The sequence below is a fragment of the Hippopotamus amphibius genome, chromosome 16 (assembly GCF_030028045.1).
Source record: "Hippopotamus amphibius kiboko isolate mHipAmp2 chromosome 16, mHipAmp2.hap2, whole genome shotgun sequence".
Taxonomy (NCBI): domain Eukaryota; kingdom Metazoa; phylum Chordata; class Mammalia; order Artiodactyla; family Hippopotamidae; genus Hippopotamus; species Hippopotamus amphibius.
Genome location: NC_080201.1, coordinates 64,197,875 through 64,269,963, shown reverse-complemented (window position 1 = coordinate 64,269,963; position 72,089 = coordinate 64,197,875). Strand labels below are relative to the sequence as shown.

Genomic DNA, 72,089 nt, shown 5'->3' with positions numbered 1-72,089 from the left:
CTGAACCCTCCCTTCCCGCCTCCCCCCCCACCGCCCCCGCCCCCCCCCCCCCCAGGGCCCCATCTCTGTGAGTCTGGAGACATGCACCAAGGCACATTCCCAGTAGGAGCTGCAGCAGTGGGCCCAGTGCGCCAGGACCATGGCGGGAGGGGCTGGTGCCTTACCGGGCCGGCTGCTGGCCGAGTACCAGCAGAGCCACAGTGAAGTCCTGGTGGTAAACAGGAACCCCGAGAGTGGGTGGGGGCAGGGCTGGGGCTGGGGCTGCCCTGCTGACAGCCAGGCTTCCCCGGGCAGCTGGCCGAGACCGCCGAAGGCCTATCTATCCGCTGCGACCAGCCCCTGGTGCATCGGGCCCCGGAGAAGCAAACGCAGCACAGCTGGACCTTCACTGTGTACTCTGAGATGAGGGGTCCACGCAGCCGTGGGTCCGTCAGCTGGCATCTGGGGTCTGGAGCTCTGCCCTGTGCAGCCTCTCCCATGTCTGTGATCGGAAGTGAGCCCCTTCTTCTGCCCCATGTGGTTATTCTGTGGGGTGTCTGGTGCAGGGAGGGAGGGGCCAGGCTGGTTGGTCACCCCGAGGGACCCAAGCCGCACCATCACCTCACTCAGTGTCCACAGGGGCTGTCTTGGCAAGACTGACCCCCATTTTGCAGAGGGAGCCCAGGGGCTCAAAGAGGTTCAAAGAGGCTGCTGGGATCACAACCAGGAAACAGGAGGGAAGGGAAGGGTCTGCGCACCAGCCTGAACCCTGGTGGGTGGGACAGGGTCCAGGGGCCTCCTCACTGTCCAGTCTTCTCCCCCAGGCACCCCTGCTACAATGGCCCTGCTCAAGCAGGAGCCAGGAGCAGACTTCTCCTTCGCAGCCCCCGGCCTCTTTGCAGGCCGGGTCTTCACGCTGGGGAGGCGCTTCTGCACCACTGGCTCCCCAGCCAAGGGCCGGGTGGGGGTGCAAGTGCAGCGTGCTTGCTTTGGCACCTTTGGGCAGTGGGTGGTCTTTGATTCTGGTCGCTGGCCAGCGCTGCTGGGGAAGCTGGAGCTGCAGCTGGGCCAGGCGCACTGCCGGGGGCTCCGGGGGACGCCAGCGCCTCGCCACCGGCCCGGCCACCCCAAGGAGCTGGAGCGCTGGCACGCTGGCAGCCGCCATGTGGTGCCCGGTGTGAAGAGGGCAGCCGAGCGGGCAGCCCTGATGGCCAAGTGCAAGGTGCCCAGCCTGGGCCTGGAGTTCCGTCACCGTGGCCCCAACCTGGGCCCCGTCTCCCCTGCCAACTACCGGCAGAGGCTGCACCAGCTTCTCTGTAAGGAGGAGGCTTCTCAGCAGAAGCTGTGGCTACATGAGTGGGGCTGACGGGCGGGGGTCCGCAGGCGGCCAGCCGCTGAGCCGCGGCCCTGGTCAGCTGACCCGTGTCCTCTCCACTAGGCTGAACCTTCACGCCCTGGTGTCCCTGAAGACAACCCTGGAGATGCCAGCCCTGGGCATGCTCTTGCCACCACTGGGAGCCCTGTACGCTGAGGACCGCATCACCTCCTCCCTGGTGCCAGAAGCGGACCAGGACTTTCCTCTGGGCCGAGCGGTCGGCACAGCCCTGGTGGCTGCCATGCCTGCACCTGACCTCAGGGTGCTCGAGGTGCAGGTGGAGACCCGGGCCAGCTCGAGGTGCAGGTGGAGACCCGGGCCAGCTTGGAACAGGCACTGTGGCTGCTGCTGGCTGCGCACGGCTGCGCGGCCCTGGGGCTGCAGCCCAAGACCAGGCGGATGTTAGAAGTCCAGCTCCAGACGGACCCACTGACCTTCCCCTGCTGGCACCAGGCCGTGGACGTGCTGCCTGAGGAGTGGCTGGTGCTGCCCGACCTGTTGGCCTGTGCCCTGCCCTGCCCTCTGCCCGTTCATCCCTCCCTGAAAGACAACAGCAGGCAGAAGCCGCCAGTGGTGGTCATCGCGGGAACCAGCCCTGGGGGCGCGCAGCCTGTTGCTCCTCTGCTGGTCTGAGGCCCCTTTGGCACAGGCAGGACCTACTGTTGGCCATGGCCTCCCTGGAGGTCATCCGCCAGCCCCACACCAAGGTGCTCATCTGTACTCACACCAACAGGTGAGTCAGAGCTGCCCAGGCCTGCCCACCACCGGCTCTCCAGGCTGGGTGCCCGCGGCTGTGACGGCTGCACCCCAAGATAAGAGGGGGGACCTGGGACCTGGGGTCTGGCTGGATGCTGGGTTCACTGGAGGCCTGGGCAGCTAGTTTCAGCACATCAGTGCACGGGCTAGGTGAGCCTGGGTGGGCAGGGCAGCCCCTAGGGCCAGTCCCGGTCACTCTGACCCTCAGAACTCTCCCTGACAGTTGGTCAGTGCTGGGCTGAGAAAGGCAGGGAACATCTATGCTTGGGGCCCCTTGTCTCCATTTGGACTGCGGGAGCCTCCACGGAGACCTGGGCCCAGGCAGGGTGATGGGTAGGGGTGTGGCTTGGCCCCCCCAGGATGTCCTGGGGTGAGACGGGTGTTTTTTAAAGAAACACATTCTTCATTCAACCGTGAAGTTCCATTTGGCCAAGTCAATCTTAATTCCTCAGGTACCAGGACTCCCCATCTCTTCCCAGGGGTGATTCCCTGCAGACCTGGGGCCCAAGTGGGGCAGGGCTCTGGCATGTCCCCAGGGCCTGCTGGCCCCAGGTGTCTGAGGGGCTGTGGGACCAGCCCTGGCTGGTGTTCCCACCCCTCCTGAGAGCTAGCACCAGACCCTGCTGCTTCCCCGCTGCTCAGGGTTGACCCCCATCTCCGGCCACGCTGGCTGCCTTGGGGGGTGCGTGGCCCCTGCTGTGCTCCTTCCCCTCCCAGATGCTCTGCTGTTGCCCAGCTCTCATCAGGCTCTGACCTTCCCATTTCTCTGCTGACATTTGAACCCCGTGGGGGCCGTGCAGGGCTCTGACTGCCTCCTTTGAATTCCTGGTGTCCAGGCGGGGCTGGATGCACAGTAGGTGCTTTAGCAGACAGCTGCTGAGACTCTCATGCCCTTCCTTCTCCCCCTCGGCGTGGCAGACAGCCACATCATGGACCACTTCCACGGGTATGTCTGCAGTGGCCAGCCTGAGGCCGCTCCACTCTGGGTGATGGATACGGACTGCCTGCCCAGCCGGATGAATGCGGCCACGCTGCGCTACTGCTGCCTGACCGAGGACCGCCGGGCCTTCTGCCCGCTGTTGCGGGCCGAACTGGAGTGGCACCGCATTGTGGTGGCCACCACGTCCCAGGCCCGTGAGCTCAGGGTGCCCGCTGGCTGCTTCTCCCACAGCCTCATCGACGAGGCCTCCCAGATGCTGGCGTGGGAGGTGCTCACCCCGCTGCACTACACCACGCCCGACATCTGCCTGGTGCTGCTGGGGGACCCCATGCAGGTGGCGCCCAGGCTGTTCAGCCCGCCCCGGGGCCCAGCGGCGGGACCCACGCGACTGCAGCGCCTGGTCCAGCTCTACCGGGAGCAGAAGCACGCGGTCGCCCACAGGAGCCGAGTCACTTTACACAGGAACTACCGCTGCACCGAGGCCATCATCAGCTTTGTCTCCCGCCACTTCTGTGTGGTCGGGGGCGACCCAATCCACGCTGGCGGCAAGATCCCTGCCCACCCTCGGCACTACCCGCTCGCCTTCTGCCATGTGGCGGGCATCTCCAAGCAGGACATGTCTACCACAACCTGGCTGAACACAGCCGAGGGCGTGGAGAAGGTGCAGGAGATCTACAACACCTGGCCCCACTGCTGGGGGCCCTGGGAGCACAGGGACATCTGTGCCGTGTCCCACGGTGCCCAGGTAAGCCCCAGCCCACCAGGATAGCCTTCCACCCCCACTCCCCGCAGGGAAGCTTGGCAGAGGGCACAGCCTCCCTCCCCCTGTGGCTGGTGCACCTGTGTGCCCCTGTCCCCCCACTCCTCAGTCTCAGGTTTCTTTTCTGTCGAGGGGCTGAGATATTCGCCTTCCAGGGCATGGAGGCCAGGGTCCTGTCCTTGTCGGGGGATGCTTGTGCCTGGTCGGGGCCCCTCACTGCGCACTGACAGCTCACCTGGGCCTGCTGACTCAGCCGTGCGTCCCCAGGTGGGCGTGCTGAGGTGGGAGCTGAGGAAGAGGGGCCTGGGCCAGGTGTCTGTGTTCAGCTTTGAGATCCTGCCAGGTGGGTGATCTATGCTGGGGGAAGGGGGGGCACCCTCCCCCCTCCCTCCCCCTCCTTCTCCTTCTCCATCCTCTCCCCCCCTTCCCCTGCTCCTCCCCCTCCGAGCCCAGCCTGACCAGGTGACCTGGCCCTTGCAGGGCGGGCCTTCCAGGTCGCGGTGCTGAGCACAGTACACAACCACCCTAGCCTGCCAAACCTGGGGGCGCCGGCTCCAGAGTTCTTTATGGACGCCCACCTGCTCAACACCACCACGACCCACGCCCAGTCCCAGGTGGTGACTGTGGGTGACGCTGTGGCCCTCTGTGCCTTCGGGGCCGCAGCCAGCCCTGGAAGAGCTTCATTGGGGAGTGCGTGGAGCAACGCAGTATCTGCCCCGAGGGCCTGTCTCTGGAGCAGATCGAGCAGAGCCTGGACCAGAGACAGAACTGGGCCCAGCAAACAGAGAGATCTGTGGGGGCAGCGGGGGCCGGGGACCCTGTCCCAGAGGAGGGGGCAGCGGGGGACGCAGCCGCGAAGCAGACGGAGGTGGCGGAGACCGAGGACCCTAAAGACTTCTGGCCGTCCGACGGGGAGCTCCACGCTGACCACTCCATCCTGCAGGAGCTCCTGGATGGGAGCTGGAGCGTGACCGTGGCCCTCCGGGAGGACGGGCTGCTGGACGCCTACGCCAGGCCCTTGTCCCCCGAGCCGGCGCAGCAGTACGGGAACCTGCTGCGGGCCAAGCTGCAGAAGACGCTCCGCAGGCACGCCGCTCGGTACTCCAAGGTGTGCTGCCGCCGCTCCACCATTCTGCAGGAGAGCTTCGAGCGGGGGACCGCCACCCCGCTGGACGACAAGCACCACGACTGCATCCAGGTCAAGGGCCGCCTGCACTGTGGGATGGCCGGCGACGAGGAGCTGGTGGAGGTCCTCAACAAGGGCTTCAAAGCGCCGCTGGACCGCGTGGTGAGCGTGCTGCTGGCCTTCCTGTGCCGCGTGGACGAGCACGACCCCCGCGTCGTGACCCCCATCGACGGCTCTGTGACCAAGATCTTCGTGGCTGGGCTGACGGACCCGCTGCGGGTGCCCGTCCACCGCCTCCTGCAGCGCCGCGTGCAGCGCGTGGGGTACGAGCGGCTGTCCGAGGAGGCGCGGCGCCCACCATTCAGGGCGCGCATCGTCCTGTAGCGGGAGCGCTTCTGCTACCCGCTGGGCGTCGTCCTGAAGGCGCTGCCCGAGGCCACCACCTGGGAGCAGGGTCTCCGTATTCTGCAGCTGGGGTGTGGACCGAAGGGAGTCTCGCCCGACCCGGCCTCGGTCTCCCAGGCGCTGCAGAAGTACCACGCGGAGCTCAGCCGGGCGCCCAGCTGCCGCGAGGACTGCCGCAGCTTCCTGACCTTCACCGTGGATCCCCAGGGCGCCTGGGACCTGGACGATGCCCTCAGTGTCCGGGATCTGGGCCCCACATACGAGGTGGCCGTGCACATCGCTGACGTGGCCAGCTGTTTGCCCAGGGACGGGGCGCTGGACGTGGAGGCCCGTAGGCGAGGCCGCACGCTCCACGCCCCTGACCCGGAGCCAGTGCACCTGCTGCCGGCCAGCCCCTCCGAGGACGTGCTTGGCCTGCTGCCGGGCCGGGACCACTTGAAGAGGAGCGACCAGCTCAAGAGCCTGCGCTTTGCGCCCTCCGTGATCTGCACCGACTGCCGGCTGTCCTACGAAGAGGCCGAGCAGGTGATCAGGGGGCACCCGGGGCCGGCCCTGAGCTGCCGGCCTGCCTGGACTCTGTGGACGCCTGCGTGGCGGCCGCGTGTCACTTCACCCGGGGGCTGCGTCGGCATCCCTGCAGGACGGCTGCCACTATGAGCAGCCAGACGAGGACAGCGCGCTCGGCTTCCGCACGGCCCACGTCCTGGTCAGTGGGTACATGGTCCAGTTCAACAGCCTGGTGGCCGCGTTCCTGGTGGGCTATGAGCCCACGGAGGGGGTCGCGCTGCTGCGGTGGCAGCGCGCAGCCAGTGACCAAAAGTTCACGGCCACGTGGAGGAAGCACAGGAAGCTGGTACCTCTGTCGCTGCAGTTCCGCCACCTCAGACCGGACTCCTACTGCGAAGTCCCCGCAGGCACACAGCTCCACCTCCTGGCCTCCCTCTGGAGGTGCGTCCAGCCGGCAGCCCGCAGCCAGGGCTTCTCCACTTTGGCGGATCTCATCACCACGGACGACATGCACCCCTCGCTGGCTCCCGCCAGCCTGGACTGGCGCAAGTCCCTGGGCCGCGCTAGCTTCGGCCCCGCCAGCGAGCGCGGGGAGCAGGTGGACACCCACTGCGCGCTGCGGGCGGAGCGGTACACGCGGGCGACCTCGCGCATCTGCGGGTACCCGGATGTGGGGCTGCAGCGAGCAGCAGGCTCTGGGTCGGGGAGGCCCCACCTGCTCCGCCAAGGACATTGCCGGGCTCTGCCAGGATTTCAACCGCCAGCGCGCGTGTTCCCGGTGCTGCGAACGCCGGCTCCGCAGCCTGCACCTGGCCGCGCAGCTCAAGACGCAGACGCAAGGCTAGTTAGGCCTCGTGGTGGCCGTGGAGGCGCACACGCGCTGCTTCAAGCTGTTCTTCCTGGCCAACCCCGAGACCCCCAGGACCCCTGTCCTGTGCACTGCAGCTGGCCGAGGACGCCCACAGCCTGGGGAGCCCGGCAGGGCTGCGGCTCGTGTGGCGGCGCCGCATTTCCTCAGCGCAGGCAGCTGGGCCGTGCCTCCCACCCCGCTCCCCGCCGGGCACCCTGCTTGACCCCACACCCGGCCTGCGGACGCTGCTCTGTGGCAGCAGCTGCTGGAGCTGGTGGACGAGCAGCGCCTGTCCGAGGCAGCCGCCCTGGTTCGGGAGCAGGGCGCTGGTGACCCCTGGCCACCGGAACTGGGGCAGGTGCTGCGGAGCCAATGTGGCCACTTCACGGAGGTGGCCCGGGAGCTGGGCTGTGGGGACATGCTGCGAGTGCAGCTGAGTGCCACTGCACAGGGTGGGTTCCTGGCGCCGGCCCTGTGGCTCTGGACGGTGGTGCCCGGCCTCAGCCTTTGCCTGGAGCATGGGGAGCGACCGGGGGACTGCTTCTTGGGCCATGTGCCCCAGGCAGGGTGGGACCGGTACCACCACGTGGACGAGTACACTGGCGTGTTGGAGCCGTTCTGCACCCTGGAGTCGCCCACCGCCACGGTGGCGCTGGCAGAGAGCAACTCTGTGACTTTGAAGGACGTGGCCACAACCTAGGATGTGCAGCGGTCATCGCAGGGGCACCTTCTGCCTGGAGGCTGCCTTCCTGCATGAGCATGGCATCAGCCTCAGCCATTGCTATCTGTGCATCCGGCTCGAGGGGCTGCCGGCCACGCCACACCCCCTGGGCAGCCTTCCCGCGGGCCCAGCGCTGTCAGCCCTGTCCTGAACATTGACCCTGACACGTACACTTGGGTGGCCCATGGGCTGATGGGGGACCAGGACCCCAAGGGGGGCTGGGCCAATCTGCAGGCGGCCCCTATGCGGGTGCACTTCTCCATTCACCACGTGGCCATGGACGTGGTTCCGGAAGAGGTGCTGAGGCCCGGGACCGGTTCACCATCGAGGTGCTGCCCAAGCAGCTTCCGGACCTGTGAGTGTCTTCCAGGGAGAGGCTGACAGATGGGGTGGGAACTCCCTGGGATCCCTCTCCTGTGGGTGGTGGCTCCTGGGGGGCAGTGCTTGGGAAGGTCCATTTTCACCCTCACCTGCCCCCAGCCGCAAGCAAGAGGCCGTGCGGCGGCTCAAAAGTGCATCCCCACTGGTCACCAGCATCTCCCTGGGCCGGCCTCCCCCCCTGCCCTGCCACCAGCCCCTCCACAGAGGTAGGTAGGTCCTCCGGCTTCCCCAGCACCCACGGCCTGCCTCCGCCCTGCCCTGCTCTGCCCCCACCATGCCCTCAGGGAGGCCTCGCTCCTTCCTCAGGGACCCCCGGCAGGTTTCTGGAGCTACAGGCCTACGACATACCTGGAGGCAGTCACGAGCTGAACTCCAGCCAGAACGCTGCTGTCAGGGAAGCTCTGAAGAAGCAGGTCACTGTCATCCATGGCCCACCAGGTGGGGCCCCGAAACTTGGTGGGCGAGGGGAAGCTTCGGGCCGCCTGGGCAGGTAGGTGTGGGCTCTGCCCACCCCATACGCTGCCCACAGGCACTGGGAAGATGGCGGTGGGCCTCCACGTAGCCTACTGGCTTTGCAAGTCAAACGAGGAGGAGGTGGAGGCCTGGGGCCCCTGTGGTGGGGTTAAGCAGCTAGGAGGCCCCTCCAACAAGTCTGTGGATGTCCTGGCAGGTACTCTGGGTCAGCTACGTTGCCGGTGGGGGTGGGGAGGGGGTGGTTCTGACTGGTGGTGCGGAGCCAGGCGAGCCATTACTCACACCCTGGCCGTCCCCAGGACTGCTGCTGAGCAGGCGGGTGGAGCTGAAGTCCCTCCGTGTGTACAGCAAGCAGCCCGAGGCCACTGAGTTCCCGCTGCCGGGCGTGGGCAGCAGGATCCCCCCCAAGAAGACCCCTCAGGAGGAGAGACCCAACCAGACCCTCAGGTGCGGCCTCTCCCGCTGTCTGTCTGTGTTTGGGTGGAGGTGAGGGGCCGGGGCTGTCCAGACTTGGGCAGGGGGCAACGCAGGGCTTCATGGAGGTCTCCCCCGCAGGAGCATCCCTGCACCACCAGATCCCGCAGGCTTCCAACCCCTACGCAGCAGACACCTGGGCCTTTGATGCCCAGCTGCAGAAAGGGGAGACTTTCTCCAAGGGAGACGTCAGTCGGTAACTGGCAGAATCCACGGAGCTGTTTCCTGGCGTGGGGGGTGGGGCTGTCCCTGGGTGACCGGACGGTGTCCCTGCCCTGCAGGTACAGGAAGGTCCTGGGGAAGGTTCGGAAGGTTGAGGTGGACGGGCACAGAGCCCTCCTGTGCAGGTGCTCGTGTGCAGCCTCCGCCGGCCTCAGGGACCTGGACGGCCAGCAGATCCTCATGGACGAGGTGGGCGTGGCCACACAGCCCGAGACCCCCATCCCCCTGGTGAGCTCCTCACAGGCTGAGAAGGTGAGGGAGGTGGGCGGTGAGCTGGGCGCCCAGGCAGAGGTCACCGGGTGTGGCCTCCCACCCGGGATGCAGGGACTAGGTGGAGGGCAGCTTCATGGTGGCGCAGTGACACAGGACACCTGCCTCTCCCTCCAGGTGGTTCTCCTTGGGGATCACAGGCAGCTGCGGCCTGTGGCCAAGAATGAACAGCTGCAAAGCCTGGGGCTGGACTGGTCTCTGTTGAGAGGTATCACAGGGACGCCCACATGCTGGACACGCAGTACCGCGTGGTGAGTACCTGGAGCTCTTGGCCCCAGGGTGGGCGGCGGCCGGCTTGGCCCTGACCCTGGCTCCCGTTTTCACCTTACAGCACGAGAACATCTGTGCTTTCTCCTCCATGGAGTTCTATGAGAAGAAAATAAAGACGTGGCAGGGGCCTGAGGTTGCAACCCAGCATCCTGGGGTACTATGAGGAGGAGAGCTGCTCTGTCATCTTTGGTGACATGCAGTACTGTGAGGACAGCCTGGTGGTGTCCACGGATGAAGGGAGAGAGAATTCCAAGGTCAACAAAGAGCAGGCGGCATTGGTGGTGAGTATCAGCCAGACCCTCCCTGGTAGCGCCCTTGCTCAGGGAGGGCTCCCTGGGGGAGGAGGCAGAGGAGAGAGGGAGCCCAAGGTGGGGCGGGCACCAGGGCTGGCTTCACCAGCACCCCCTGGCCCCTCAGGTCCACATCACCAAAGAGCTGACCCTGAGCGGGACCGTGGACCCCAGGACCTCGCCATCCTCATGCCCTACCAGCCCAGGTGGTGGAGATAGCAAGAGACTCGAGGCAGCTGGCATCGCCGGAGCGACCGTGCGCTCCGGCACCAAGAGCCGGGGTGAGGCTGGCGGGGCCGCAGGGGGGCTGTGGACGGCGGGTCAGGTGGGTGGGCGGCAGGGGCCTCACCACACAACCCCCACCCCCCGCCTCCAGGGAGCAAGCGGCGCTACGTGCTGGTGAGCACCGTCCGCACCTGCGAGGAGAGTGACCTGGACTGCAGGCCTGCGAAGCGCTGGCTGAAGAAGTTCCTGGGCTCCGTTGTGGACCCCAAGCCAGCGAACGCGGCCCTCACCCGGGCCCAGGAGGGGCTCGGCGACTCGGGTGAGGGCGGCGAAGCGGCGGAGGGCTAGGCCACGCCTCCCGGGGCGGGGCCTCTCCTCCCAGGGGCGGGGCCTCTCCTCCCGGGGGCGGGGCCCTCCTCCCAGGGCGGTGGCCGCGCCTCCCGGGGGCGGGCGGGCGGTGGGGGTCTCCGCTGACTCCTCCCCTCCCCTTGCAGGAGGCCGGCAGCTCCCGGCCGCTGCCCGCTCCCGAACGGCCTCCTGGACGTCTGTGTGACTCATGCCTGCCTGCCAGGTGCGGGTCCAGAGGAAGGCGGTCGTGTCTTCCTGAAGACCCCACAGGCCCACTGCTCTCAAGGTGCCAGGACGGCGAGGGAGAGCCCTGTCCTGCCCTCTTCTGCCACTGCCTTGGCGGGACCCTCTCCGCGGGATGCCTCGCGCCTCCAGTGGTCACGGCCGGCCACCCCCCAGCCCCCTGCGCCCTCCTGACTGAGCGGGCGGCGCCGAGCAGGCCAGGCCTCCCCTGGTGTGCAGACTTGGGAGGAAGGAGGTAAGGTCCGCACACCCCACCCTCCCTGCCGCGTTGCTCTCCTGGCAGGTTTGGTGACGGGGAGAGAGCATCTCAGGGGGTGGGGGGTGGTCCTGGACCAGCACATCAACTGGTGTTACTGGCAAGGTTTGGGGCCCGGAAGGGAACCCTGTGGAGACTGATGTTTGGGTGCCGTCTGGGGGGCTCCCTTCGTTTTTTTTTTTTTTTTTTTTTCTTTTTTAAGATTTTTTAAAAAATTAATTTATTTTGGGTCTTTTTTGCTTTGCGCGGGCTTTCTTTTTAGTTGCGGTGAGTGGGGGCTACTCTTCACTGTGGTGCGCGGGCTCCTCATTGCTGTGGCTTCTCTTGTTGCGGAGCACGGGCTCTAGGCGCGTGGGCTTCAGTAGTTGCAGAACATGGGCTCAACCGTTGTGGCTCACGGGCTCTAAAGCACAGGCTCCATAGTTGTGGCGCACGGGCTTAGTTGCTCCGCGGCATGTGGGATCTTCCTGGAGCAGGGCTCGAACCCGTGGCCCCTGCATTAGCAGGCGGATTCTCAACCACTGCACCACCTAGGAAGCCCTCCCTTCATTTTTTATTTTTGAACAAACCAAACGCCAGTGCCTTTTTATTGGAACGGTTTCCTCAGCGCAAACTCAAGGCAAGGAGGCCTCCCCGGAAGAGAGGGCCTTTGCTCTGCCACCACTGCACCCCGGGGGGCTGTCATGTGCTCCACCCTGGGCTCTGCAGCCCCCTTGCACCCTCAGGCCTGCTCCCAGCTCAGGGCCTTTGGGACAACCTGCCTGGGTGTGTGCTTCTTTGCAGGGTTGAGGACGTTGACCTGCCCCTCAGGGTGCATGTGTGTCCTGCCTTCTCTGGAAACCTCTGGTCCCAACCCCAGCCCTTCCAGAGAGGCAGCTCTGACCCTGGAACGCTGCTCTCAGTGTAACGCCACTGCCCCCCTGTGGCTGGGGGTGGGGGAGGGGTGTTGCTGCAGACCCCTGTGAGTGGGTGGGGAGGGATGCGTCCGTGTGTCTGCCCAGTTCTGATGTTTTCTACAAGCACACAATCCAATTTTTGTCTTGGACTCTGTGTTCTAGGACTGAATTTTAATTTTATGATAAAGACCATGTTGAATGCCTTTGTCCCTTGTGGGTGTATTGAGATCTGACCCAGGGGTGGGGGGCTGGGGAGACAGGGCGGCCCCTCTTCCTTTGGGTTGTGAAGTGGCTGCTGAGGCTGTCAGGAGCCAAGGGCCCGTTGTAGCCACCCGATGCTGGACGGGCAGTGTGGTGAGAGGCAGGGCCTCACCCATTTTACAGCTGAGGGCACAGCCGGGAGGCTGGGAGGGTTCTCTTGGCCAAGAACAAAGAAGCTGGGTGGGCAGCAGCCTTGGCGAGGATGAGTCAGAGAGGGTGGCTCTGGCCATACAAGGCTTGGCACAGATTCCACAGTGACCCCGTCCTGCTTTCCCTCACTGCCAGGGACTCCGGGGCTCAGGGTATGCAGTGAACTCATGACTCAGATCCACCCCTCAGCACATCCCCACCCTCTACCTGCCCAGCAAGGGCAGCAACGGGGCAGCTCAGGACAAGGCAGGGTGGGCACCTGTCCTGCCCAAGGCTGCTGACCTCGCAGCCCTGAGCTCCTCTCCTGGGGGAGAGCCCTTCTCTCCTGTTTTCTGCCCTGAGACAGAACACAAGGAAGCACTCACCTGCCTGGACGCGGCTCCAGAGCTCTGTGCAGGGACGTGTCCATCAGGATGGGCCACCGTTATAGGGACGGGGTCCCTGGACCCGATCTCCCCACAGAGGTGCCATCATCACGTCACCTGCAGCACAGCTGACACTGTCTGCATGGAGAGTCTGGGGCGTCTCCTGTGAGGAGCACGTCTTACCCCCAGGGCTCGTCCCCCTCATCCACGTCTGGGGACTCGTGACAACTCCTGGCAATTACGGAGAAGACCTACATGAGCAGCTGAGCAGAGAGCAGGGGAAGTTTTCCACGTTCCCTGTGGGAGAATCCAAGTTTAGAGGGAAAGTCATAACTGGGGGGAAGGGACACTCAAAGCACACCCAGGCTCCCGTCACTATGGTGCCCGTTGGGCATGTTCCTTCATGGCCTCATGTTTCCAAACTCTCCCAAAGTTTGTCCACGCTGATCACCAGCATATGATCTGGAAGCTGGTCTTTCCTTGATTTAAGTTCCACAACCCTTGCTATTTATGGCCTCATCTCTTTAATCTGGAAAATACCCCCTTTGAAACCAGTGTCTCCTTCCTCAGAATCCTCAGGTCTCCCTCATGTCCACGTGACTCTGCAAGGAGGTTGTCATTTGTTCTAAGTCACCCCTGGAGCCCCTCCTGGAGCCTCTCATTGGACCACCAGCCTCTTCCTGTGTTCTGGGCAGTTAATGCTGGAAAGAAACATTCCTGGACACACAGAGAGGGATTAGGAAGAAGCATGGATTAAGGAATATAGAGAGATACTGGACATCTTTAAATTTGACATTGAATTAGTCAATCAATATTTAGAAATTTCCATTGATATTTGAATATTTGAAACCAGCTCCCTCATCTGGCAGATGGGCCTGATGCAATTCTTAGACTGTAGAGAAGAAAAGGCATGTGAATCTTCCCACTGGGCTTCTTCTGCAGTGAAGTGATGCGCTGGGGCCAGCAGACATGTCCACATTTCAGGTACATGGATTTTTCAAGATAAGCCAGGCAGACGGGACAGCCACTGCCTCTTTAAATTGTGCAGCCATGGCCCCTGACCGGGAAAGATGTGCATGCTAGTGATTTTAGGCGTTGAGTAATTATTCATCATGTGGGTTTGTCTCCACCCATTTAAACACAGAGAGACTGTGGACCTACTGTGTGCCATCCCTAGCACTAGGTAACGAAGGTCCAAACAGAAATACTCACGTCCCTGCTTCTGATATGTGAAATGCTGGTTCGATGAAGGACACGATTCATAACCAGACGTCTAGCTGAGCTGGTGAAAGGGTCCAGAACTGGGCCCTCCAGTGTGGGAGCGCCAGTCCCTTGTGGCTATTGAGCTCCTGAAATGCGCTCATCTGAATCGAGAGGTGCTGTGAGTATAACATACCCACTGGATGTCAAAGATGTATTAAAACAGAGAATGTAAACTGTCTCGTCAAGAACTATTCAGAGTTGATTACAGCTTGATATAAATATTTAGGATATTAATCTAGAGTTTTTTTCCTTCATTTTCTTTGCTGTGACTGCAGGAAGATTTATAATTACATCTAGGAGTCACATTCTATTTCTATTGGACACTGCACGTCTAGACTTAGAAATTCTTCATCTGCCCCAGGCAGACACACCTGTAGTAAAAACTGTGTGGAACCTAAGAGGTTCAACAAGTCATTGGGGGGCGGGGGGTGGGGTGGTGGTGCTTCCTAGGTGGCGCAGTGGTTAAGAATCCAATGCAGGGGACACGGGTTTGATCCCTGCTCTGGGAAGATCCCACGTGCCGCGGAGCAACTAAGCCCGTGCGCCACAACTATTGAGCCTGTGCTTTAGAGCCCGTGAGCCACAACTATTGAGCCCATGTGCTGCAACTACTGAAGTCCATGCACCTAGAGCCCGTGCTGCGCAACAAGAGAAGCCACGGCGATGAGGAGTCTGCGCACCACAACGAAGAGTAGCCCTCACTCACTGCAACTAGAGAAAGCCCGTGTGCAGCAATGAAGACCCAACACAGCCAATAAATAAATTAATTAATTAAAAAAAACAAGTCAATAGGGGAAAATTCATCTTATGAGCCTGTCAAGCTGTAATGAATACAGAAAATGAAGACAGTCCTTCCTCCAGCTTGTGTCCTGTAACTCTCAAGGTAGATGCTCAGTGCAGGGTCCCTAAGTGCACACACACTGCCTGGCATTGAGTTGGCCTCAGACAACACTTGCTAAATTAACAAATTACCTCATTATGCGACCTTGCTCTCTCAAAAAGTGAATTCACTTAGAAAACAAAGGGATCGTTTTCTTTCACCGTGAGGTTGCAGACTAGAATGCCCTCCGAAGCACACTCATCGCACCCCATTCACACCCAAGGCATCTACCACTGACTACGCAGCCCGTCAGAGGAGCTCCCAGGAAGAGAGGCAGGTGAGCAAGAGCTGGTCACCCCTCCAGTGAGGTTGGGAGGTCACCCTCCAGGCTTCAGCGCATTAGACGTGAAGCTGAGCTGTGAGGGTTAGGGTCTGTATCAGGTATTATTTCCCTTAGTTCAGGTCAGGGAGGGAGGCACAGGCTGTAGCCCGCAGGCTCAGAGACTCCAACTGGACTTAAATCCACACACACTGGTCTTCGTTCATTGCAGCACTATTTACAATAGCCAGGGCATGCAAGCAACCTAAATGTCCATCAGTGGGTGAATGGATAAAGAAGATGTGGTACATATATACAATGGAATATTACTCAGCCATAAAAGGAACAGAACAGTGCCATTTGCAGCAACGTGGATGGACCTAGAGATGATCATACCAGGCAAGTCAGACAAAGATAAATACCATATGATATAACTTATATGTGGAATCAAAAAAAATCATACAAATGAACTTATTCACAAAACAGGAACAGACTCACAGACTTCAGAAACAAACTTATGGTTACCAAAGGGGAAAGGTTTGGGGGAGGGATAAATTAGCAGTTTGGGATTAACATATAACACACTACTATATATAAAATATATTAATCAATGAGGACCTACTGTATAGCACAGGGAAATATACCCTGTAATGGGCTACATGGGAAAAGAATCTTAAAAAGAGTGGATATACGTATATGTATAACTGATTCACTTCGCTGTATGGCAGAAATGAACACAACATTGTAAATCGACTATGCTCTAATAAAGATTAATTCAAGAAATCTACACACACAACCACAAGTACTTTTACCACCCTTTACCTGGGGGACTTGAGCTCTGGGAAATATTCCTTCCACATTCACCGAGATAGAATCACTTTGGGGGCTCTTGAACACTGCAGATTTCTGGGATTTTTCTGACTTGGACGTTGGAAACTTTTATTGACGTTGTCACTGGATCCCATATTTTCACATTTACCCACATTCGGGGTTCTTAGCCACTGTGCCTGTTCTTTGTTTCTTCAAAGCAACTAATAGTGATGAACCCTCCCTGAATGTCTCTTCCCTGAGGAATTGAGGCATTCCAATTTCTCCAAAATCTCCTGGAGATAAAAAATAGCTGTTGTCCTCCAAAAATGAACATAGGAGTCAATGATGGGTCCTTGTGGCTAGTGAGATTTGTTTTGTGTTCACACGTTTTAAAATGTTAGAATAGGAAGATATGCATCCTCTTAAAATATTGGGTTGGCCAAAAAGTTCATTTGGGTTTTTCCACAAGATGTTATGGCAAAGCCCAAACGAACTTTTTGGCCAACCCAGTTGATAACCAACAAGGACCTACTGTGTAGCACACGGAATTCTGCTTAATATTCTGTAATAACCTAAATGGGAATAGAATTTTAAAAAATAATAGATATACGTATATGTATAACTGAATCACTTTGCTATACACCTGAAACTAACACATTGCAAGTCAACTATAGTCCCATATAGAATAAAAATTAAAAAAAGAAAAATGTGCATCCTCTTAGAGACCATAAATCAGAATTTTGATAATCTAAAACTAATTTTTAATGCATTACTTGATGAGTATCAAATATTGGAACTGACCTCTTTTAGACGTTGGTGAACTTTCATAACCTAGATCTCTTCCCTAAACTTGCAAGTGACTTGCAATAGTGTAGTTTGATTTTCTTCCAACAATTATCTTACCTGTTACTGAATTCATGAAAGAAATAAACATGTTGAAAGAGTTCACCTGGCTGGTTGAGTAAATATTAGGCACGCAAGAGCTCATGTAGCTCAGTGATACACCTGTAGGCTTTAATGACCATGGATAAACAGATGGGTAATTTTTTTTTACTTGGAGGAACACAGTATGGTCACTTGAACAAGAACATAGCAGCTGTGTTATATCTACACTGGTTTACTACATCAAAGGGCAGTGTGTTTGTTATATAGGAGGGTGTCTTTGTTGTAGAGAAGATCGCACTGGAGAATTTAGGGATAGTGTGACGCTTGTCAGGCAATTGTTCTCAGGTGGTTCAGAAAAACATCTAGTGATGATGAGATAAAATATAGAGAAATTGGTTGATAGATCACATGTAGTAAAGTGTTAATGGTTGGGGTAACTGTATAAATGATAAAAGCATTAGTATTTGAAATTAATTCAAATCAATAATTTAAAAGAAAAAAACTTCCATTCAATGCAGTCCCTATCAAAATTCCAATAGCATTTTTCACAGAAGTAGAACAAATAAACCTAAAATTTGTAAGGAACCAGAAAAGACCCTAAATAGCCAAAGCAATCTTGGGAAATAAGAGCAACCTGGAGGCATTGCCCTCCCTGATTTCAAACTCTCTTAGAAAGCTATAGTAATTAAAACAGTGTAATATTGACATCAAGACAGAAACATAGGTCACTGGACTAGACAGTCCAGAAGTAAACTTACACATATGTCAATAAATTTTCGATATATGAGCCAAGAATATACAACGGGAAAAGGACAGTCTTGTCAATAAATTGTGCTGGGTAAACTGGATGGCCACATGCGAAAGACGAGAGAGACTCCAGCCAAACACGAAAACTAATTCAAAATGGATTGAAGACATGAATGTAGGACTTGAAACTGAAACTCCTAGAAGAAAACATAGGAGATGATCTCCTTGACATAGATTCGAAAATCATTGCCAAGACCTGACACCAAAAGCAAAAGCAACAAGAGCAAAACTCAACAGGTGGGACCACGTCAAACTAAAAAGCTTCTGCAACATGAAGGAAATCATCAACAGAATGAAAAGGCATGCTCTTGAATGGGGGGAGATAATTGCAAATCATGTATCTGATTGTGGGCGAACAGCCAACATGTACAAAGAACTCATACAGAAACTCATACAACTCCATAACAACAACAAACAATCCAATATAAAAATGGGAGGAGGAACCAAATAGACATTTTTACAAAGAAGACTACCAGTTGATCAACAGATATGTAAATAGCACCTCACGCTTCTTAGAATGGTTATCCTCAAGAAGAGATAATAAGTGTTGGTGAGGATGTGGAGAACATGGGATCCTTATACACTGTTGGGAATGTAAATTAGTGCAGCCACTATGGAAAACGATAGAGCATTTCCTCAACACATTAAAATAGAACTGCTGTATGACCCAGCAATTTCCTCATCTGGTTCTGTATCTAAAGGAAATGAAAACGGGAGCGTGGAGGGCTATCTGCACTGCCATGTTTATTGCAGCAATTTTAATGAGTCAGAATAGGGAAACAACCTAATTGTCCATCAGCAGACTAGTGGATACAGAAGCTGTGAAATATACAATGGAATATTATTGAGCCATGAGAATGGAAGGTAATCCTGCCATTTGGGACAAAATAGACAAACCTGGAGAACATTCAGCTGAGTGAAATGAACCAGGTGAATAAAGACAAGGCTAGTATGATATCACTTATCTGCGGAATATGAAAAAACCAAACTCATAAAAGCAGAGAGTGGAATGGTGGTTCTCAGAGGCTGGTAGGTGGGAAGTTGGAGATGTGTTTTTGAAGGGTATAAACTGGGAAGGAGTAGATAACCCTGCCCTGGAGAGGTGAGGCACAGCATAGCGACCGTATCCGACCACACTGTATTATAAACTTCAGAGTTTCTGAAGAGTAGATCTTAATTCTTCCCACCCTTACATGAAGGGTAAGTATATGGCGTGATAGAGCTGTTAGGTAATGCTACAGCAGTAAGCCAACTGTGATATATACATGTATCAAATCGACACACTGTACACCTGAAACTTGCACATTATTATATTTCAATTAGAAATGTGGAAAAAAAAGAGATCACTGTGAGTTTCAGGTAAAAAGTTGGTATTCAATGAGTGTCTACTGAACAGTGTAATCACGGCTATTGTCGGAGCTGATCCTATATATTTTTTAGATTCTTAACATTGTCAACAATCATCTTCACCACCATCATCATCATCTCTACTTTACAGCGGAGGGAAATGCAGAGAAGCGAATCTACTTGCCCGTGGCCACACAGAGAGCCTGGGATAGAGCCGGGATGAATAGGTCGAAGCTCAAGTACGTATCCGCTTTGAACCTTTCAGGTCCTGAGGTAGCTATCAGGAAATTCCCCGGAAAGGAAATCAAGACACAGTTCTCTAACATGTGAGCTGTGGTCCACCTAAGGATGGTTTAGACAGTCAGCATGAGCATGTCAGGTCAGAATTTTGGTGGAGAGGGTGTCTCGCCGATAATTCAGATCTTGGAGAGAAAAGATCCAATGAGTCTCTTGGCTCAGTCTTATTAGGCAACACTGAGCCACACCTGGCTCACTGATCCAGCCCTGCTCTCTCTAAATCCCACTGGGACTGATGCTGCCTGGGGGGCAGCTCAGCAGAAAGGACAAAATTTGGGCTGACCAAGTAGAAACATTCTCAACTCTGGCCTCCACCCAATGGCCTCAGGTATCTTCGAAAAGGGGGATAATAATACCACCTACTTCAGAGGGCTGAAGACAATCTGATCTTGCCTGCAACACCCTTACCTGGAGGGCTCTTACATCATTAGCATCCAAATAAGAGTTGAGTTGGTGGAGACAATTACAACAGTCCGTTGTGGGGGATGCTGATTAGAGGGATGATGGGGCAGACTTCACACAAGGTTCAATGATGACAGTGATGGGGTATTAAGAGCCACCTGCAGTGGAACAGTAGCCTTTGAAAACAAGGAAATCCTGCCTTATGCAACAACAACACGGATGGACCTGGAAGACATTATCATGCTCAGTGAAATAAACCAGCCACCGAAGGACAAATACTGCATGATTCCACTCATATGAAGTATCTAAAATAGTCAAACCCATAGGACCAGAATAGCATGGTGGTTTCCAAGGGCTTGGGGGTGGGGGGGGAAGATGGTGGTGGTTGTTCAATGGGTACAAGCTTTTGATTATGCAAGATGACTAAGTTCTAGAGTTCTGCTGTGCAAATCATGACTACAGTTAATAATACTGTATTGAACACTGAAACACGTAAGAGTATAGGTCTCACGTTGTGTTCTTATCACAACAAAAAAAGACATTTGCAAATTCTAACTTCCACCCTTTGCATCCAGAGCTAGTTATTTAGGAATATCCATTGATTTCCTAATATATGAATGCTTCATTTTAGCTGCTGCTGTGAAAGGTGAGAAAATGTACAGGAAAGTCTCCCATGGGAAGCGCACAGTATCGGAGAAGTCAGATATTCAGATGATGAGCAGAAGGTTCCTGTCACCAGTCTTCAACGTATCCCTCAAAGGTGGTAGTAGAAGACTGTTCACAGAAGCCCAGTGATGATATTAGAGAGCTAGGAATAGCATCATGGAATATTCAGGGGCCAGCAACACCTGAAGGAAGTATTCACTGATGCCTGAAGGAAGATCATTCACACCTGAGGTGGAAATGCCAGCCTAAAGAATTTCACATCACCTTCTGAGACTAGTCAATCAAGAGTCACACCAGCCAATGGGAAGAGAGAGATTCTGTGGCCAATCAAGGGGCAGGTACAGCCTTTAAGTCAGTTTCTACAGCTCTTTTTTGATGGGTGCCAGCCAGGAGGACCAGGGACCAGATTGGGTGAGGAAGTCTTATCACTGATCTTTTTTTTTTTTTCATTTTCCCCTCTCAGAGCTTACTATAGGGTTGGGGTGCTTAAAGAACAAGAGAGAAGGGTACTAGAAGTGGTCAAGTCTTCCCTTGTTTTGGCGAGGATGTACTAAACTGAATTTAAAGCATTTAAATTCACAGAGATTGTGTATCCAGCACTTTCTCCTTTAAATCTCCACATTTCTCAACTTTTAAGAGAACGGGACTCTTCCAGGCTGAACTAGGGGCTCCCTATTTTTCTAAAATTGAATTGGAGGGGACTTCCCTGGCGGTCCAGTAGTTAAGACTTTTGCCTTCCAATGCAGGGGGTTTGGTTTCAATCCCTGGTCAGGGAGCTAAGATCCCACATGCCTCGCCACCAAAAAACCAAAACATAAAACAGAAGCAATATTGTAACAAATTCAATAAAGACTTTAAAAATGGTCCACATCAAAAAAATCCTTAAAAAAAAATTGAATCGGAGACAGAAAATTGGAGGACCTTGGGTATTGGAGAACTAGGGAGAAATAATGAAAATACCAAAAGTCCAAGAGCTGTCTCTGACTTGGCTGGTCTATCAGTTCTGATTGTGAGATTCATGTAACCTGGGGAGACAAATGAAAAATAGAGTTTTTGGCAATGGGACACTCCGAAAGGGAGAAGGCATATAGCAGGCGAATGGAAGAATTCAGTTTGGGACCTGGTGCTATGGCAATTGGATTGGTTGGCTTTGGGCGAATCTATTACCATCCAGAAGTTTCTAGGGTGTCCTAATTTTATGCTAAATTGTACGTAAATACTTTGTCCCTGATGTTTGTTTTGTATGACCACAGAAGTCACAATAGAGTGGGAGTGAGCCAGGTGATACAGTTTGTGAGGAACGAGGCGGGTTGTGCCAGGGACCACAGGTACATATGACATGAAAACATAGTGGGTGACGGAGCTTCGCGTCTGCCTGATGAAAGTCTGTGAGGTTAGGAAGTGTTGGTGAGATCACCGACCCCGCCCCTGGACCCTGCAGCCGGGGGAAGGGATGATTAAGCAGTCAACACTTGGAAGGGCTTCAGGGATCACTAGCTTCAGGAGAATGTTTCAGCTAGAGAGGGAATGAGGAAAGAATGTTTAGGGAAAACGTTTAGAACCCACGAGGGGTTTTCTTTAATGGTAAAATAGCCATAAAACAAAATTTACTCTTTTAACCATTTTTCTTACACATTTGAAAGTAGTTTACTTTAGTGATCAGATTTACCGGCAAGAGTAGAGGACTATTTTCTGTTTTTGTTTTATATTTATAAGTTGCCTGATTTTTTTTTTAATAAAAAGTGCAACTTTTTCCAGTTTTACATATGTGTGTGTGTGTGTGTGTGTGTATTTTTTCTTTTTTCTTTCATTCCGTGCGACTTGTGGGGTTTTAATTCCGCAACCAGGGATTGAACCTGGTCAGTGAAAGTGCCTGAGTACTTTTCAGTGTTGATATTTTATACTTCTCTGTTGGCTTAGAATCTTTCAGGCTTATTATTTCTCTACTTCTCTGTGTATTTAGGGGTCTCTTATAAACAACATAAGGAATGATTTTTTTTTTTTTACCCAATGTGAGTCTATAGCTTAATAAATTTATTCCATTGGTAGAAGCTGAGCTTACAGATATATTTGACATTACTTTTACCATTGATGTTAGCTTGTCTAGCACATATTTCAGCTTCATTTCTGCTTTTGGTTGAATTGCTATCATTATCTGGACAGTTTCTGCCGGTGAGGAAGTTAAATACTCTGTCTCTGTTCTTCTAGTTGTTACTGTTCAAATTAGCCTACAGTAAATATAATCAGTCCCTTATGTACTGTAATAAGAAGGTCTACCCCTCCAAAGAAGAGGAAAGGTGAAATATGCTTTAGTATTCTCTCCTTCCTCTTTATTTCCATCTCCTAGAATGTGACCATATGTGATTTGAATGTCAGTTTATTTTCTCCAGTATTGAAATTGGATTAGACTATACTAAGTATGGACAGGATTGTTCAGAGAAACTCATAGGATGCTGGTGGGAATGTAAATTATTATGTTCATGAGGGGAAACTGTTATACATTATGTAGTAAACGTGATGCTCCCTAGGTAATACGACCTAGAATTTCAGAACTAGAGAAATGCATGCTTGATTGCATCAAGCTACGTGAGAAAGCTTGTTCAAAAAGATAAAACCTAGGGAAATGTGTGCTTATTTTCACGAGGGTGCGTGTGAAAGCCTGTTCATAGAAGCATCACTTAGGTTATAAAACAAATCTGGGAAACATAGACGTGCCAGTCAATTGTAGCATTATTAAACTGTGGGACTATCCTCAGTGGAATGCTGTACACCAGTATACACGAACCACTTACAGCTACATGTAACAACATAGACGAATGTTACAAATATAAGGACAGCTACATGTAACAACGTAGACGAATGTTACAAATATAACCCCCAACCAAAAGAGGCCAGAGAGAAAATACTTCATTGTTCCACTCACCAAGAATAAGCAAATGCCATCAAGCTCTGTTGTTTAGAATGCAAATCTAAGTTTTAAAATCATAAAGCAAAACTTACAAATTAACGTGAGCACAGTCTCTCAGGAAGAGGGTGTAGCTAATTGGCAAAGGGGAACTTGGGACAGGATTTCCTTCTTGACCTGGTTGTGGTTACATTGGATTTACTTTAAATTTAATAAACTGTGAGTTTGTTTTATACCCTTTTTTATTTATGGTGTTTTACAATAAGTTAAATAGAAGCTACTCTCTTTTTTGTTCCTTTGTTCTCCGCTATTTGTTGTATTCCGTGTGAACCTTCTTTTAAAAAACTTTATTGTTGTATCTGAATTTTAAGTCATAATTGGGAACTTCTTCCTACATCTGGTTACAAGGGAATTCACACATGATTCTCTTAATACCTGTAATTTTTCAATTTTTACATTTAAATCATGCATTCATCTGTGCTGTATCCTTGCATAGTAGATGAGGTTTACACGTAAAGTTTATGTCTTTCTAACTGGCTAACAAGTTCCTGAACTATTTATCAAAAAGTCTGTCCTTGCATTTGTGGTTTGAAATACATACTTTATCAACTACTGATGTCTGTATGTGATTTGGCTTATTTCTTTACCTTGTATTCTTTTCCACTGGTCTGCTTGTCTATTCATTTGTGAGTACCACTAGGCTTTAATTATAGATACATTAAGAGTATGTTTTTATATCTGGCAGGGTTACCCCTTTTTACTTCCCAGTTTTTCAGTTTTCCTCATTATTATGAGTGCTTTACAGTTTTTCTCATAGGGATTTGTACATTTCCTGTTGAGTTTACTCATAGGCATTTTATTTTCTTTGTTGATACTATAAACAGGTTTTCCTCTAACATTAAATTCCTCTCAGTGGGTACTGGTTGTCTATACGAAGACTAATAATTTCTGTGTGTTAATTTCATGTCCTGATACCTTAGTGAATTAGAACATTCCGTGGCAGAGACATCAAATTAGTGTATATATGACTTTCTTCACTCCAACTAAAATTTTTTGAAGATAGGTTTTATTTTTTATTCATTTTTTATGCCTGCACTGGGTCTCTGTTGCTGCATGTGGGCTTTCTCTAGTTGTGGTGAGCAGGGGCTTCTTTTTGTTGTGGTGCACGGGCTTCTCAGTGTGGTGGCTTCTCTTGTTGCTGAGCACGGGCTCTAGGTGCGTGGGCTTCCGTAGTTGTGGCATGCAGGCTCAGCAGTTGTGGCACATGGGCTTAGTTGCTCTGAGGCATGTGGGAACTTGTCCAACCATGGATCAAAACTTTGTCCCCTGCATTGGCAAACGGATTCTTAACCACTGCGCCACCAGGGAAGTCCCATGAACGTAGGTTTTAAACAAGAAATGCATGCTATCTGTCATTTTAAGCCCCTTTAAACTGCTGAGATTTAACTCCATAATGGCATCATTCTTCCCTAGGTATCGCTTATTCCTTGTTTTTGAGGATTTCCATTCCTCTACCCCCACTTGGGAAGTCCAAGCTCCACAGTCCTGCGACGAGATGGCTGAATCTTTTTTTTCTGACTTTGGCTTGTTGTGGTACCTGGAGGAGCTCAAAAAGGAAGAGTTCTGGAAATGTAAGGAGCTCCTCAAACAAGAACCTCTGAAATTCGAACTCAAGCCAATCCCATGGACTGAGCTAAAGAAGGCTTCACGAGAAAATCTCTCAAAGCTGTTGAGCAAGCATTACCCAGGAAAACTGGTCTGGGAGGTGACCCTGAGTCTGTTTCTACAGATCAATCAGAGAGATCTCTGGATGAAGGCTCGGGACGAGATCAGACGTAAGTGTTGTGGAAGGGATGCAGGGCAGGGACCTGTGGGGGAAGGTTGGTTTGCTTGGAGCTTCTAATAAGGAAGGTCACATCGTTGTTGCATTAGCGGCCGTGTCCCCATCAGTTGAGAATGTGTATCTGTCAATAGGAGCCTTACAAATAATAGAAGATTGTAAGCCAGCTCTGGTCATTCACGGGCCAGTGATGGACTGTGGATGAGTAATGTCCTGAGACAGACCATTTGTCTAAATGTGTTCTCCCCATTTTTCTGTTCCAAGCTGAGTCAATGCTCTTGCAGGAGATGACCTGGGACTTACTGTCTGTGCAACCAGGACTGCTGAAATGCAATTCCATTATGATCACTGCCCATCCTTTTTTCTTTAAAATTAAATTTTTTTATTGGAGTATAGTTGATTTATAATGTTGTGTTAGTTTCTGCCGTATAGCAAAGTGAATCAGTTATACATTTACATATATCCTCTCTTTTTTAGATTCTTTTCCCATGTAGGTCAAGTCCTTTTGACCAGACCTGCACAAGAGACTAGGCACAATCCTGAGATTAGGAAATATTGATAATTATAGAGAACATACGGTACTATAAGAAGCACTTTTTATGTGTAATGTCCTTTCATTCTTAACACGACGCCAAGGTTTACAAATGAGAAAAGTGCAGACCAAACGGTGTCCCCTCATGTTAGATGACTTCTCCAGAAGGGACAGATCTGACTCCAAACCAGTTATTTTTGACTCATTGACGGGCTTTACATTCTCCTCTGGGAGGATACACCATTGTTTTTCTCCCTCAGAAAATAAGATCAGTCGACTTGTAAATCCTGGCAAACAAAGTGACAAACTATCAGACAAATCACCCATTAAAATTTTTTCTCTTTATATATATTTATTTATTTTTGAGTGTTTCACCTTAAATTGGAGTTCATGAACATAGAAACTCTTCTGGCATTTCTCTATAGTTTATTTTTCTGCTCTCAAGATTCTCTGTTTTCATGGCTTTATTATGATTTTTTTTTTATTCCCTCCCTTCCTTGACGCCCCCCCCCCCGAGTATCCCCCACCCTCCCTGCCCCAGTCCTGTAAGGCATCTTCCATCCTCGAGTTGCTCTCCCTTTGTTATACAACAACTTCCCACTGACTATTTTACAGTTGGTAGTATATATATGTCTGTGCTACTCTCTCGCTTCTTCTCAGTTTCCCCTTCACCCCCCGCCCCCTCCCATACCTCGAGTTCTCCAGTCCATTCTCTGTATCTGCTTTTTTAAATTGAAGTATAGTTGATTTATAATGTGTTATTTCAGGTGTATAATAAAGCAATTCAGTGATGATATATATATATTTTTTTTCCTTTTCATATTCTTTTCCCTTATAGGTTATTCAAAAATATTGAGTATAGTTTCCTGTGCTGTAGAGTAGGTCCTTGTTGGTTATCTATTTTAACATAGCAGTGTGTATATGTCAATCCCAAACTCCTAATATGTCCCCCCCACCGCCTCTGAAGTCACCCATTTTTATAAACAAAGCTTCCTCTGCCCCAGAGAGAGAAAGGCTCTCTAATGTCCAAGGCTCTTTTCCTAGTCACACATCTTTAAACAAAACTAGCAATGCCCTTTGCTCGGAAGATGTGCAGAAATGCCTCACCTTCTATAGTTCCTATTTCTTCAATGTGGGGTGTGGTCCTTGCCTGTGTTTGTAGATTTGTTTACCTCCCCTAATGTGTAGCCTTGAACATGGAAGGTACATAATCAGGGCAGGTTGAAAGAGTGATGGTTGAATGGTGCCTTTCTGAAATGAACTTGCAATCAGCATGGTCTTAATGGACTAGCCTGGACCTTATGATTTCAAGTCAGACAACTGTGGGACAAATACATGACGCTAATATCTGTTAATTAGCTAAATTAGCCAACGAGTGTAAACTCTCAGCACTTTTCTGTAAAGTGGGCATAGGATGAATCTTAATGGACTGTTGAGGAAGATGCAGTACCAGTCGCAAATTTCTCAGCCCCGATTCCTGGCTGGCCCTCAGCAGATAAATAGTAGTGCTTATGAATTCTTGACTGGGGAGATACCACGCTGCTTCTAGTTTGAAATGTAATCCCCAAGTATTCACACTTTGTGTAGCCTGTAGCTCTGAGATGGGCTTCCGATTTTGATCAGGTGTTTCCACGGACATCAATTCAGATAGATGATGGTCCTAGCAAAACCAAGTTCATGAGCCTGGTCCCCTGTGGGCAGACATCTGTCTTTGCAGCTGTGTTTGAGTACCTCTGTAGGGGTCGTTCTGAGTACCAAAGATGGAGTGTATATTTTAACCGTCTTGTATCTGTCCCTGTTAACTCAGATAAGCTAAACCCGTATAGAAACCACATGAAGAAAAAATTCCGAGTCATATGGGAAAAGGAGACCTGTCTTCAAGTTCCCGAGGATTTCTACAAAGAAATCACAAAGAATGAATGTAAACAGCTGAGTGCTGTCTACCTTCCTGTGGAGATGCCTGGAAAGCCCTCACCCACTGTGATCTTGCAGGGTCCTGAAGGAGTTGGAAAAACAACCCTTTTGAGAAAAGTGGTGCTGGAATGGGCAGAGGGAAACCTATGGAGGGACAGGTTCTCGTTCGTCTTCTTCCTCAAAGGCAGTGAAATGAACCGTGTTACAGACACGAGCCTAGTGGAGCTCCTCTCCAGGGACTGGCCCGAGTCTTCAGAACCTATCCAAGACATTTTTTCCCAGCCGAAGAGAGTCCTGTTCATCCTGGATGGCTTGGAGGAACTGAAACGTACCTTGGCGCTTGACGCTGACCTGTGCAGTGACTGGGAGCAGCGGCGGCCAGTGCAGGTTGTCCTGAGCAGTTTGCTGCACAAAAAGATGCTCCCAGAATCCTCTCTGCTGATCGCCCTGGGAAAGATGGGTATGAAAAAAAATTATTCCTTGTTGTATCAGACGAAATGTATATTTCTCCTGGGATTCTCTGAACGCCAAAGGAAGCTGTATTTCTCCCACTACTTCCAGGAGGAGAATAAATCCTCGAGAGCCTTCAGTTTTGTGAGAGAGAAGAGATGGCTGTTTGTCTTGTGCCGAAGTCCCTTTTTTTTTGCTGGTTGGTTTGCACTTGCTTGAAGTGGCAGCTGGAGAAGGGAGAAGACCTGAAGATCGCCTTCGAAAGCGTCACTTCTTTGTATGTGTCCTCCTTGGCAAACGTATTCAAAGCAGCAAGTGGGAATTGTCCACCCAAGCAGAACAAAGCCCGTCTAAGAAGCCTCTGTACCTTGGCTGCAGAGGGAATGTGGACTCACACGTTTCTGTTTTGCCCTGGGGGTCTCAGGAGGAATGGGGTGTCTGAATCTGACGCCTTGCTGTGGGTGGACATGGGACTTCTTCAAAGGAGCGGCAGCTGCCTCACCTTCCCCCAAACGTGCATCCAGGAATTTTGTGCCACCCTCTTCTACGTGTTCAAATGACCCAAGGACCATCCTCACCCAGTCATCGGAAGTGTGACCCAGCTCGTCACAACAGCCATGAGCGAAGCCCACTCCCACTTGTGCTGGATGAGGGGTTCCTGTTTGCATTCTCAACTGAAAAAACAACCTACGTGCTGGAGACATCCTTTGGTTTTCTACTGTCCAAAGAGATAAAACAGGAAATAACCCAAAGCCTTGAAACTTTGAGTCAACGGCGACTCCGATAAGGTCGTGGTGAGTTTCCAGGAATTGTTCAGTTGTTTGAGACCCAGCAACAAGAATTTGTAGCCCAAATGATGAATTTCTTCAAAGAAATTGAGATTTATATTGGTACCATTGAAGAATTGATAGTATCTGCATTCTATCTGAAACATTGCCAAAGTTTGCAGAGATTTCATCTGTGTTTACAAAATGTCTTTTCAGATGAATCTGGATCCGTCTCAAAGTGAGCCGTCTATTAACTCCCTCCCTCCTACCTACAGACACACCATATTTATAACTTGCTCCACTCCCCAATGGATATTTCATAAATCATTGTACTTTTGTATTTGTACTTAAAAACATGGCTTTTGCAGTCAGAAAGATGCTGATTTGAGTTCTTGCACTGCCGTTGGCTAGCTGTGTGACCATGAACTGTTGTTCTTAAGTTTTTCCAACAGGGGTAAACGTCTTCATAGGGCCAATGTCAAGTTGAAAGGTGAGCAGTTTCTGTTATTGCCAGGACTATGCTTCTTTTTGCCTCCCCATATCATTTTCACATATCCTGGTGATTCCACTGGGAAAGGATTCTTGAAAGCTTGTGCCGTGTTTCCTCTGGATTTTGCCCATGTGTCTTTTTCTCTCTTTGCTGATTTTAACTTGTATTCTTTCATCAGGCTCAGGCTACCAGCTCACACTTTAGTGCTCAAATACATATCCCCTTTCACAGTCATGCTTTTTTTTAAAAAAAATTAAAGTATAATTGAAGGACCTCCCTGGTGGTCCAGTAGTTAAGACTCTGAGCTTCCACTGCAGGGGGCGTGGGTTTGATTCTTGGTTGGGGAACTAAGATTCCACAGGCCACATGGTGTGCCCCACCCCACAAAAGAAAACCCGCTAGAAATGACATACAACATTATATTAGTTTCAGGTGTACAACATAATGTTCAATATTTGTACATTCAGTGGAATGATCACCACAGTAAGTCTCGTTAACATCTGTCACCATACATAGTTACAGAATTCTTTTCCCACAATGAGGACTTTTACATCCACCCTAATGTTCATAGCAACCTTATTAAGGTATGGAAGGAAGCTAAGTGACCATCAACATGAATGGATAAAGAAGATGTGATATAGATATAGATAGGTAGATAGATGGAATATTATTCAGCCGTAAAAATAATGAAATCTTGCCATTTATGACAACATGAATGGAGCTGGGAGGGTATTACACTTAGTGAAATAAGTCAGACAGAGAAGGACAAACACGGTACGTTTTCACTTACATGTGGAATCTAAAAGAAAACAAATGAACAAACATAAAACAGAAACAGTAGAGGTACAGAGAACAAACAGTTCCCACGGGGAAGAGGGGATAAGGGGAGGGGGAGGGGCAAAATAGGTGAAGGGGACAAAGAGGTACGAATTAGCAGCCATGAAATAAATGTCACAGGGATGTAATCTACAGCACAGGGAATAAGTCAGTATTTTAACTTAGTGTAGTGTGCAACCTCTAAAAATATCAAAGCACTGTGTTGTAAACCTGACATCAATATCGTAAGTCAACCATACTTTGACAAATGGAAAAAAATCATGCAGAACAACAAGAAAAAGAGATCTACTCTCTTAGCAACTTTCAGATACACAATTTGGTATTGTCAGCTGTGGTCTTTACATCTCCGTGACTTGTTTATCTTACACCTACCTGTACTAGTCGCGTTTTTGGATACAGTTCCTTGTTTGCTGATGGGTCACCAAATATCAACCTTTGTTCATATAAAACTGAGTGTTCCCCCAAAGAGGAGGAAGAGGAGGCAGAATAAGGGTGAACAGCTTGCCCAGGGTTGCATAACTCACAAGTGTCTCAGGCGGGGCTTGATCCTGGTTGCCTGGGTCTCGGGGTCCACTTCCTTGACCGCCACACATGTGGACTCAGTGCTCCTGGCTGCTCCTGTCCCTGTGCAGGTCAGACTGTCAGCTTTGAGGGCCTCTGGGGAAGGTGTTCTCCTGTGTTGAAGATGTCTGTGTTTACATGCATTCTTTTAAAAAAAATTCTTTTAAATTTTGTATTGGAGTAGAATTAACAATGTTGTGTTAGTTTCAGTTGTACAGCAAAGTGATTCAGTTATACGTATACATGTATCTATTTCTTTTTCAAATTCTTTTCCCATTTAGGTTATTACAGAATATTATTTGTATTCATAATATTATTACAGAATATTGAGCAGAGTTGTCTGTGCTGTACAGTAGGTCCTTATTGATTATTTTATATACAGTAGTGTGTATATGTCAATCCCAAACTCCAAATTTTTCCCTTCTCCCCACCTTTCCCTTTGGTGACCATAAGTTTGTTTTCTAAGTCTGTGAGTCTGTTTCTGTTTTGTAAATAAGTTCATTGTATCATTTTTTAAAGATTCTGCATATAAGTGATATTATATGATATTTATCTTTCTTTAACATCACTCAGTAAGGTGAAGCACAGGTCCACCCATGTTGCTGCAAATGGCATGATTTCATTCTTTTTAATGGCTGAGGAATATTCCATTGTCTGTATGTGCACCACATCTTCTTTATCCGTTCCTCTGTTGATGGACATTTAGGTTGCTTCCCTGTCCTGGCTGTTGTAAACAGTGCTGCAGTGAACATTGGGGTGCATGGATCTTTTTGAACCATGGTTTCCTCTGGATACGTGCCCGGGAGTGGGATTGCTGCATCACATGGTGGCTCTATTTTTAGTTTTTTAAAGAACTAGTTGAATTGGCCACTGGAGAATCACCGTGTTTGTCTTCCCATAGTACCATGGAGAAGCTCTCCCTCTGGCGGGATCTCTGCTCAGCGTATATGGCCAGTGAGAACTTCCAGATGTTAGATTTGGACAGCTGTCCGTTGGACGAGGCCTCCCTGGCGATTCTCTGCAGGACGCTGCCTCAGCCTGTCTGTAAACTCCAGAAGTGCATGTAAGTCAGATCTTTACCTGTTCTTTGAGTCAGTAGGAGGGTGTCGTTCTTTCTACCCTGGCTTCTTTTGAGAACCGAAGCTTTAATCCAATGTGTCGAAAGAAAGTTCTGAATGCTTTGATTCAAGTGTTTTACTGAGTGAGACACAAACTGTGGACAAATGGGGAGACTTTAAAACTGCACATGGTCAAGAAGCTCGATTCCCAGCAGCTACAGCTCAGGTTACAAAGCCCGAATGAGAAAAGATATTTTCTTTTCTGCTGTGAGTGTTCCCTAGGACCGTACCTTCCTTCCCATGGCATCAGCTCACCTGCGCGCAGCCCATTAGCTGGCGAGTGCAAGTTCACGCTGACTTTGAGAAATCTCAAGTTTTGTTTAAGAAGCAGAATTGACGTTTCGGGGAAATCAGTTTTAATTTTGGATTACACAACTCCATGTGTTTTGGTCTAGAGATGTGTTTGAACTGTGGCCCCCATTTCGGTTTCTCTGTAACAAATGTTTTATTAAAATTTTTAAAAAAGTGATTAATTATTATTTATTGTTGTTGGCTGCATTGGGTCTTCGCTGTTGCACGCAGGCTTTCTCTAGTTGAGCAAGACAGGGCTACTCTTCGTTGTGGTGTGCAGGCTTCTTATTGTGGCAGCTTCTCTTGTTGTGGAGCATGGGCCCTAGGCTTGCGGGCTCAGTAGTTGTGGTGCACGGGCTCAGTAGTTGTGGCGCACAGGCTCAGTAGTTGTGGCGCATGGGCTTAGTTGCTCCGTGGCATGTGGGATCTTCCTGCACCAGAGCTTGAATCTGTGTCCCCTGCATTGGCAGATGGATTCTTAACCACTGCACCACAGGGGAAACCCTGTAACAAATGTTTTGACCTTAGTGACATGTACAATAAAACTGGCTTGGAGAGCCCAAGTGGGAACAGTCCTGGTAGTTGGTGATGTTTGCTTGGATGCCAATGGATTGAGAATAGATGTTTCCCAGGTAACGGAGGAGGAGGGTGCTGAGGACAGGTGGGAGAAGAGCCTTAAGTTCATGAAAGAGAAGAATAATAAGAATAGCACAGAGAGTAGGTAGCAATGTATAGGACACTTCCTAGGCACAGACGTTGATCGCTTTACATGCATTTTCTCCTTTGTCTTTTAATCCTCATAACAATCTTGTAATTAACTTTTTACAAAACATGTACCAGAAGCATAGGGAAGCTCACAGTTCTTCTCTGATACTTTTATCTTTTTCTGGTAGAAAGAATGCTTTTTATTAAAGGTAGGAAATCAGGGAAAGGAGGTGTTTCTCTGGAGAGACTACATTTACGTACAGAAATAACTTTTTTTTCTGTGTAATTTTTTAAACTTAACTTTTACTTTAAATTGGAGTATAGTTGATTCACAATGTGTTAGTTTCAGGTGTACAGCAAAGTCATTCACTTATACATATGCATATATTCATTCTTTTTCAGATTCTTTTCCCATATAGGTTATTACAGAGTATTGAGTCGAGTTCCCTGTGCTGTACGGCAGGTCCTTGTTGATTATCTGTTATATTTTATATGTAGTAGTGTGTGTGTGTTAATCCCCAACTCCTAATTTATCCCTCCCCCCAGTCTTTCCCCTTTGGCAACCATAAGTTTGTTTTTGAAGTCTGTGAGTCTGTTTCTGTTTTGTAAATAAGTTCATTTGCATCATTTTTTTTAAGATTCCACATAAAAGTGATGTCGTATGGTATTTGTCTTTCTCCGTCTGACTCAATTCACTTAGTACGATCATCTCTAGGTCCATCCATGTTGCTGCAAGTGGCAGTTTCATTCTTTTTATGGCTGAGTAATATTCCATTGTATACATGCACCACATCTTCTTTATCCATTCCTCTGTCGATGGACCCTTAGGTTGCTTCCACGTCCTGGCTAGTGTAAATAGTGCTACAATGAACATCGGGGTGCATGCATCCTTTCGAATTATGGTTTTCTTAGGGTATATGCCCAGGAGTGGGATTGCTGGATCATATGGTAGCTCTATGTTTAGTTTTTTAAGGAACTTCCACACTGTTCTCCATAGTGGCTGCACCAATTTACATTCTCACCAACAGTGCAGGAGGGTTCCCTTTTCTCCACACCCTCTCCAGCATGTCTTGTTTCTAGATTTTTTTTTGATGGTAGCCATTCTGACTGGTGTGAGGTGATACTTCATTATAGTTTTGATTTGTATTTCTCTAATAATCAGTGATGTTGAGGAGCTATTCGTGTGCCTCGTGGCCACCTGTATGCCAAGGACCTCAACTTTCTTTCAGCCCCTTGATGGAGCTCATTCCTGACTCAGAACATTTGTTCCAGCTGCTCTCATTTCTGCTCAGTCTTTCCTCAGATTGTCACCTGGCAAGATCTTCCAAATGCCTTCTGTCACCACCACTCCCCCAAAGTAAGCACTTCCCCCCCACCACTCCAGCCACTATATAACCTCATCCAGTGTTCAGTTTCAGTGTTAGTTAAGAGCTTGCCCCTCTTTTGTTGTAATCTCCTCCAAGCAGAAGTTAAGCTCTGCGTTCTGGGTCCTGGACTGTCTATTCACCCGCCGCACCCTGGCGTCTAGATGGAACGTGAGTATTTGTCCAGTGAAGAGACTGAACAGGTAGTTTGGGGTTGATGCATAGAATAAGGATTGCTCTTTGAAGGGATAAGATCTCGAGTTAGTAAGTAGCCTTGTCTTTCACCTGGAGCACCTTTGGAATGCCTTTCCTTTCTTCTGCTCCCTTGTACCATCTTCCTCCCATGTAGGTACCACGTGGTATCAGGTCATTACTGAAAAGTGTGTGCCTATTTTAGAGACAACTTTTGCTAATTTCTTAGCTTATTCTTGCTTCTGTGACTCATTCTTTCCAGCTGAGTTCATTGTTCATCCCATGTCACTATGCTAGGAATTTTTCCAACAAGCTTTACCAGGAGCAAATTTGAGTCATAAGTTTGAGTAAATATGAGTCTAAAAACATCTCCCTTTCAACTGTACCCATTAATGATGAGAAAACACACTGAATATTAAAACTTTCCCCTTGTTTCTTTGATTTCTATTAGTTTGTTTCTTTTGTCTTTTTTCTTTTAATTGGGGTATAGTTGCTTTACAATGTTGTGTTAGTTTCTGCTGTACAGCAAAGAGTCAGCTATATGTATACATATATCCCCTCTTTTTTGGATTTCCTTCCCATCTAGGTCACCACAGAGCGTTGAGTAGAGTTCCCTGTCCTGTACAGCAGGGATATACAGTATCTATTTTACACACAGTAGTGTATATATGTCAATCCCAATCTCCCAACTCATCCCACCCCACCTCCCTTTCCCCTCTTGGTGCCCATAGTTTGTTTTCTACATCTGTGTCTTTATCTGTGCTTTGCAAATAGGTTCATCTGTACCATTTTTCTAGATTCCACATATGTGTGTTAATATATGATATTTGGTTTTCTTTCTGACTTACTTCACTCTGTTGGCTTATTTCTTAAATCCAGCTTTGCAGATGTAGATTTTTTCCCCCAGTTTTCATCGAGGTGTAATTGACATAGAACATTGTATTTGTTTTAGGGGTGCAACCTGATGATTCGATACATGTATATATTGCAGTAATCACTACAAGAAGTTTAGTTAACATGGACTGCCTTACATGTGTAGTTACATTTTTTTTTCCTTGGGATGAGAACTTTTAAGATCTACTCTCTTAGCAACTTTCAAATATATAATACAGTGCTGCCAACAATGTTGCTAACAGAAGTCATTCGGAGATCCCCAGGACTGTACATTAGACCCCAGTTATCTTATAACTGGGAGTTTATAACTTTTGACCACTTTCTACCACTTCATGCTCCCAACCCACAGTCTCTGGCAGCCACCAGATGTTTGTGAGTTAGTTGTTTCTCTTAAGATCCCCCGTAGAAGTGAGATCATATAGTGTCTTTCTCTGCATTATTTCACTTGCAGGTGTAGGGACTGATCATTTTCATTCCCCGGTTATAGATCATCCTTTTTTAAAAAAAAAAATCCTCAGTTTTGGTAGTATTTCGAATTCTTCTCTATCCCTAATAGTTTACAAATTTCAATATAATGGGTCCCTGTGGGAATTTTGTTTAACCTAATTTTACGGGCTCTCACTGGGGCCCTTTCAGTCTTAGAACTGACAAATGATTAATAACAGATAATTTGGGGGAAGGGTTGTGTTTAAGTTTAGGAAAATGACTTGCTTATTTCTGCTACAGTAGGGCAGTATTGGGTTGGTCAAAAAGTTCGTTCGGGTCTCCTGTAAGATGTCCATCAACAGAGGAACAGATAAAGAAGATGTGAGCTATGTAAAATGGAATGTTACTCAGCCATAAAAGGAATGAAATAATGCCATTTGTAGGACGTGGATGGACCTAGAGACTGTCATACAGGGTGAAGTAAGTCAGACAGAGACAAATATTGTATAATATCATTTATATGTGCAATCTAGAAAAATGGTATAGAGGAACTTATTTGCAAAGCAGAAATAGAGACACAGATGTAGAGAACAAACTTATGGTTGCCAAGGGGGGGAGGGAGGTAAGATGAATTGGGAGACTGGAATTGACATATATGCACTGTTGATACTATACGTAAAATAGATAACCCATGAGAACCTGCTGTACAGCACAGGGAACTCTACTCAGTGCTTTGTGGTGACCTAGATGGGAAGGAAATCCCAAAAAGAGGGGGATATATGTATACTTATAGCTGATTCACTTTGCCGTACAGTATAAACTAACACAATATTGTAAAGCACCTATACTCCGACAAAAATTAAAAAAATAAACAGAATTACTACTAGCTAAAAATAGAAAGTAAAAACTTGGGTTGGACTTATATTGAACATATGATCTACTATTGAAACTTCATACGGAAATAAAATTTGAGTTTAAAAAAACCTGAGATTTGTTTTTTAAAAGGAGACAATTTTAAACAGAAATGGGTCCTTTCCCTGGGGAAGACAGTCTTGCTTGGCACAGTAATTCAAATATGTGCGTCTCCATTATTTGGAGGCACTGAGCCAAACCTAGGCTGCAAGGAGGCACAAACACGGTATCTCTCTCCTCATGGTGCTTAGAATGTAATACGGGGTACGTTTGATTTACTTTCCTTATCACATCTGTGGTGGTATGCAGAAGCGGGGACATCTAACCATCTGGTGCCTAAACATCCCAGAGAGAATTTGTAGGCAGCAGTAAGCAGGTATCTTAAAACAATATTGGGAGCCTAAGCATGGAAAGTAGGAAGAATTGTGTACGAGGTATTTTGCTTTGTGCTTGGACTTGATTGCATGAGTTGCTGTGATTTCCTCATCTTCTGCAGGTATGACTGTGCTACGAACCTTGCAAACAGCCTAGACTTCTTTAAGGTCATTCGTCATAACCCTCATTTGAAATACCTGAACCTCCACAGCACTGGCCTCTCCTGTACGGATGTCAAGCAGCTCTGTGAGACACTAAAACAGCCAGTGTGTAACGTAGAAGCACTGATGTAAGTCTCAGCGTGGTCCACGATGTATTTTTTCCCAGTGTGAATGCTGCAGTTTCAACATGCCCGTTTCTTTCCTGTCTTTGTCTCTTACATGTTTCACCACTTCCGTCTCAGTATCAGTAGACCTCCTAGTAAGATGAGGATGGATGAATTCTAAGGGGCAAGGTTTCCTTTCAGAAGGTCTGTCCCATCTTTCCCTTCTTCGGTACTTGAATTACTTCTCATGGACACCATCTGATTCTCCTTAGCTCTGCTCTCAGCCAGCCATACCAAAACCAGAACTCCAGTTTCTTCTTCTTGAAGATGGTCATAGAAGCTTAAAATGAGAAAGCTTATGGATGACCACAAGTGTGATCTTGGAATCTGGCAGATGATAACATTGAGGCTGGAGGGAAAGTGATTTGCCCCAAATCATTTCTTCCTCTTGAAAATTATCTGGGATACCCTTAGCATATCATTGGGTGATTTCTTACACAGGCTGTTTTTCAGCAGGAAGGACAAAGGGAAGTAATAGAAGTAGCAATAAACAGAAACAACTTGCTAAGCTCACCAAGAGAATATACTCTTCCCTCCACCAGTAATATGAGAGATGGGTCACATCTGCTTGGTTGATTTCACCTGTCAAGCATCATCAAGACAGAGAGGAAGGGTCCATGCATAAGAGTTGTTTGAGCGTAGAGGCTTGCTATTGATATAATATTGATATATTACTGTTTGAGCTGTTTCCGTATCATAACAATTCTTTTCTTCACTCTAGCTCTCTCTACTTAGGGGAAGCTTACAAAATTCCTTAGTATTTGCCCCATTTCACGTTACGCTATTTGCATACAGTTTTACATATTACATGGTAGCTTAAGTCTTGGGTAACAGATCTAGGAAACCAGGAGTCAGTTGTAGACAGTTTATAGGTCAGATCTTTGCTTCTTTGGGGCAGACCAACTGTGCCCTTGACTTCTGTTTGGTATTGGGAGTGGGAGGTCCTCAAAATCAGGCTCTCTCCAGCACAGTAATTCTCAACAGAGGATAGTTTCATTCTCTGTTAGGAGGTGTCTGTGTCTGGACACATTTTTTAATTTAAAAAATTTTTTTATTTTTTAAATTAATTCATTAATTTTATGTTTTTATTTAGTGGCTGCATTGCATCTTTGTTGCTGTGCGCAGACTTTCTGTAGTTGTGGAGAGCAGGAGCTACTCTTCATTGCAGTGCACGGGCTTCTCATTGCTGTGGCTTCTATTTGCAGAGCACAGGCTCTAGGCGCGCAGGCTTCAGTAGTTGTGGCACACGGGCTGTAGAGTGCAGGCTCAGTAGTTGTGGTGCACGGGCTTAGTTGCTCCGCGGCATGCGGGATCTTCCCGGGCCGGGGCTGGAACCCATGTCCCCCGCATTGGCAGGTGGATTCTTAACCACTGAGCCATCAGGGAAGCCCTGGAGATGTTTTTTAAGAAGACTTTATTCAAGATCATTGCACTAGGAAGGAGTTAAGACTATTGCAATAGGAAAGAAAGTTGAATTCACTCTTCTGAAACAAAAGAGGGGTGAGCTCATGGAAAAAGCACTTTAAGGAGGAGGTTAGTCTAAATGATTAGGTCACTAGTGTTTGTTAATTGTGGAGACATTTTTGATGGTCATGATTGCACGGGGAGGATGCTTCAGGCATCTGGTTGGAAGAGGTCAGGGATGCTGTTCAACATCTGACAGCACACAGGAAGCCCCCACACCAAAGGATGATCTAGGCCAAAGTGTCAATAGTGCTGAGGCTGAGAAACCTGCTTTAGCCTGAGATGTTCTTTTAAGCTGCATTAAGTCTCAGACCAGGGTTTCTCAGCCTTACAGCTACGGATGATGCATAATCAGATAATCAGACTTCCTGATATCTGAAGGTCCAGATCATTCTTTGCTGGGGAGGGGTGTCTACAACATGGCAGGATGTGGAGAAGTGTCCCTGGCTTCCACCTACTCGGTGCCCGTGGCACCCCTCTCTCCGGCTATGAGAACCAGCAATGTCTCTGGACTCTGACAAACGTCCCCTCAGGGTCAAAATTCACCCCCTGTTGAGAAGCCCTGGCTCAGACGTTTTCCTAATTCCAGTGGAAAGCAATGAAGGATTCCCGAGGAGAGTCATGTAATTACATTCGTACTTTTAAAAAGTCCGAATTGGCAGGTGAGGGATTAGAAGCCAGGACATGGTCCAGGGCCAGTTGTGCCTACGTCATCCAAAGCGTCAGGGCTCACGTCCCACCGCACGTGTCTCTCGCGTAGGTTGGGAAACTGTGACGTCACGGATGAAGCCTGCGAAGACATTGCCTCTGTTCTCACCCACAACAAGAAGCTGAAGCTTCTCTCCTTGGTAGAAAACCCCCTGAAGGACGAAGGAGTGAGGGTGCTGTGACGCCCTGAAGAACCCAGACTGTGCCCTGGAGGCCCTGCTGTGAGTTGGTGTGGGGGAGGGGAGCCCTGGGGGAGACGGCGGAGGGTGCACAGGACCCTTCAGTGGTCCAGCATAATGGAGCAGATACAGATGCTTGCCCCGTAGGGGAGCCATGAGGTTGAATTCAAGCGAGGCAAGACTAGCCCTTAGATGCCTGGCATCTAACTTGGAGCTGGATACATCTCGGTCACCATGAAGAAGGATGATGTCTCTGTAGGTGTACGGGTGGCTGGGGAGGCGGAGAGTATAAATAATTAAGAAAAAGGAATTCATTTGGTTGCTTGCAGGTGCGGGGCTGCATATGTTCTAGTTTATGGCTAGGACACCCCCAGTATCTCCACCTCTTTCTTGTTGCTGATTTATAAAGCGAACTGCTTCCTTGTTGGGGACTGTAGAAAGGGTTCTCTATTTGAGCAGTGAGGCCACAGGAGAGACTTAGTGTTAAATTTTTCAAAAAATGCCTTAAAGTGGGGGACAATGCAAGCACACCCAAGTCTATGGAAGCAAATAAGTAGTCTCGAAACAACGTGTTTGTGTATGTGCGTGCACAGATGTGTTTGTGTATGTAGACCTATGTGTTACATATACACACAAAGTGGCATTTACAATAGAAGGCAGCGAAAATATTATTACTGAGATAATTTTTTAGACTGTAAAAGAAAACCCTAAAATAAGGTCCAGAAACATTAAACATCAAAACCAAACTATTAAAAAAAATAAGGGAAAAACGCTGAACTCTAACGATTAGACCAAAAAGTCTTTAGAGGTACAAAGGAAATGACATAGTGGAAGATGAAAGGATTTGGCTATTAAATCCTGCTTGATATTATACAATAAACAGAATTAAAGTGTATTCAGTAACTGGTAATTTAAATGGGCTGTGTTTATCTAGGAGTTCTTTAAAATATATCACTTAACCTTTTTGTTTTTAAATTTGAATTTGTATTCCTTAAAAATGAGAGACTACTAAAGATGTGAGAAAGTCACTAGTAATTTTAAAAGAAAAAAAGGTTCAACCCATTTTTTAACTTTTTGTTTTGAACTAGTTTTAGACTTGCAGAAAGTTTGCAAAAATAGCACAAAAATTTTCCTTTAGCCCTTACCCCATTTTCCTAATGTTCAACCTATTTTTAATGGTTAATATTTTAATATTTAAATGTTTAATACCCTCTTAAACAAACGAGAAAATTTTAAAGATATATTCCACTTGGCCAGAATTCTGCAAAATGGGCAAATTTAAAGTATGGTTGAAAGTATGAAGTGTTTTTTTGCAAAGTAAGATGGCTGATAAATCAAGAAACAAATGACAAGTCTGTTAATAATAAACCTCAGAACTTCTAAATATTTTTGATGCAAGATGTTAATTCAGTATAACTTAAAATGGCAGAAAGTATAAAAATACAAGTGGAGATATTCAGGGAATGTATAATTGTAGGGTCGTGGAACCGTTGGAGACTATATTATGGAACCATTAAAGTGTTAATTTTTTTTAAATGTTGGAAAGAGCTTATTTCATTGAGAAGGTATGTTAGTTGCCTATTGTCTGACTTCAAAAATTCAAACACTGAAAGGGAAAACCCAGTTTGCTAATAAAAGACTTGTGCATTCTTCCTGCTGGAGGTGACATTCTGAGATGCCCCAAAGGGGCCAGGCAGGTAACGGGGTGGGTGGGTGGGGGCTGGGGGCGTGATGTGAACTGGGCAATGCCTGCCCCACCCAAGGTGGGTTTCTGGTCCCTTCCGCCTGTTATTTGCCACGTGAGCATCTTTTGTGGAATTCCAGGTGTCTGGCTTGTGTGTGATAGCTAAAAGCATGGAATTCTGCGTGAAATGTCAGCTAAACCAACTATTTACATACAGGGGTCCTATTCAGTCTTGGTTTACCTGGTTGCAACTTGTATCGTATACTTCCTTTTATTTTCTAAATTCCCCATAGTGGGTAGACAAGAACTGATAACCACAGTTTCTTTTTTTTAATTAATTAAATAATTAATGTATTGGCTGTGTTGGGTATTGATTGCAGCACATGGGCTTTCTCTAGTTGTGGCAAGTAGGGGCTACTCTTTATGTGGTGGGTGGGCTCCTCATTGTGGTGGCTTCTCTTGTTGCAGAGCATTGGCTCTAGGCATGGGGGTTTCAGTAGTTGCAGCACATGGGCTCAATAGTTGTGGTACATGGGCTTATTTGCTCCGAAGCATGTGGGATCTTCCTGGAGCAGGGATTGAACCTGTGTCCCCTGCATTGGCAGGCGGATTCTTAACCACTGTGCCACCTAGGAAGTCCCCACAGATTCTTCTTCTCTTATGTTTCCTGCTTAGAGAAGTTCCTTTAGCATTTGTTGTAAGGCTGGTTTGGTGGTGCTGAATTCTCTTAGCTGTTGCTTGTCTGTAAAGCTTTTGATTTCTCCGTCGAATCTGAATGAGATCCTTGCTGGGTAGAGTATTCTTGGTTGTAGGTTCTTCTCTGCCATCACTTTAAATATATCATGCCACTCCCTTCTGGCTTGCAGAGTTTCTGCTGAGAAATCAGCTGTTACCCTTATGGGAGTTCCCTTGTGTGTTATTTGTCATTTTTCCCTTGTTGCTTTTAATAACTTTTCTCTGTCTTTAATTTTTGTCAGTGTGACTACTATATGTCTTGGTGTGTTTCTCCTTGGATTTATCATGCCTGGGACTCCTTGTGCTTCCTGGACTTGGGTAGCTATTTCCTTTCCCATGTTAGGGAAGTTCTCAGCTATAACTCTTCCAGTATTGTCTCAGGTCTGTTCTCTCTCTCTTCTCCTTCTGGGACCCCTATAATGTGAATGTTGGTGCATTTAATGTTGTCCCAGAGGTCTCTTAGGCTGTCTTCAGTTCTTTTCATTCTTTTTTCTTTATTCTCTTCCACATCAGTGATGATCACCATTCTGTCTTCCAGGTCACCTATTTGCCCTTCTGCCTCAGTTAATCTGCTATTGGTTCCTTCTAGTGTATTTTTCATTTCAGTTATTGTGTTGCATATCTCTGTTTGCTCTTTAATTCTTCTAGGTCTTTGGTAAACTTTTCTTGCAACTTGTCGATCTTTGCATCCAGTCTTTTTTCAAAGTCCTGGATCATCTTCACCATCATTATTCTGAATTCTTTTTCTGGAAGAGTGCCTATTTCCACTTCATTTAGTTGTTTTTCTGGTGTTTTATCTTGTCCCTTCATCTGGTACAAAGTCTTATGCCTTTTCATTTTCTCTGTCTTTCTGTGGCTGTGGTTTTCAGTTCCATAAGATGAAATAATGCTGATACTGCTTGATACTGCTGTCTGCCCTCTTGTGGAGGAAGCTGTCTAGGAGGCTCGTGGGTGCTTCCTGATGGGAGGGACTGATGGTGGGTTGGGCTGCGTGGGCAGAGCTCAGTAAAACTTTAACCTGATTTGGTGGGCAGAGCTCAGTGACACTTTAATCTGCTTGTCTGCCAATGGGTGGGGCCGTGTTCCCATCTTGTTAGATGTCTCACCTGAGGCGACCCAGCACTGGAGCTTACAAGCTCTTTGATGGGGCTAATGGTGGACTCTGGGAGGGCTCATGCCAATGAACACTTCCGCAAACCCCTGCCACCAGTGCCCCTGTCTCCTCGGTGAGCCACAGCTTCCCGCCACCTCTGTAGGCAACCCCCCAACACCAGCAGGTAGGTTCGTTCAGTCTCCTATGGGGTCACTGCTCCTTCCCCCAGGTCCTGGTGAGCGCACTTTTTTGTGTGCCCTCCAAGAGTGGAGTCTCTGTTTCTCCCAGTCCTGTGGAGGTCCTGCAATCAAATCCCACAGGCTTTCAAAGTCAGATTCTCTGGGGATTCCTCCTCCCATTGCTGAACCCCCAGGTTTGAAAGCCTGACATGGGGCTCAGAACCCTCACTTTACTGGGTGAACTTCTGTGGTATAACTGTTCTCCAATTTGTGAGTCACCCACCCAGCATTTATGGGATTTGATTTTAATGCGATTGCGCCCCTCCTACCGTCTCATTGCGGCTTCTCCTTTGTCTCTGCATGTGGAGTGTTTTTTTGTTGTTGCTGAGTACCAGTGTCTTTCTGTCGATGATTGTTCAGCAGTTAGTTTTAATTCTGGTGCTCTTGCAAGAGGGTGTGAGTGCATGTCCTCCTACTCCACCATCTTGATTCCTCTCTCCTTAGTATGTTGATTATAGTTGTTTTATATTCCTGATCTGATGATTCCCACGTTCCTGTCATGTCTGGATCTGCTGCTTCCTCTGTGTCTTCAAACTGTTTTTTGCATGTTAGTAAGCCTTGTTTTTTCTTTTTTTTCTTTTTATTTATTTATTTTATTCATTTATTGGCTGTGTTGGGTCTTCATTGCTGCACGTGGGCTTTCTCTAGCTGCTGTGAGCAGGGGCTACTCTTCCTTCTGGTGCACGGGCTCCTCATTGTGGTGTCTTCTCTTGTTGCAGACCACCAGCTCCAGGCACATGGACTTCAATAGTTGCGGCACACGGGCTCCATAGTTGTGGCTCATGGCCTTAGTTGCTCTGCGGCACGTAGGATCTTCCCAGAGCAGGGCCCAAACCCATGTTCCTGCATTGGCAGGCAGATTCTCAATCAGTTCACCACCTAGGAAGTGCTTGTTTTGTCTTTTGATATCTGGACATGATGTACAAGGTTAAAGGAACTACTGTTAGTAAACCTTTAGTGAGGAGGTGGTGAGGTGTGGGGAGAGAGGAAGCTGCTATATCCTGTGATTAGGTCTCAGTCTCTCAGTGAGCCTGTGCCTCTGGCCTGTGAACGCCACAAGAGTTTCTCTGTTTTCTTCTTCCCCTAGGATGGGACAGGATGGCTAGAGTGGGATAGGGTTGGGTATTTCCCCTCCCAGGTCAGGTATGTTCTAAGGAAACCCCAGCAGGCTAGGCTGCAATTAACTAGTCTCTCCTCAAAGCAGAACTTGTTAAGAAGAACCCAGGGCTCTGGTGATTTGAAAGTGGTTGTTTTCCCCTCCCAGCCCCCACCAAAAGCACAAAGTGACTTTTCTCTGATATTTGCTGAGAGAAATATCACAAAATTCACAAAACTGTGGGATCTCCCTAGAACTTGGTTTTCCTGGAGGTTCTGCCTGCCAAACATCTACAAACTGAGCCTCCAACAATCTACGGAGGATAAATATATCCATTATACATCCATTGTACTACACGTTTTCCTACCCTGGGTCTTGCTCCTGAGGTGTTTCCACTCATGAGTCTCTGCTGCAATAAGCTTGGATTCCTTCTACTCACTGGTCCACCTCTCCAGTCTGGGAGGCAGTGATGTTCCGTGTGTTCTCACCTCTGTTACATCCAGGAATTTTCAGAGTTCCTTGTTTTCATCATTGTTAGGTTGGAAAGATGACTTCCACAAGAAACCAAAAGCCAAAACTCCATGACTGATGTTTTATTGTTATTTTGTATCCAGGAATCGTGATCAAGTGTGAATTCTCGAACGTGGACACTGATTTACCAGCAACTATATTAAATTTAGTTGGACAGTCATATAATCTCAGCAATGTTTTTGCATTGTTCCATTTCATTTTCCTAAGTTAATATGTTATTATTACAGGCAGGATGACCATACATTCTCAGAGAGGTAGGGTATAACATTGTCTGTCTCAAGTCAAATATGCATATATTCAGGACATATTATTTAACAGCAATTACTAGTCAATCATGATATTGACCACGTGAGACATGGTTCTAAGTTCATGGACTTTACAGGCTTCTGGAGAATCGGGATATACGAGTAAATATAAATAACTACAAAATAAGAACAGGGAGATTATAACTGATACCATGCTTATGTTCTCTAGGTGGAGACTACTCTGTAGACTACATCAATGTCTCCCTACTCAAGAGATGGAAAAAGAAAGAAACGTTTTCCAGTGTTGGTTGTGTAAGAAGCCTGCTGATGGCATCACCAGCACAGCCTCCTTTCTGCTCCAGGACACTCTGAAGTCCTCTCCATGTCTTTTCACAAAGATGCCCTGAGAAACCAAGGGGAGGTGGTTCTGAAAACCATCTTTCTGTTACAGATGGTGGTTGGGACTCTGGCCAATGCCATCCATTTCCTCCTCAACATCTCTCCCATCTGGCTTGGCCACAAGCAGAGACCCACACAGACGATCCTCACCCACATGGTTGTGGCCAATCTCTTGATTCTTCTCTCCCCCAGGGTTCCACACATAATGGCAGCTTTTGTTCCCAGGAACCCCCTCTCCACTCTCGGGTGTAAATTCATATATTATACACAGAGAGTGGCTCGCAGTGCCACCCAGTGCTCCACCTGTGTCCTGAGCACCTATCAGTCCTTCACCCTCATCCCCAGGAGACAGGAGTGGATGATGCTCAGAGGAAGAGTCCCCAAGGTCATTGGTCCTTCCTGCTGCACCTGCTGGATACTCAGTTTCTTAATGCACATCTATGTCCCTGTGACAGTCACTGGTCCCCAGGACACAAACAACTATACTGATACCCAAGGCAAGTGGTTCTGCTCCACCTCAGCTCGTAAAGCAGGCTTTTTCTACCTGTGGTCCATCTCTGATGCCGTGTTTATTGGCCTCATGGTCTGGTCCAGTGGCTCCACGGTGCTTCTCCTGTGCAGACACCACCAGAGAATGCAGTGTATTCGCACCCCCACTGGGCAGCACAAATGCCCCCCTGAGACCAGAGCCGCCCACACCATCCTGCTGCTGGTGGTCACCTTTGTCATCTTCTATGTGCTGGATTGCATTTTGGCTTTTTATATCGCTGCCATTTTAGACTTGCGCCTGTGGTTGCTGCATACCGCGAACATTCTGGCTTCCTGTTTCCCCTCGTTTAGCCCCCTCCTGCTGATCCTCAGGGATCCTAAAACTCCTCGGTTCTGCTCTTGGGGTGAAGTGGTAAATACGTAGAAGAGGCTTCAAGCATAACCACAACTTCTCTGTTCTGTGATATTTATTCACGACCATTTATACTGAAGTATAATTAAAACATAACATGATACTAGTTTCAACTGGGCAACATATAAATGCAGTATTTATATATAATGGAAAATATGACAAGTCTGGTTAATATCGTCTCTATACACAGATGCAAAAATGTTTCTTGTGGTGAGAACTTTTAAGACTGACTCTCTTAGCAACTTTCACATATGCAATAGAGTATTATTAGGTATTATTACCATGTGGTACATTACCGCCCCATGAATTATTACTTTATAAGAGGAGGTATGTGCCTTTTTTTTATTAATTCTTTTCTGTTCTTTTCTTTTCGGGCTGTGCCTGGTGGATGCAGGATCTTAGATCTGTGATCAGAGATCCAGCTTGGGCCCTGGCAGTGAAAGCACGGAGTCCTAATCACTGGACCTCCGGGGAATTCCCTCTACCTTTCGACATTTATACTCAGTACCACATTTTTACATAAAATCCAATGAACTCAGAAGGTCAATTTGATATTGGTGCTGCCTTGGGAGATCTGAAAGTCAATCCAGGAAATATCAGCTCAAAATTGATCCACGAAAATAGTCAGGAAACGGGTTATCCTCCTGGTCAGCGTGATTCTCTGAAAGAAATGTCCTTTCTTCAGGAACATGTGAAATGGGTCCGTGCACATTCATTCTCATGTCAGCGTGGCTCACACCTGACAACTCTTGGCACTTATTCCAATATTGGTCCAGATAAACGTTACTCCAGGGTGAGGGGAGAGTTTATTTTAAGATAAAGATAAGAAACCTGGAAAATGGGGGAGATTTTCTAGACTATTTTGTGTCTTAATTTCACTTATATTTCTGTAATATGCTGTCATGTTACACAGAATATCAATATTGTGCAATCAGCCGCTTTACCTTTGAACCTGGATTTTCTTTCCAGGGTTGACTCTCAGTAAATCTGATTGATGTGGTGAATGAAGTAATAGGAAGGAAATAGTAGATGCTGCCCTCTTCCTATTTGTCACTTAAATGTTTAGTTTTCATCACGGAAATGCAGAGTCTTGGAACTTAGTTTTTTACTTTAACCTAATTGCTGTTTTCTGTTTCTCTTTTCCTTATATCTTCTTTTGGAAATACTGGCATTTTTAATATTCCATTTTTAAAACTGCTAGTCCTAAAGTATAACTATTTGTATTGATTGCTGTAGCCATTATGTATAGATTCCCAAAGTAGTATATTTTCATTAGAACTACTATGACCATTCCAAAGCATATGTAAGAATACATATGTTTCACCCAAAGGACAGAGACTGGCTGAATGGATACAAAAACAGACCCATATACGTGCTGCCTACAAAATGCTCACTTCAGATCTAGAGACACACACAGACTGAAAGTGAGGGGATGGAAAAAGGTATTCTACACACATGAGAATGAAAAGAAATCCAGGATAGCAATACTGATTCAGACAAAATAGACTTTAAAATAAAGATTGTTATCAGAGACAAAGAAGGACACTGCATATGATCAAAGGATCAAGCCAAGAGGAAGATAGAACAATTGTAAATAGTTACGCACCCAACACGGAGCACCTCCACATATAAGGAAAATCCAGTGTGTGTGTGACCCTCACAGCCCCTCTCCGTTCAGATGAGCCCATTTCAGGAGCTCAGTAGCCACATGGGACTGGAGTTTTCACACTGCCCAGCCCACATCTGGACACTTTCACCAGCTCAGCTAGATGTCAGGTGATGAATCACGTGTTTCAAGTATCACAGCCCGGATATTAGTGGTTCTTTTTGTATCTTCGTAACCTAGTGCTCGGAATGACACATAGTAGGTCCAAAGTATCTCTGAGTGTTTGAACATGTCAGGCAGCATCTGCATGGTGAATAATTATTCAACATATTAAAGCCATTATCATGGGACTTCCCTGGTGGTGCAGTGGTTAAGAATCTGCCTGGCAGTGCAGGGGACACAGGTTCAATCCCTGGTCTGGGAAGATCCCATATGCCTCAGAGCAACTAAGCCCATGTGCCACAACTCCTGAGCCCCATGCTGCAGCTACTGAAGCCCACGCACCTAGAGCCCATGCTCTGCAACTAGAGGAGCCATCACAATAAGAAGCACTCCCACCACCGTGAAGAGTAACCCCCACTCCCCACAACTGGAGGAAGCCCGTGCACAGCAATGAAGACCCAACGCAGCCGAGGAAATAAAAACAAACAAACAAACATTACCATGTACATTTTTCCAGTCAGGGGCCATAAATGGACAACTTTTTTTTTTTTGGAGTATAGTTGCTTCACAATATTGTCTTAGTTTATACTGTACAGCAAAGTGAATCAGCTATATGTATACATATATCTCCTCTTTTTAGGATTACCTTCCCATTTAGGTCACCACAGAGCATTGAGTAGAGTTCCCTGTGCTGTACAGTAGGTTCTTTTAAGTTATCTACTTTATACGTAGTATCAATAGTGTGTATACATCAATCCCAGTCTGCCAATTCATCCCACCACCACCCCCTTTTCCCCATTGGTATCCATGTTTTTTCTCTATGTCAGTGTCTCTATTTCTGCTTTGTAAATAAGATTGTCTATACCAAGTTTTTCAGATTCCACATATGTGTGTTATTCTACGATATGTGCTTTTCTGTTTCTGACTTACTTCACTCTATATGACAGTCTCTAGGTCCATCCATGTCTCTACAAATGACCCAATTTCATTCCTTTTTATGGCTGACTAATATTCCACTGTATATATATACCACCTCTTCTTTATCCATTCCTCTGTTGATGGACATTTAGGTTGCTTCCATGTTCTGGCTATTGTACATAGTACTGCAATGAACATTGGGGTGTACATCTCTTCCTGAATCATGGTTTTCTCTGGGCATATGCCCAGTAGTGGGATTTCTGGGTCATATGGTAGCTCTCTTTTTAGGTTTTTAAGGAATCTCCATACTGTTCTCCATAGGGACTGTATCAGTTTACATTTCCACCAACAGTGCAGGAGGGTTCCCTTTCCCTCCACACCCTCTCCAGCATTTATTGTTTGTTGATTTTTTTATTTTGGCCATTCAGACCGGTGTCAGGTGATACATGATTGTAGTTTTAATTTGCATTTCTCTAATGATGAGTGATGTTGAGCATCGTTTCACGGGACTCTTGGCCATCTGTATGTCTTCTTTGGAGAAATATCTTTTTAGGTCTTCTGCCCATTTTTCTCATCGGGGTGTTTGTTCTTTTGCTATTGAGCTGCATGAGCTGTTTGGAGATTAATCCTTTGTCTGTTGATTTATTTGCAAATATTTTCTCCCATTCTGAGGGTTGCCTTTTTGTCTTGTTTATGGTTTCCTTTGCTGTGCAAAAGCTTCTAACTTTAATTAGGTCCTGTTTGTTTTTGTTTGTTTGTTTGTTTTTATTCTTATGCTCTAGGAGGTGGGTCAAAAAAGATGTTTCTGTGATTTATGTCAAAGAGTGTTCTGCCTATGTTTTCATCTAAGTGTTTTATAGTGTCTGGCCTTACATTTTGACTTTTAATCCATTTTGAGTTTATTTTTGTCTATGGTGTTAGGGAGTGTTCTAATTTCATTCTTTTCCATGTAGCTGTCCAGTTTTCCCAGCACCACTTATTGAAGTGGCTGTCTTTGCTCCACTGTATATGCTGGCCTCTTTTGTCAAAGATTCGGTGACCATATGTGCATAGGTTTTTCTCTGGGCTTTCAATCCTGTTCCATTGATCTCTATTTCTGTTTTTGTGCCAGTACCATACTGTCGTGATTACTGTAGCTTTGTAGTATATTCTGAAATCAAGGAGCCAGATTCCTCCAGCTCCAGTTTCTCATGATTGCTTTTGCTGTTTAAGGTCTTTTGTGTTTCTCTACAAGTAAAAATTTTTGTTCTAATTCTGTGAAAAATGCCATTGGTAATTTAATAGGGATTGCATTGAATCTGTAGATTGCTTTGGGTAGTATAGTCATTTTAACAGTATTGACTCTCATGAATGTACAACTTTAAAGAAGCAGTAGCTGTGCTATCTTCCTGGCTTATCAGGAAAAACACATGTTCATGAGATGTGGACGTGTCTGCTGCCTTCATGCACCAATTCACTGCAGAAGGAGCCTGATGGGCAGGGTCTACTGAGCCCCTTGTGCTCCACGGTCCCTCAGAAGAATGACATCAGGTCTACTTCCGAGGTAATGGGCCAGGTTTCAAAGGTCCAATTATCAATTTAAATTTCCAACTAGCAATAGATCATTCCAATAATCAATTTGAAGAATTCTAATGTTGTCTCTCTATTCCTAATAAATTCTTATTCCTAACCCATGTCTGTGTGTCCCGGAATGCATCTTACGAGGGCTAATGGCCTAGAACACAGGGAGAGCTGGAGGTCCAGTGAGAGGTTCCAGGAGGGGCTCTATGGGTGACTTAAACAAATGACAACCTCCTTGCAGAGTCATGTGGACACGCGGGAGACCTGAGGATTCTGAGGAAGGAGACAGTGGTTTCAAAGGGGGTATTTTCCAGATTACACTGACCTCAGCCACAAATAGCAAGCGTTGTGGAACTTAAACTAGGGGAAAGATCAGCCTCCAGATCATATGCTGGTGATCAGGGTGAACATACTTTGGGACAGTTTGGAAACGTGAGGCCATGAAGGAACATGCCCAACGGGAACCATAGTGAAGGGAGCCCCAGGTGCACTTTGAGTGTCCCTTCCCCCCAATTATGACTTTCCCTCTAAACTTGGATTCTCCCACAGGGAACATGGAAAACTTCCCCTGCCCTCTGCTCAGCTGCTCATGTAGATCTTCTCTGTAATTGCCAGGAGTTGTCACAACTCCCCAGATGTGGATGAGGGGGACGAGCACTGGGGGTAAGACGTGCTCCTCACGGGAGACGCCCCAGACTCTCTATGCAGACAGTGTCAGCTGTGCTGCAGGTGACGTGATGATGGCACCTCTGTGGGGAGATCGGGTTCAGGGACCCCGTCCCTATAACGGTGGCCCATCCTGATGGACACGTCCCTGCACAGAGCTCTGGAGCCGCGTCCAGGCAGGTGAGTGCTTCCTTGTGTTCTGTCTCAGGGCAGAAAACAGGAGAGAAGGGCTCTCCCCCAGGAGAGGAGCTCAGGGTTGCATGGTCAGCAGCCTTGGGCAGGACAGGTGCTCACCCTGCCCCGTTCCTGCCCTGGCTGGGCAGGTAGAAGATGGGAATGTGCTGGGGGGTGTGGCAGGGTGGGACCATGATCATGAGATTCAGTGCTGGTATTTGGGTCCTAGTGTCCCTGACAAGGAGGGAAGAAAGTGGGGGGGTCTCTGGAATGTGATCCAATCTTGGATGAACCACTCCACCATGTACCCAAGTGTCTGCTTATTCTCCCAAACCTCACAGAGGTTTAGGCTTGGGTGTGACTACATATGGGACATTGATGTGCAGAGTCTGGGTTATAACTTCAAACTCCTGACGCATCAACTAAGGTCCATTGGCATATAGTTACTTACATGTACAGACAGATATTCACAGAGAAAGATAGCCTGTGCTGAAATGACATTGTGTTGCCTTTTTTTGTTTCTTTTCTGAAATCCTGTTGCAGTAGGGTGCTGCTGCCTCAGTATTCCTCCAAAATATGGGGGGTCAAATTTTTCTTTATGTTCTGTATTGTGTGTGTGTGTTTGAGAGAGTACTGCTTTGTGTGTGTGTCAGGCAACAAGGGGAGAAAGAAAAAAATTACTGAGAAGAACTCTATTAAATTTTCAAGTCTCAGGAATAGTTGGGCTGGTGGAACATAGCTGAACTATCCTTCCCGCTTTACATTTTAATATCCTTCCCTCATATTCCTAGTAGTGAAGGATAATTCAGTAAAATTTTCTGTAGCTTTTACTGCTGCTACTACTAATGCCATATTAGAGCACTTTGTTCAAGCTACTGTGATCAACCATGAACATGAAAACATGTGTGCACGTCAGCCGTTTTTTGTTTGTTTTTCAAATTCAAACAATTCTTAAAAATCTCATTGAACTATGAGCTTCTCAACAGAAGTAGCATCTTTTCTCTCTCTCCACATTTCCTCCATCATGGTACCTGGAACATGGTAAGCACTGAGTTATTTTTGTTTCAATAATACTTAAAAAATTTTTTTCTTTTACTAAAAGGAAACTTTTAATGTTCATTTTAAAAAAGGCACCATATAGTGACAGGAGTCAGTCATTTCTTGTCCCATTTGACCCCCCACTTTCTGTCCCCATGCCTGGAAAATGGAAGAGGGTGACCCAGAACTGGGTAAGTTCAGTCACTGCTCTCTGGCTATAGAATATGTATAATTATATTCTTTTCAGATTCTTTCCCTTATAGGTTATTACCAAATAATGAATATACTTCCCTGTGCTATACAGTCGGTTCTTGTTGTTTATTTTATATATGGTAGTGTGTATATGTTAATCCCAAACTCCTAATTTATCCTTCCCCCACTTTTCCCCTTTGGTAACTGTAAGTTTATTTTCTATGTCTGTGAGTCTCTTTCTGTTGCAAATGAAAGTTATCTTCTTCTTTATTTTTAAAATTTATTTATTTATTTATTTATTGGCTGTGTTGGGTCTTCATTGCTGCGCGTGGGCTTTCTCTAGTTGCGGCAAGCAGGGGCTACTCTTTGTTGTGACGTGCGGGCTTCTCATTGCGGTGGCTTCTCTTGCTGTGGAGCACGGGCTCTAGGTGTGCAGGCTTCAGTAGTTGTGGCTCAAGGTCTCAATAATTATGGCTCGTGGGCTCTAGAGCTCAGGCTCAGTAGTTGTGGTGCACGGGCTTAGTTGCTCCGTGGCATGTGGGGTCTTCCCGGACCAGGGCTTGAACTCATGTCCCCTAAATTGGCAGGCAGATTCTTAACCACTGCATCACCAGGGACATCCCAGAAGTTATCTTCTGATGCAAATGATTCCCAAATGCACAACCATATAGACAGGAGTTTTGAGTTCTTTTCATTTCACTGTTATGCCAGCTTTTGCATCTATGTTCTGTATCAATGCCTACTTTACATTTCTTATGAGGAAATAGAGACACAGAGAGATAAATAAAATTCCCCAAGTTGGACTAAGCTAACAAGTGGGTGATCTTGACATCAAACAAGAGCTGTCTGGTCCAGTGGCTGAAATTTTAACCTGTGCATGACATCTACCTACTGTCCTATTAATACCCCATATTCTACATGACGGAATAAGGTTTTGAGACTTTAAAGAGGTGTTCTAACGTCCCAGCAGCAGTGAGGGGGTGCCAAGGAAAAGATCTGGTGAACCCCAAGCTTATGGTCATGAGCTATTCACTTTGCCACTGCCCGCAATGTCTGCACAGACTATCACAAGATAAAACCAATTTTCCAGAAGAGAAGGGAGTCTTGGTAACTCTGGGATTTTGTTGCAAGTTCTCATCTCCTTTCCTGCACCTGACAATGGCTTCTGAATCCTATAGAAATATTACAGATTACGGCCTCTGGGACACATTACTCCTTTCATCAGAACATTTCAACATTTGCATTCTACCTGACGGAAACTTGGTATTCCCTCATAAGGGCTCAGATCAAAATTCACTTTTACATGACACCATAGGTGCTATAGGCAATTTTTTTGAGCTCAGATCGCTAGCTGACTCTGATTTGTAAAACCCAGAACAAAGTAAAAAGTCAGACAAGATGTAGGAACACAAAAACTAATGAAGATGTAAAACCATCTGCTGTGTAGTGGGTCTAACATTCACGGTGTTTATTTTTTTTTTTAAGTTTTAAACATATCTCATTCATATTTACTGAATTTTTCAGGTTTATAGTATAAATATAATTTTTCAGTAGCAATTTTTAATACTCTGAATATGTGCATAAATGTGAATAATCATAATATTATATTTTTCAGAGAGAGAAAATAATTTTAAATTAAAGAGTTGATTCATGGAAGCCAGGAATTTATGTTAGTGAAGTTCACTTTGTCTCTGCTCATTCTGTTTAGAACTCATTCCATTATACTGAAACAGATTACCAGACAAGATGTTAAACTAAACTGTGAAGCATTGTCTAGTAATATTATATTATCCATTTGTTCTTTGCAGGTATCTTAGGTTCTTTTGCTACTACTTTGTATAGTGTTTATTTTTTGGTGTGGACTAAGAGGTCACTCAGACAAAGCTCTCCTGGACCCGACTTCTCAGCAAGTTCAGATCTGTGGGATTTAAAATTTTTTTTTATTTTTTGGCCGTGCCACACGACATGTAGGATCCTAGTTCCCTGACCAGGGATTGAACCTGGGTCCCCAGCAATGGATGTGCGAAGTCGTAACCACTGGACCACCAGGGAATTCCCTGTAGAATTATTAATAACTTAAAATCTTTGGCCAGTGAGGAGCTTTTCTATACTGAATATAATATTTGAGGACATTTTAGGGTCATATTGAATATTCAGAAGGCTGTTGATTTTTTTGGAAGGTTTTTTGTCACCAGTCACTCTGGTGAACAATGTTAAGAGTTCTCCAAAGCTGACAGTTGATTCTCTTGCAATTTCAATGAGTTGGAGAACCTTATAATTTGAACGTTAGTTTGCATATTTCTATTTCATTGTCTTAGGCTGATGTGTTATAATTGATGACCGTGAACTCTAGGGGGGTCCAGTGCCCTTGTCTCTCTTTCGCATACTCACTTACTAAGTACGTATTACTTATCATTTATTTATGGCTCGTCCACAGTTTTGAACTGGACAGGCCATGGCTCCGAAGTCCATGCTACCTGGCATTCTAGCGAAGAGTCAGACGATACGGATAAATAGAACTAAATAAAAAGTAATAATGGAAAAATGTGATTGGTGTCAGTGATATGTTCTCCAGGTGAAGCGCCTGCCGTGGAATGTGTCCGTGTCTCCCCTTACAGGAGAACAAAAGGGCCGGGATCCTTGTACCAGGTTATGTAACTAAGGGGAGTCCTCACGTCTGCACTGGCTGGGCCTGCTCGTCCCTCTAGGCCCCTCGGCGGCTCTGTCCACATCTCCTCAGAACAATGCCCTAGGAGGTACTGTTGGTGGGATGTAAGTGGGTGCAGCCACAATGGAGAACAGTGTGGAGGTTCCTCAGAAAACTTAAAATAGAACTACCATATGATCCTGCAATCCCACTCCTGGGCATATACCCAGGCAAAACTATAACTCAAAAAGATACGTGTATCCCTCTGTTCATTGCAGCGCTATTCACCATAGCCAAGACATGGAAACAAGGTAAATGTCCTTCGACAGATGAATGGATAAAGAAGATGTGGTGCATATATACAACTGAATACTACTCAGCCATGAAAAAGACAGAAATGATGCCATTTGCAGCAACGTGGATGCAGCTAGAGATTATTACACTAAGTGATGTAAGTCAGAAAGGCAAACACCATATGATACCGGTTGTATGTGGAATCTAAAATATGGACAAACAAACCTATGTGTGAAACAGAAACAGAATCATGGACATAGAGAGCAGACTGGTGGTTGCCTAGGGGGAGGGGTAGAGGAGGGGTGGAATGGGAGTTTGGGATTAGCAGATGCAAAGTATTATATATATAGAATGGATAAACAATACGGTCCTACTGTGTAGTACAGGGAACTGTATTCAATATCCTGTGATGAACCATCACGGAAGAGCATATTGAAAAAACAGTGCCTATATGGGTATAACTGAATCACTTTGCTGTGGAGCAGAGATTGGCACGACATTGTAAATCAACTGTACTTCAATAAAATAATAATAATAATAACAATAATAAACAACACTCTAAGAACCCCAAGAAAAATGACTCTGAAAATCATCTTCCTTTTCCAGTTGGTGGTTGGGTCTCTGGCCAATGTCATTCTTTTCTTCCAGAACATCTCTCCAATCCTGCTTGACTACAAACAGAGACCCACACACATAATTCTCACCCACATGGCCGTGGCTAATTTCCTGGTTCTTCTCTCCTCTGGGATTCCCCACATGATGACAGCTTTTGTTTCAAGGAACCCCCTGTGCAGTCTTGGGTGTAAATTTGTACATTATATACAGAAGGTGGCTCGCAGCTGCACCCTGTCCTCCACCTGTGTCCTGAGCACCTATCGGTCCTTCACTCTCGTCCCCAGGAGAGTGGAGTGGGGGATGCTCCGAGGAAGCGCCCCCAAGGTCATTGGTCCTTCCTGTTGCACCTGCTGGGTGTTCAGTTTCTTAATGAACATGTATATTCCCGTGAAACTTACTGGTCCACAGGACACAAGAAATGATACCGACACCGATAGGAAGTGGTTCTGTTCAACCTCAAGTTGCAGTGCAGACATTGGTTGTCCTGTGGTCCATCTTCGATGCCGTGTTTATTGGCCTCATGGTCTGGTCCAGTGGCTCCACGGTGCTTCTCCTGCACAGACACCACCAGAGAATGCAGTGTATTCACACCCGCACTGGCTGCCACCAATGACCCCCAGAGACCAGAGCCGCCCACACCATCCTGATGCTGGTGCTCACCTTTGTCATCTTCTACGTGCTGAATTCTATTTTTGCTTTTTATGTCAGTGTCTTTTTAGATTCTCGTCTGTGGCTAATGCAGACCTCTCATGTTTTGGTTGCATGTTTTCCCACTGTTTGCCCCTTCCTGCTGCTCCTGAGGGGTCCGAGAACTTCTAGGTTCTGCTCCTGAGTTGTCAGAAGTCATGGGTGAAGTGTTAAATATGCAGAAGTCAGCTTCCATAATAATCATAATAATAATCAGAATTACTCTCTTCTATAACTGTTTTCTTAGTAGCAACCTGTCACAGAAAATCCACGAAAATCTTAGAAGATCAATCTCATACTGGTGCTGTATTGGAAGGTCTGAGTCAATAGGTGAAATATTGACGTGAAAAAATTGCGACAAATTATTGAGGAAGTCAGTTTCACCCTCAACCAGGACAGCTGCCTGAAAGATATCTCCTTTCTTCAGGAACAATTGCAGTGTCTGCACTGTTTTATATCCATGAGAGTGTGGCCAATAGCTAACATATATTGGCACATGATCTAGTATTGGTCAAGATAACTGTCACTCCAGGCTGGGCATGAATTTTACTTCATAGATGAAGATAACATGGGTGGAACACGAAGAAAAAGAAAAATAAAGGTGTTTTTTGACATTATTTTGTATCTTTGTTTCTCTCACATTTCTCAAATATGTTGTAGTGTTACACAGAAAATCAGTCTTGTTCAGTGAGTTGCTTCCTATTTAATCCTCACAGATTTTTCTTTTTTTAACATGGCTAACCCTCAGTGAAGTTTACTGATTGGTTGGATGCAGCCATATGAAAAGGGAGAAGAAACTGACATCTTTATATTTTTCACTTGAATATTTAGTTTTCATCATTGAAAAGCAGAAACTTGAGGCTAAGGTTTCTGTTTGTCCTATTTGCTTTTTTCCTCTCCTTGTTTTTACTTTTTGCCTTCTTTTGGGGCAGCGTGATATTTTTATTTATTTATTTATTATTAAAGCTTAATTGCTTTACAATGTTATACTAGTTTCAGGTGTGCAACACAGTGATTTGATATTTTTGTAGATTATACTCCATTTAACCTTATTATAAGACCTTATTATAAAATACTGGCTAGGTTCCATGTGCTGTACGTTATGTCTTTGTATCTTATTTATTTTATACCTAGTAGTTTGTACCTCTTAAGCCCCTTGCACTATTGTGCCCCCTACACTAGTTTGTTATCCGTATGAGTCTGTTTCTGTTCCGTTACATTTGTTCATTTGCTTTATTTTTTAGAGTCCACATATAAATGATAACATATAGTATTTTCTTTCTCTGTTTGACCTACTTCACTAAAGCATAATACCCTCCAGGTCCATCCATGTTGCCGCAAAATTTTATTCTTTCTTATGACTGAGGAATATTCCATTTTGTGTTTATAGATATACGAACCATCTTCTGTAACCATTCATCTGTTGATGGACATTTAGGTTGCTTCCTTGTCTTGGCTGTTGTAAATAGTGCTGCTGTGAACACAGGGGTGCATGTACCTTTTCCAAGTCGTGTTTGTTTTTTCCAGATGTATACTCAGGAGTAGAATTGCTGGATCATGTAGTAGTTGTATTCTTACTTTTTTGAGGACCTTCCATGCTATTTTTCACAGTGGGTGTACCACTTTATAGTCCTACCAACAGCATACAAGGGTTCCCTTTTTTCCACATCCTTGCCAACATTTGTTACATGGAGACTTCTTGATGATGGCCATTCTGACAGGTGTGAAGTGATATCTTATTGTGGTTTTGATTTTCATTTCACGAATCAGTGATGATTAGTGATACTGAGCATCGTTTCATGGGCCTCTTGGCCATCTGTATGTCTTCTTTGGAAAAAATATCTATTCAGTTCCTCTGCCAAATTTTTAATCAGATTGTTTGGAGTTTTATTTTTTTGTTTTCTGTTGAGGTATATCAGTTCTTTGTATATTTTGGTTATTTCCCCCTTATTGGCTATATAGTTTGCAAATATTTTCTCCCATTCCGTAGGTTGTCTTTTCATTTTCTTGATGGTTTCCTGTGCTTTGCAGAAGCTTTTGTTTGATGGAGTCCCACCTGTTGATTTTTGCTTTTGTTGCTTTTGGTTTTGTTGTGAGGTTAAAAATATTATCCCAAGACCTGTGTCAAGGAGATTGCCACTTATGTTTTCTTCTAGCAGTGTTATGGTTTTAAGTCTTACGTTCAAATCTGTTATCCATTTTGAGTTTGTTTTTGTGTGTGGTGGAAGACAATAGTAGGGTTTCATTCTTTTGCATGTGGCTGTCCAGTTTTCTCAGCAGCATTTATTGGAGATACTACTATGTCCGCATTATATATTCTTGGCTCTTTTCTTTTTTTGGCAGATTTTTATTTAATTTTATTTATTTATTTATTATTTTTTGGGGGGTACACCAAGTTCAATCATCTGTTTTTATACACATATCCCCATATTCCCTCCCTCCCTCTACTCCCCCCGCACCCTCCCTCGAATCCCCCCCACCCTCCCCATCCCAGTCCTCTAAGGCATCTTCCATCCTCGAGTTGAACTCCCTTTGTTATACAACAACTTCCCACTGGCTATCTATTTTACAGTTGGTAGTATATATATGTCTGTGCTACTCTCTCGCTTCGTCTCAGCTTCCCCTTCATTCCCCGCCCCCTCCCAAACCTCGAGTTCTCCAGTCAATTCTCTGCATCTGTGTCCTTGTTCTTGTCACTGAATTCATTATTTTTGGCTCTTTTGTCATAAGTTGACTGACAGTGTGTGTGTGGGTTTATTTCTGGGCTGTCTATTCTATTCCATTGATCTATGTGTCTATTTTTATGTCAATACCACACTGTTTTAATTACTCTTGCTTAGTAATAGAGTGTGAAATAAGGGGGGGGAGTGCCTCCAGCTATGTTTTTCTTCCGCACAATTGCTTTGGCTATTTGGGGTCTTTGAGAGGTTTCTTATAAATACTAGGATTATTTGTTTTATATCTGTAAAAATGTTGTTGGCATTTTAACAGGAATTGCGCTGAATCTGAATTATTTTCATCTTTAAAATTAAAAAAGAACAGAAACAATAAATGCTGGAGAGGATGTGGAGAAAAGGGAACCCTCCTACACTGTTGGTGGGAATGTAAATTGGTGCAGCCACTATGGAAACAGGATGGAGGTTTCTCAAAAAACTAAAAATAGAGTTACCATAGGATCCAGCAATTCCACTCCTGGGCATAGATCTGAAAAAAACAAAAACACTAATTCAGAAAGATACATGCACCCCGATGTTCATAGCAGCATTATTTACAGTTGCCAAGATGTGGAAGCAACCCAAGTGTCCATCAACAGATGAATGGATAAAGATGATGTGGTCCATATACACAACGGGAGAGGTTCAGCCGTACAACTTGTGTCCTGGGATTCCCTCTGTTCACCTCTGGCCGCCATTACTGGGAGGTGGGTAGGGTCCAGCCAAGAGTGGGATGTGGGCGTTTGCAAAGAATCTGTGCGTTGCTGAGGGAAGGTTCAGCTGGCTCCAGATCTTGGCTCCTGGACTGTGAGTTTGAGAAATGGAGACGTCTTCTCTGCCCACACTGTGCCTTCCACTGTTCTCAAGGTGAGCCCCCGGTTACATCGAGTGGGGATTTTCCTGGATATGAATATTGGGATTGTTTCCATTTATCACGTTGGTGATGGATCCTGTATGTTTACATTCACTAAAGTTTCTGCTGCGGAGCCACTGCTTCCATTTTTCTCTCCTGCATATCTGACTGAGGATGCTCAAAGCTTGCTGAGAACCTGTCCTGTGATGAATCTAGGCACTGATGGTCTCCGATAAATCCAGGGCAAAGCAAATGAAACTCTGACTACGGAAACATGGGTAGAAAGTTCTTGTGTACACACAGCTGTGGATGGGAACGTTCCTGTTTGCTACACATTTGGTACAAAAGCGTAACAGGAAATTGTGGGACAACTCATGAATCATTAACACAAATTGTATCAGGGAAACTTACGTTTCCAGAATTAGTGTGATGGTTTCAGGACTTGTTTATTTCTGTTCCAATTATTATGTTCTTTCAGATCAATTTCTAAATTTTTTTAATTGTCTGTAAGCTTAACTTAGTGTGTAATGGAGGTTATAAACTACATAAAGCTCATTTGTGACTCTTCAGATTCATTTTTCTGTGTATTATGGAAATAAGACGTGTTTCAACAGTAAAAATGTGTGCATGTATTCAGTGTCATTCAACAACTGAAAAACATGCAGTCATTTCAAGAGCACCTTGAGCTCTGTGGGCCGTATTCCATTTCTGTCGGACGTTGCCAGTCACGCTCCGACCCTTCTGCCCCTCGGCTGGACCCACCTGGCTGTGGCAGGAGGCCTGGCAGAACCTGGGAGGGTGATTTAGTCATTGGGGGACACTCACCATCTTATGGACCATGTGAAGCTGTGATGATAAACAAAATGAAGACCCTGTCCTTTCTCTAGCTTTTGTATAAAATCAAAGTCAGTTGACTTCCCTCGGGACAGAGTATTCAGTCCAGTGCCCCTAAATGCACACTCACACACTGCCTGGCACAGAGATGGCCTCAGACAACACTTGCTGAGTTAATAAATGCCTCCGTCCTGCAGACCTTGGTCCCTCCAATGTGCCTTTTGGAGAAACTTGAGAAGGGAAGAAGAAATTCCACCAGAGGGGACCCACCTTCTGTCCACAAGCTTCCCCTGCGGCCTCCACCTGCTTCCACGGACCGCTCAGCTGTGGAGGCAGCTTCCCCGGCAGGGGCTTTTACTGTATATGGTTCCCATTTCCTCCATAGTCACATTCCTTAACCTAGTCCAATTTTGATTTATTTCTGGAATATGTGAGGTTTTATTGAAGGTAGGGAGGTGACCACAAACAAAGGAAAACAATTTATCCTGGGGGTCATTTTATTTTTAGCAATATTGTTAATAGTAATAAAACACCCTTCTAGGTCTAAGGAGGAGCCGCCCCTACTTACTGCTGCCAGGTCAGCTCACTGAATCTTAGACAGCTCCTGTTTCCCTGTAAGAGCTCCACTCGATCATAAACAGAGTAGATCCCATCAGCCTACCTCCAATAGCCAAGCCACCTCTGGACCCTGTACCTATTTCCTATTTCTTCTCACCCAAACGACCTTTCATATGTGGTCCCAATCAATCAGATATTTTCTAATTTTTTACTTCCTTGTTCTTTACTCTTCATTCTATAAGAGTCTCCTGCTTCTTCTGCCCTATTTTACAGTTCTATGAATAGGGACTGACTGTTTCAAAATGTTAAAACCTATCACCTAAAATACATCCTTTACTTATTTTTAATAATATAGCTAAAATATTATTTTTTTATCCTTCTGAGATCGACCTGGAATATTATAAGTTGATGATAACATTTGAACAAGGAAGGAAGTTTTGACACACGCTACAAAATGGGTGAACCTTGAAGATATTGTGTTACATAAAGGAGCACCCATCTCAAAAAGAAAAATATGCTATGACCCCACATACAAAGACCATTAAGGAGTTGAATTTATAAAGACAGAAAGAATGGTGGTTGCCAGGTCCTGGGAATTCATGTTAAAATAGTTATTGTTTAATGGGTACAGAGTTTCAGTTTTGCAAACAAAAAGATTTCTGGAAGTGGTGTATAATGATAATTGTAGCACAACATGAATGTACTTAATACCACTGAATTGTACCCTTTAAAATGGTTAAGGTGGTAAATTTCATGTTCTGTGTATCTTGCTGCAATTCTTTAAAAATGAAAAACTGAGTAGAATTAAGAGTGGTGTGTGCAGAAACATCAGGCTTAAAACATACGTGTAAGTGGAGTCAAGGAAGTTGTAGTGACAGAGAAAAGGACAGAAATTAACTGGAGAAGTACGTGCTGAAAAGGTCCCACTTTGGGCCCAAAAGTATCTATCTACTACTCCAAGAAGCTCAAGAAACCCTAAGTACAAAAGCTAAGAAAACTATACCTGGACATTATCATACTCAAACTAATAAGGGACAAAGGTAAAGAGAAAATCTTAAAAATTGCAAGAGAATAATGACATATTCATAACGTTGCATCTCTACAACTAGTAATATTGACATTTTGGGTTGAAATACTTTTTGATATGGAGAGATGACCTGTGCCTTGTTTGTTATTTTGCAAGCTTTCTGGGTGCTACTCTCTTATTTTCTCTTACTGTCCTGTTAACGTCTACAGCATCTGTAGTGATGTTGCTTCTTCATTCCTTATACTACAGGTAATGTGTGTCCTCTTGCTACCCCAACCTCTTTCTTGCTGTAAGTAAAGAGTTATCCATTTCGTTGATCTTGTGGAATCCAACATTAAGTTTCTTGACTTTATCTCATATTTCTCAATTTTCTGTTTTATTGATAGCCACCGTGGTTTTTATTACCTCTTTCCTACTGTATCTTCTGCAGGTCAGTTGCTCCTGGTGTACTAGCTTAAAGTGGAAGATTCTATAATTGATCATGGTACTTTCATCCTTGCTAATAAAGTTTTTGATTCTGTACATCTGCCTCTAATATTTAGGGGCATCTACATTTTGATACTTTGTGCTTTTGTTTTCATTCAGTTCATGGTATTTTCTAATTCTCTTATAATTTCATCTTTGCTCTCTATTTATAAGTGTGGTGTGTCATTGTCACACATGGAGGGATTTCCCAGAATTTTTGCCTCTGATTTCTAATTTAATTCTCTTGCCATTAGAGAACATGTATAGAGAATGAGTATATTATATCAGTTTTGTAATTAATGAGTGTTTCTTCTGGACCTATATATTTTCCTGGTTCAAAATTTACGTGTAGCCACATTAAAGAAAGTGAACAGAAACTGTCAATTATTTTGGTATCACAAATATTGCCATTTAGAGCTGTAATCAATTCTGAAAAGGTCTTGACAAGATAGTTCACAATCTGTCTATCTTAACACATGTTTGAAATCTAGTGTCATGTGGCTACCATACTAGACAGCCCAGATCTGGACCCTTTCACAAGTTCAGTGAAAAGTCTAATGATGAATCATGTCTTTTAAGTAATCAGCATTTGAAATATCAGAACCAGGATGATGCGTATTTCTGTTTGTATCTTCATTAACTAGTGCTAGGGGTGGCACACAGTAGCTTCATAGCACCTCCATGTGCTTAAATGGGTGGGGACAGATTCTGAGGATGAATAGTCATTCAACACATTAAATCGTTATAATACACATTTTCCTCAAGTAGAGACCGCAGAAACAATTTAAAGAGGCAGTAGCTGTCCTATCTGACTGACTTATCTTTTAAAATCCATGTACCTGAAATGTGGACATGTCTGCTGGCCCCAGTGCATCAGTTCCCTGCAGAAGGAGCCCACTAGGAAGATTTATGTGCCCTTTTTTTCCTATCGCCTAAGAGAAGACTTGCACCAGGCCCATCTGCCAGATGATGGAGCTGGTTTCAAATATTCAATTTTCAGTTGAAATTTCTAAATATCAGTTGATTACTTCAATGTCAAATTTAAAGACTTCTAGTAGATCTCTGTGTTCCTTAACCATTGCTTCTTCCTAATCCCTCCCTGTATGTCCACTAATGCTTATTTCCACCCCTAATTTCCTAGGACACAGGGACAGGCTGGTGGTCCAATGAGAGACTCAAGGATGGGGCTCCATGGGTGACAGAACAAATTACAACCTCCTTGCAGAGTCACGTGGACAAGAGGGACCTGAGGATTCTGAGGAGAAAAACACTGGTTTCAAAGGGGGTATTTTCCAGATTAAAGACCTGAGGCCATAAATAGCAAGGGTCGTGGAACTTAATCTTGGGGAAAGACCAGCTTCCAGATCATATGCTGACGATAAGTGTGGACAAACTTTGGAACAGTTTGGAAACGTGAGGCCATGGAGGAATATGCCCAACGGGAACCATAGTGAAGGGAGCCCCAGGTGCACTTTGAGTGTCCCTTCCCCCCAATTATGACTTTCCCTCTAAACTTGGATTCTCCCACAGGGAACATGGAAAACTTCCCCTGCCCTCTGCTCAGCTGCTCATGTAGGTCTTCCCCGTAATTGCCAGGAGTTGTCACGAGTCCCCAGACGTGGATGAAGGGGACGAGCCCTGGGGGTAAGACGTGTTCCTCACGGGAGACGCCCCAGACTCTCCATGCAGACAGTGTCAGCTGTGCTGCAGGTGACGTGATGATGGCACCTCTGTGGGGAGATCGGGTCCAGGGACCCCGTCCCTATAACGGTGGCCCATCCTGATGGCCACGTCCCTGCACAGAGCTCTGGAGCCGTGTCCAGGCAGGTGAGTGCTTCCTTGTGTTCCATCTCAGGGCAGAAAATAGGAGAGAAGGGCTCTCCCCCAGGAGAGGAGCTCAGGGCTGCATGGTCAGCAGCCTTGGGCGGGACAGGCGCTCACCCTGCCTTGTCCTGAGCTTCCCTGTTCATGCCCTGGCTGGGCAGGTAGATGGTGGGACTGTGCCGGGGGGTGTATCTGAGGGGGACGAAGTCATGAGTTCACTGCACATCCCTGTACCCTGGAGTTCCTGACAGTGAGGGAAAGCGGGACGGGGTCACTGTGGAACCTGTGCCAAGCCTTGTATGGCCAGAGCCACTTAGCTTCTCAATCATGTAGAAAAGGGTCTTTGGGATTTTTCAGACCTGACAGATTAGGGTTGGGTATGAATATAGGATGAGAAACTTATGTGCAGGGTTTGGGTTAGAACTTAAAGTTCTTGCAACAGAAAATAAGACCTAGTGTCACACACACACACACACACACACACACACGCGCGCACACGCAGTGCTGCACAGAGAAATACGTGGCCCTGAAACAACACACACAGTTTTTCTGTTTCAACCCCTCTTCAGCTGGATGCACTTGCTTCACTAATTTCTGCAAAGATACTCCCTCACCATTGTGTGTGGGTTTTGTGTCACGTGTGTAAGTGATGCATGTATTTTTCTCAATTAAATGGGAAAACCTTGTGTCCTTCCTTAATCCGAGGCAGCAGGGGAAGGAAGAAGAATTTGCTGTGAGATGAAATCCAGCTAATTTTCAAGAATACAAAAGATGTGACTGATGGAACACAATCAGGGTACACACTTTTTTAGAGGTAAATAGGAGTTAGAATAACATTGGTTGTGGTAATTCCACTTTGAATTTTATACTCAGAGATGCACTGGAATGCACCTTGGGTGATGCTGTGGTCTGATGTTCGTGTTCCCCAGAATTCATATGTTGAGACCTAAGCCCCAAACATGATCGTGATGGGGGAGGGCCTCTGGAGGTGCTTAGGTCATGGGGTGCCCTCACACGTAGGATTCGTGCCCTTCTTTTAAAAAGCTCCAGAGAGCTCCGTAGCCCTTTCCATCGTGTGAGGACTCAGGGAGAAAGTGCCAGCCATGAGTCAGGAAGAGGGCCTCACCAGACAGGGACCATGCCGCAGCCTCGATCTTGGACGTCCAGCCTCCAGAACTGTGAGCTATGAATTCCTCTCATTTATAAGCTGCCCAGTTGCTACAGTTTGACATTTGGATAAAGCAGCTCAAATGCACTAAGACAGGCCAATATTGATAAGGACTCCAGGTGGTTGTCAGGGTTAGAACCACGACGCCATCAGAGGCAATTTCTGAAAAAGGTTTAGATTCTACACGGGAAGCAAAGTGCTCCCACCCTCCCCAGCTCTCCCTGTGTCCCTCCATCCAGGGCCGTGTTCCTGACGCCCTGCTCCACTGTCCTGGGCACACTGTGAGCTCTCCTAGCAGGACTTCCTCATTCTCTTAGGAGGTCTCCACAGAGCAGTCCTGATGTCTGTGCTCACCTGGGATGAGGTGAGCTACAGTCTCCTCTGCTGGTTCAGCATCACATTAATTTCTGCAGCTCCCACTGTATTGTATACACTCTTTTGTTTTGTTTGTTTTGTATTTTGTTTGTTTGTTTGTTTGGCTTTTGGCCACGCTGCATGGTATATGGGATGTTAGTTCCCTAACCAGGGATCGAACCCGCACCCCTGGGTAGTGGAAGTTTGGAAGTCCGGTGTCTGTACTCTTTTTTTCTCTTTAATTTAATTTGATTTATTTATTTATTTACTTATGTAGCTGCATGGCATGGCTTGTGGAATCTAAGTTCCCCAATCAGGGACTGAACCCAGGCCCGAGGCAGTGAGAGCTTGGAATCTTAACCACTGGAAAACCAGGGAATACCACCGTGTATGCACTCTTAATCACAGCGATTAAAACCTAGCCCATGAACCTGACAGTAACCTGTTTATTTGCTAAAGATATTTTCTTTTACAAGTAAAAAGGTTCTGAGGGATCACTGGGGCTACAGTAAAATTTAATATGCTGAAGAACCATGGAATTATACGGGTAAATGTAACTCAGAGGAGAGATCTGAATAATTTAAATTTCTCATTGGAGCCTGTATAGTACAGGTTTATTGAAAGAACTGCAGGGAAGGGATTGCTCTGTGTTGAATCCATAAAGAAAATGTGGAACACACACATGAGATCACATATACACACAAACACACACACCCACAGTGTCACTATGATTATTTTCAACAGATTTATGTCTAAAATTAAGAACAGTAAATGTTTTGATTCTACTTCAGTTATGCTTCTTCAGTGTCCTTCCTTCTTTATGTGCATCTGAATTTCTGATCTATATCATTTTCCTTCCTCTAAAGGACTGCAGTTAGCATTTCTTCTAAGGCCTGTCTGCTGGCAGCAAGTTCCCTCCATTTTATTTCATCTGAGAATGTCTTTATTTCACTTTTCCTTCAGCAGGACAGTTTCACAGGGAACAGAATTCTAGGTTGGTGGATATTTTCTATCAACGCTTTAGATAATTCATTCCACCCTCTTCTTACTTAGAGTTTGGAGAGAAGTCAGGGTCATATTCATCTTGGCTTCTCTATATGTCTTTTGCTTTCCCCTCCTCTCCACCACTCTGAGGCTTATTTCAGGATATTTTCTTTATATCTGAGAGTACAGCAGCTTGGATACGATATGTGTAGGTCTGCGGGGGTTTTGGTATTTTTCCTCCTTGGGGTTCGCTGAGTTCCCTGCATCTCTGGTTTGGTGTTGACATTAATCTGGAGATGTTCTTAGTCATTGTTGCTTCAAATATTTCTTCTCTTTCTTTCTGTCTTTCCACGCCTTCTGCTAATCCCATTACACACACGTTACAGCCCTGGTAGTTCTCCCACAGGCCTGTCTATTCTGTTTTGTGATTTTTAAGGCTCTGTTCTGGCTTTGCACTTTGCAGTGTTTCTACAGATAGATCCTCAAGCTCAGAGAGTCTTTCCTCACCAGTCTCCTGCAATCCACTAACAAGCCCACTAAAGCCATTCTTCATTTCTGTGGCAGTGGTTTTAGTCTCTAACATTTCTCTCTGGTTGTTTCTTAGAATGTCCAAGTCCCTGCTGACATTGCCCACCTGTTCCTGCGTGTGGTCTAGTTTATCCACGAGCGTCCTTAGTGTGTTAATTGTAGTTGTTTCATGTTCCTGATCTGATGACTGCCACGTTCCTGTCATGTCTGGATCTGCTGCTTCCTCTGTGTCTTCAAACTGTTTTCAGCCTGTTAGTAAGCCTTGTTTTTCTCTTCAAATCTGGGCATGATGTACCAGGTAGAAGAAACAACTATTAATAAACCTTTAGTGAGGAGGTGGTGAGGTGTGGGAGAGAGGAAGCTGCTATATTCTGTGATTGGGTCTCAGTCTCTCAGTGAGCCTGTGCCTCTGGCCTGTGAACCTCACAAGGGTTTGTCTTTCTTTTTCTCCCCAGTAGGTGGGACAGGAAGTCTAGAGTGGGCTGGAGTTGGGTGTTTCCCTTCCCAGGTCAGTCAGGCTCTGAGAAAAACCCCAGAAGGTTAGGCTCCAGTTAACTAGTCTCTTCTGAAGGCCGACTTTGTAAAGAAAAACCCAGTGCTCTGGTGTATTTCAGAGAAGTATTGCCCTCCCAAAGGCCACCAAAAGCACAAAGGGATTTTCTCCTCATATTTGCCAAGAGAAATATCACAAAACTCACAGAACTGTGGGGATCTCCCTAGAATTTGGTCTTCCTGGAGGTTCTCACTGCAAGACACTGAGCCTCCAAACATTTATGGAGGATAAAGAAATCCAGTATAAATCCATGGTACTGCAGGTTTCCCTACGCTGGGTCTTCTTCCCAGGGTGTTTCCACTCATGGGTCTCTGCTCCAATAAGCCTTGATTCCCTCTGTTCACTGGTCCATCTCTCCAATCTTGGAGGCAGTGATGTTCCGTGTGTTCTCACATGTTATGAATCCAAGAATTTTCAGAGTGTTCAATGTTTTAATTATTGTTAGGACAGAAGATTGACTTCCATGAGGAGCCCAAAGCCAAAACTCCATGATGGACGTTTTCCTGTTGTTTTGTATCCAGTAACTCTGATGAAGTGTGAATTCTCCAATGTGGAAAACGGATTCAACAACAAATGTGTTAAATCTAGTTTGACAATCGTATGTTCTCAGCAATATTTTTGCATTTTCCATTTCATTTTCCTTACTTAATATGTTATTATAATAGGCATGAAGACCATACTTTCTAAGAGGGATAGAGTCTGTTGCTCAATTTTAAAAAATATTTATTTATTTATTGTAGCTGTGCCAGGTCTTAGTTGCAGCATGCAGGACCTTTAGCACTGGTGTGGGAACTCTTAGTTGCGCATGCATGTGGGAACTAGTTCCCTGACCAGGGATCGAACCCTGGCCCCCTGCATTGGGAGTGTGGAGTTTTAGCCAATGGACTACCAGGGAAGTCCCCTGGTTGTCTTTATCTCGTGTTACACATACATATATTCAAGACATTTTATTTAACACCAACTGTTGGTCAACCATGTTACTGACCAAGAGATACACAGTTCTCAAGTTCATGGACCTTACACACTGGTAGAAAATCAGGACATACAAGAACTAGAAAGGAAGACAAAATAATGACAGGGAGATTAAAACGGATATCATGCATATGTTCTCTAGGTTCAACTCCTCCTTTGGAGTATGGCAATATCTCCCTTCTCAAATCACAAAAAAGAACAAGAATTATTTTCCACCATTGGTTGTGTAAGAAGACTGCTGATGTCATCACCAGTACAGCCTCCTTTCTGCTCCAGGACACTCTGAAGTCCTCTCCATGTCTTTTCACAAAGATGCCGAGAAACCAAGGGGAGGTGGTCCTGACCACCATCTTGCTGTTACAGATGGTGGTTGGGGCTCTGGCCAATGTCATCCTTTTCTTCCTCAATATCTCTCCCATCTGGCTTGGCCACAGGCAGAGACCCACACAGACGATCCTCACCCACATGGTTGTGGCCAATCTCTTGATTCTTCTCTCCCCTGGGATTCCCCACATAATGGCAGCTTTTGTTTCGAGCAACCCCCTCTCTGGTCTCGGGTGTAAATTTGTATATTGTATGCAGAAAGTGTCTCGTAGCACCACCCTGTGCTCCACCTGTGTCCTGAGCACCTATCAGTCCTTCACCCTCATCCCCAGGAGACTGGAGGGGATGATGCTCAGAGGAAGAGCCCCCAAGGTCATTGGTCCTTCCTGCTGCACCTGCTGGATGTTAGATTTCTTAATGTACATCTCTGTCCCTGTAGGAATCACTGGTCCCCAGGACACAAACAACTATACTGATACCCAAGGCAGGTGGTTCTGCTCCACCTCAGCTCGTAAAGCAGGCTTTGTCTACCTATGGTCCACCTCTGATGCCGTGTTTATTGGCCTCATGGTCTGGTCCAGTGGCTCCATGGTGCTTCTCCTGCACAGACACCACCAGAGAATGCAGTGTATCCACACCCCCACTTGGCAGCACAAATGCCCCCCTGAGACCAGAGCTGCCCACACCATCCTGATGCTGGTGGTCACCTTTGTCATCTTCTACGTGCTGGATTGCATTTTGGCTTTTTATATTGCTGCCGTTTTAGACTTGCGCTTATGGTTGCTGTATATCGCGAACATTCTGGCTTCCTGTTTCCCCTCCTGCTGATCCTCAGGGATCCTAAAACTCCTCGGTTCTGCTCTTGGGGTGAAGTGGTAAATTCACTTAGAAGAAGAAGCTTTAGTAATAATCACATGTTCTCTCTTCTGTAACTATTTATTTGGTACCACTTATACTGAAGTATAATTAGCATATGTCATGATAGTAGTTTCAATTGGCCAATATAATAATGCAGTGTTTATATGTAATGTGAAATAGCACAAGTCTAGTTAACATCATCTTTATATACAGGTGCAAAAATGTTTCTTGTGATGAGAACTAAGATTGACTATCTTAAAGTTGTCACAAAAAAAATAAAATTACAGGCCAATATCACTGATGAATATAGATAGAAAAAATTCTCAACAAAATACTAGCAAACAGAATCCAACAGCACCTTAAAAAGATCATACACCATGATCAAGTGGGGTTTATTCCTGGAATGCAAGGATTCTTCAAAATACAAAAATCAATCAATGTGATACATCATATTAAGAAATTGAAAGATAAAAACCATATGATCATCTCAACAGATGCAGAAAAAGCTTTTGACAAAATTCAACATCCATTCATGATAAAAAAAAGTTCTCCAGAAAATAGGCATAGAAGGAAATTACCTCAACATAATAAACACCATACATGACAAACCAACAGCTAACATCACCCTATATGGTGAATAACTGAAAGCATTCCTGCTAAGAACAGGAATAAGACAAGGGTGCCCACTCTCACCACTATTATTCAACATAATTTTGGAAGGTTTAGCCACAGCAATCAGAGAAGAAAATGAAATAAAAAGAATCCAAATTGGAAAAGAAGAAGTAAAACAGTCACTCTTTGCAGATGACATGATATTATACATAGAAAACCCTAAAGATGCTACCAGCAAACTGCTAACACTAATCAATGAATTCTGTAAAGTAGCAGGATACAAAATTTATGCGCAGAAATCTCTTGCACTTCTATACACTAACAACGAAAAAGTAGAAAGAGAAATTGTGGAAACACTCTCATTTACCATTGCAACAAAAAGAATAAAATACCTAGGTATAAACCTGCCTAGGGGCAAAAGACCTGTATGCAGAAAACTATAAGACACTGATGAAAGAAATCAAAGATGATACAAACAAATGGAGAGACATACCACGTTCTTGGATTGAAAGAATCCACATTGTGAAAATGAGTATACTACCCAAAGCAGTTTACAGATTCAGTGCAATC

At 46.2% G+C, this 72,089-nt stretch overlaps 3 pseudogenes; all 3 read left to right on the top strand.

Moving 5' to 3' along the window:
- LOC130838202 (helicase with zinc finger domain 2-like) overlaps positions 1 to 10,578 on the top strand; it is a 10,737-nt pseudogene extending 159 nt beyond the window's left edge.
- Positions 10,579 to 24,620: 14,042 nt separating this feature from the next.
- LOC130838201 (NACHT, LRR and PYD domains-containing protein 9-like) lies at positions 24,621 to 39,455 on the top strand (annotated as a pseudogene).
- Positions 39,456 to 39,643: 188 nt separating this feature from the next.
- Positions 39,644 to 60,714, top strand: LOC130838200 (ret finger protein-like 3; annotated as a pseudogene).
- The last annotated feature ends 11,375 nt before the right edge of the window (positions 60,715 to 72,089 follow it).